Here is a 72,089-nt window from a genome sequence, read left to right as displayed (position 1 = left end):
GACGGACAACTTGACCCACCAATATTTAGTAAACATAAATAACTGGTAAATATCAATACCTATAATGCACGTTAAAACAAAGGTTAATGCTACTTCACTACAATGTTACTGTTACCAGGCCTGTTACAGCGTGTTGCATAACATCATTCGTACCAAGGCTGGGCATATCATGAAGTCCAAAAAGAAAGGAGGACCAAGACACTCTTCATATAATTAATTAAAATGCCTTTATTTGTATGGCATGTTCAACAGAAACAAAGTTTTCAAATCCGACGAGTTTCGGCTGCATGGCGTTCGTCAGGGAGTACAAAGAAATAATACAATGTCCTCTTTTGAACAGCTTTTCCCAATTAGCCCTAATTTGAAGAGGGAGTGGTTACAAAATGTATTGGACACACCTAGTAAGCAATACTATACACATTAAATAGTGAAATACTGTAGATATGTTATCAAAAAATTCAACTCCAAGCTAGAAGTATCAGAACACCTAGAAAGGTTCTAGACGTTCTGATACGCCTAGCTTGGAGTTGAATTTTCACCATTTACTATTGTGTACCTTAGTAGCGCTTCCCTTCCTCCTCTTTCTATCATGAACTCCAATTCAATTGTTGTACAACATGGGCACATAAATAGCCTACTAATAACAGTTAATTATGATAAAACTCAACAGGATTCAACCGGTCTCTATTCTCTGAGGAACTTGTTTTGGTCTCTCCACAGTAGATATGCTGCCATTATATCAGTTAAACCACCTCAAGTGGTAGTTTAGAATTAATCTACATTTATGGATTAACTCTTAAACTGGGTTAAATCAAGGTTTATCTATTCATCTTGTTGCACCAAATGTTAAACCTAGTTTAATTAAATCCTTCCTCTAAATCTAATTTTATTTTTCACTTCCTTTCTAGATTAATTTTAAGCCTGTTGCTCAATGAATAAAAAAAATATATAAACTTAAGATTGGAGATAAATTCTAAACTGCCACTTGAGGTGGTTTAACTGATAAAAATGGCAACACATCTGTGGAGAGTTCCTCAGTGAATAATTAGAGACAAGTTGAATCCTGTTGAGTTTTATGATAATTAACTCATTATTAGTAGACAATTTATGTGCCCATTTTGTACAACAGTTGAATTGGAGTTCATGACGATGTTATGCAACATGCTGTAACGGGCCTGATAAAGGTAACATTGTAGTGAAGTAGCGTTAACGTTTGTTCAAACGTGCATTATAGGCATTGATATTTACCAGTTATTTATGAATACTAATATTAGTCAATTCCAACGTGTCCATAGTATTCGCTATCTCTGAACGCCAGATAGTGATAGTATGATTGCCTTCACCATCCACTGACATACTTAAAACTGTATTGTAGTCCTGTAACATTATAATAGTTATTTGTATCTTGGGAGACTCACTTGATTATTATAAAATGTTTTCAAAGAAGTCTGCATCGTCATTATAGATTTATGACCCATCATTGGATATTTTCTTCATCTGCTTAGACAGTTTCTCATTGCCAGTGAATTTCTGTTAGTAGTGTCTCCAAACTTACTTTAGTCGAGTCGTCAGCTACTTGGTCGCCTTGTTTCACTGTGTTTATCGCTGTGTTTGTTTGTCTTTACTTACTCGATCTAGTATTTGCCATAACATGCAGTTGCCAACATAACGTTTCAGTTATTTCTTAACTTTAGAGTCGAGTACTTTCCTAATTAAGAGGCATACTTTAGTAAAGAGAGGGAATGCCAAACGGATCACCTTCACCTGACTACCTCATAGTCGTCATCTTGACTACCTCCAAATAAAGTGTATGTTTACACCATTACTGTATATTGCTCCCTGTACCAATAATGATTATCCAGACAATAAATAGAATAGTGACTCACAGCTTCCTTGATATGGCAGGAGAAGACGTGGATCTGAAAATCCTCAGAGCTACGGTAGCTCTCAGTGAAGGAGAAGCAGTCGCTCTCGATGGAGCCCTCGCGACCCCGGGAGCAGAACAGCACCTTGTAGATGGGGAAAGAAGCGATCTCCGTGCCCGATGCCTGGTCCACGATCCTGAGGAAGGGGAGACGACTTCCAAGTCATTAAGCCTGGCAAATCCTATTGAAATGTGCCTTGCAACAACAATCGTAACTATAGTTCTTAGAAAAAGAATGTGCTTAATATAGTGACATTACAGGGTTGACATTTTGACAATGATCTGAGTGCTACTGCTTTTCTTTATCTGGGATAGTCCCCACAAAAACATTTTTTGATCAATCCAAATCTCTGAGCTCTCCATAAGTGTGTACGGTAGGAGTTAGAAGTTGTTTAGTTAGGCCTAAGCCCCCTAAGACTCATACAAGTTGACGTTAGTGTACTTTTTACACCTTTTTCTCCCCAATTGGTAGTTACAGTCCTGTCCCATGGCCGCAACTCCTGTAAGGACTCGGGAGAAGCGGAGGTCGAGAGCCGGGACAAGGGCATCCCGGCCGGCCAAACCCTCCCCTAACCTAACCTGGACGACGCTGGGCCAATTGTGGGCCGCCTTATGGGTCTCGGCCCTGCTGCGACACAGCCTGGGATCGAACCCGGGTCTGTAGTGACGCCTCTAGCATTGCGATGCAATGCCTTAGACCGCTGCGCCACTCAGGAGGCCCGACGTTAGTGTTTTTAATTCAACTATCTTAGGGTGCATCGATACGCTCCACTAATTTCCTCTGTTGAAATCAGTCATGTTATTTCACACAAACGACGTGCCAGCTTCTCATCTGGCAAAAGCAATAAGAAAGGGATTTCATAACCACATTATTTAATTTCCTCTTTCTGTAAACCTGAAAGCTTAGGTTTAGAGAAATATCCATTACTGTACACATTCAAGTTTCTTTTCATAGTTCATGTGGTCATCTATCTTTTTTCCCATGGTTAACTACAGGCTTGTGTGGTGGTTGGGTCTATGTTTAAATATTCCTCAAAATGCTTTAACCAGAGAGCAGGTGCTCACGTATAAACGAAACTGCCAGGAAGCGCCTATTCAGTATTTTGCTTCAATTAAGACAATCTGGTTATAGGTGCAATATTTCAGATGAGTAAAGGTTTAGCCTACTTGTTGCATATACTTGGACAGGAGTTATACACACAATAGCAAGTACATGTTGCAAGTAGGCTTGGGCAGTATACTGTATATACCGTATCCCGGGGTATTTGGAAAAAGCCACGGATGGGTTTTCAATACCGTCAAATCTATTTATTTGGGGCCTACCGAGTGGCGCAGTGCTTGAGGCGTCACTACAGCTCCGGGTTTGTTCCTAGGTTGTCTCACTGATGGCCGTGACCGGAAGACCCATGAGGCGGCACACAATTGTCCCAGCGTCGTCCGGGTTAGGGGAGGGTTTGGCCGGCTGGGATTTCCTTGTCCCAACTCGCTCTAGCGACGCCTGTGGCGGCCCGGGGCCTGCAAGTTGACTTCGATCTCCAGTTGTACAGTGTTTCCTCCAACACATTGGTGCGGCTGGCTTCCGGGTTAAACGAGCAGTGTGTCAAGAAGCAGTGCGGCTTGGCAGGGTCGTGTTTCAGAGGACGCATGGCTCTCGACCTTCGCCTCTCCCGAGTCCGTACAGGAGTTGCAGCGATGGGACAAGGCTAACTACCAATTGGATATCGCAAAATTGTGGAGGGGAAAAAAATATTAATAAATAAATAAATATATATATATATTTTAATATTTGTAGCTACTTAAGTTAATACCTGCAGTCAACTTGTGCAATACGTTAGATTTTTGGGGTACCCGAGTGGGGCAGCGGTCTAAGGCATTGCATCTCAGTGCAAGAGGCAACACTGCAGTCCCTGGTTCAAATCCAGGCTGCATGATTGGGAGTCCCATAGGGCGGCGCACAATTGGCCCAGCGTCGTCCGGGTTTGGCCGGGGAAGGCCGTCATTGTAAGAAAGAATTTGTTCTTAACTGACTTACCTAGTTTATTAAAAAGGTTACATTTTTTTATTATTTTCCATTATGAAGCTTACCGTAGTTCCTCAGAACAGTGGAGCCAATCACAAGTTTGTTTGTAAATAGCACAACGGGAGAAAGCAGGAGCTGGCGAGTCCATAGCGTTCAATATCTGTCGGTGAGTCTCTGTTGTGCAGCGCACATGAGGTGATAAAGTTACATTTGTTTGCAATTCACTACTAAATGTTTGCCCTCAGATATCTTATAAATGGCTTTCTGCTAGCAGTCAAAAAGCTCTGGAAGAGTTCTGTACAGTTGCCTTTTTTTTTCAACTGTGCTTCCTACTAGCGTTTTTTCCCCCTCTTCTGTTCTTCTCCCCTCCGTTCCAGGAACACAAGCTCTTCCTTCAGAAAAGCATGCATCACAACTTTGTTTATTTGCACAATTTCTCACATTCACTTCTGCTTGTAAATGTCCACACTCATCGAAAATGACATTTGGCAGCAACTAGCCATGTTTGGATTTGCCGGTCTTTGCAATTAGTTGTGTTTGTTTTCGCTCATTAACGTTTCACTATTAGTTTGCGCAAATCTTATTAGCATTCTTGTAATAAGGGGTCTAATAGTCTTTCCTCGCATTTTTAGCACCCCTTGTGTGCTATGTCGGTAATACCATAAATCCCGGGATGAAAGGACGGTATAACGATATGAAAACCTGGATACCACCCAAGCCTAGTTGCAAGTACATGTTCTTGAAGGCTTTAGTTTAGGTCTATGTTATTTCAGGAGAAATGCCACAGAGCTCAAAAAATAGAACACATTCATATATACACTGCAGTGGTGTAGAATATTGGTGCATATATGACTGATCTGACACGTTGAGCACAAAGGGCGGAACATGACAGAGTTGCTACGCTCAACCCACAGTGACCACACACACACACACTTCCCATAGTATAGTCTCTATATGACTGACCTGACGCAGCCCTCGGGTACATTGGGCACATGGAGGGTGATGGGAATTGGGATGGCACTCTCTGCCCGCAGCGTGGTCATGGCTCTCAGGGCCTCGGGCTCGCTGCGAGGGGCCTTCACCCACGTACAGCCCAGGTAGGACAGCTTACTGAACTGAACACTGTCCTCCTCCTGGACTGGAGGACTGCCCTGCCCTGCGGGAGGACACACTGACTCCACTGAGGGGGCAGACAGACAATGGTTCAAAGGTTACTTACTGTTTAGAATGATAGGGTAGACAAGGGTAGCTCTGTGGAATAAATGGGTTGCCTAATCCTGGGTAAAAATGGTACCTGAATTTACAAAATGATTATTTGATGCTATTATAATTTAGCCTTTGATGATAAGAGTAATTTGATGGAAAGTTTAATGCTAAAGTAGTACAGAGGAAAATGGAAATCAAGAGAGGGTGGTCTAAGAAGATCAGTGGGATGGGCTGAGTGTGGCTGAGTCCTGGGATTAAAGCTCATGATCTGTCACAGTTATGACCAAAAAAAAACACTACATATCATGTATACCGTATTTCACTTTTATTTTATCAGGGATAATACTGAGACCAAGGTGTCTTTTACAGATGAGCCATGAATTACATACAGTGCATTTGGAAAGTATTCAGACCCCTTCCCTTTGTCCACATGTTGTTACATTACAGCCTTATTGAAAAATGTTTTAAATTATTTTTCCCCTCATCAATCTACACACAATACCCCATAATGACAAAGCAAAAATAGGTTTTTAGAAATGTTTGCCAATTTAACAATATTTAAATACAGAAATACCTTATTTACATAAGTATTCAGACACTTTGCTATGAGACTCGAAATTGAGCTCAGGTGCATCCTGTTTCCACACCTTGATTGGAGTCCACCTGTGGTAAATTCAATTGATTGGACATGATTTGGAAAGGCACACACCTGTCTACGCAAGGTCCCACAGTTGACAGTGCATGGCAGAGTAAAAACCAAGCCATGAGGTTAAAGGAATTGTCCGTAGAGCCCCGAGACAGAACTGTGTTGAGGCACAGATCTGGGGAAGGGTACCAAAAACATTTCTGCAGCATTGAAGGTCCCCAAGAACACAGTGGCCTCCATCATTCTTAAATGGAAGAAGTTTTGAACCACCAAGACTCTTCCTAGAGCTGGCCAAACTGAGCAATCGGGGAGAAGGTCCTTGGTCAGGGAAGTGACAAAGAACCCGATGGTCACTCTGACAGAGCTCCAGAGTTCCTCTTTGGAGATGGGAGAACCTTCCAGAAGGACAACCATCTCTGCAGCACTCCACCAATCAGGCCTTTATGGTAGAGTGGTCAGACGGAAGCCACTCCTCAGTAAAAGGCACGACAGCCTGCATGGAGCTTGCCAAAAGGCACCTAAAGGACTCTCAGGCCATGAGAAACAAGAATCTGTGGTCTGATGAAACCAAGATTGAACTCTTTGGCCTGAATGCCAAGCGTCACGTCTGGAGGCAACCTGGCATCATCCCTACGGTGAAGCATGGTGGTGGCAGCAACAACATGCTGTGGGGATGTTTTTCCCCCATCGGCAAGGACTGAAAGACTAGTCAGGATTGAGAGAAAGATTAACGGAGCAAAGTACAGAGAGATCCTACTCCAGAGCGCTCAAGGCATCAGACTGGGGTGAAGGTTCACCTTCCAACAGGGCAACAACACTAAGCACACAGTCAAGACAACACAGGAGTGGCTTTGGACAAGTCTCTGAATGCCTTTGAGAGGCCCAGCAAAAGCCTGGACTTGAACCCGATCGAACATCTCTGGAGAGACCTGAAAAGAGCTGTGCAGCAACACTCCCCATCCAACCTGACAGAGCTTGAGAGAATCTGCAGGGAAGAATGGGAAAAACTCCCCAAATACAGGTGTGCCAAGCTTGTAGCGTCATATCCAAGAAGACTGATTTCAATTTTTAATACATTTGCAAAAATGTAAAAATAAAACTGTTTTTTGCTTTGTCAATATGGGGTTGTGTGTGCAGATTGATGAGGGCGATTAAAAAAAAAAAACGATTTTAGAATAAGGCTGTGACGTAACAAAATGTGGAAGAAGTCGCGGGGTCTGAATAATTTCCAAATGCACTGTACATGTCAGTACATACACACAACAAGTAGGTCACATGGGGGAGAGGCGTTGTACTGTGAGGAGTTGGTTTATTTTTTTAATAAACCAGGTTTGCTGTTCACTTGCATATATAAGATGGAAGGGACTTCCATGCACTCATGGCTCTGTATAATACTGTACATTTCCTTGAATTTGTTCTGGACCTGGGGACTGTGAAAAGACCCCTGGTGGCATGTCTGGTGGGGTAAGTGTGTGTGTGTGTGTGTGTGTGTGTGTGTGTGTGTGTGTGTGTGTGTGTGTGTGTGTGTGTGTGTGTGTGTTAGTGCTATGTGTAAGATGACAACGCAAACAATTGAATTTCCAACACGTTTCTTATAAAAAAGTGACGCAGTCAGTCTCCTCAACTCTAAACCAAGAGAGACTGGCATGGGTAGTATTAATATTAGCCCTCTGATTACAATGAAGAACAGGACCAGCTGCAGCTTAATTCACATTTAGTAGGATGACCAAAGATGGAGCTTCAAAAATAGCTTGATTTAGCTTTCTTAAATCGAGATATCTGTTTCTCAATTGTCTAAAATATTTCAAGTCCACTACAGTCAGTTTTCCTTGCTTTGGCCCAGGACTTATTTCTCATCTGAATAAGCTCAGACTACTCAGAAGAAAACCAAGGGTTAGATCCATCTTGGACTCTGAATTGTTTAAAAGGGGTGTGTTATCTGCCAGAGGAATAAATACAGAGGATAATTTTGCTAGGGTAAGGAACACAGGAGACAGAAGCTAAATCACGTCATGTAAAAACCCTTGAGGAGAACCACTGAGATCAAATGCAAATACTTCACTAGACAAACATTTATGGGGGTTATTATTAAGAATTAAAATCAATCAATGATGAGGTAACAGGGTTTTTCACATTTCGCCATGTGGGTTTTGATTTCAATTGAGTCAGATTAAAATCAATGCATATACTCTTAAAATGTAGGTGTCCCCATATTTGGGGACCCTATTAGATTGAATTGAATAAAACAGTGATATGAGAATGGTATTTTACACAACGTGTAGGGACACTAGGGAAGTAACCATTCTCACCACACATCATGAGGCATTCAATAACAACCATGTCTCAAGGAGGGTGAAAAAGGAAGAATGGCCCAATTCCTGTTTCTGGGGTGTAATCGACCTATCTGATGCTTGAGATAGGCTACTACCAGGTCCTCCACAAGATCAGGAAGTGGTATAAGACTTTCACCACTTTGTGGTCATTGCTACAGTAAACGTTGTTTTCATTCCCCACAAGCAGATGGTCAAAGCAAAAGGTCAAACCCCTCTCTCCGAGTTGGCCTTCCAAGAGCAGCTGGTGTTGGAAATGGCTGAATTGGGGGCCCAAAGCAACCTCACAACAGTCACAAGACCCCCCGACTGAAGGTGAGCGCCACTATCCAACACACATGCCAAAAGACAGAAGGAAGAACTGCAAGCATTGCACAAAACACGGGGGGGGGGGGTGGGGGGGGGGGTGGGGGGGTGAATGGCAGATCTTCTGTCTGAAATGCCAGTTTGCTTTTTGTTTCCTGGCAGAGAGGGACTGCTTCAAAGACTAATCACGAGGTGCACAAGCTGAGGTGAAAGTGAAATCATCTACATCTGGGATGTAAAACCAACACCATTTGTAAATAGGTCAGCTTGTTTCTATTTTTGCACCTTTTTTAGTGAAGGACATGTGTAACCAAGTTTGTGTTTGATAAGACATTTTTGTATGCATGCACACAAGCATACACACACGCACGCACGCACTTTTTGGGGTCACTTAGAAATGTCCTTGTTTTTGAAAGAAAAGCACATTTTTTGTCCATTAAAAGAACATCAAATTGATCAGAAATATAGTGCAAAACACCAGTCTCAAAGTCAACAGTGAAGAGGCGACTCCGGGATGCTGGACTTCTAGGCAGAGTTGCAAAGAAAAAGCCAAATCACAGACTTGCCAATAAAAAGAAAAAAAGATTAAGATGGGTAAAAGAACACAGACACTGGACAGAGGAACTCTGCCTAGAAGGCCAGCATCTGGAATTGCCTCTTCACTGATGACGTTGAGACGGGTGTTTTGCGGGTACTATTTAATGACGCTGCCAGTTGAGGACTTGTGAGGTGTCTGTTTCTCAAAATAGACACTAATGTACTTGTCCTCTTTCTCAGTTGTGCACCGGGGCCTCCCACTCCTCTTTCTATTCTGGTTAGAGCCAGTTTGCGCTGGTCTGTGAAGGGAGTAGTACACAGCGTTGTACGAGATCTTCAGTTTCTTGGCAATTTCGCACATGGAATAGTCTTAATTTCTCAGAACAAGAATAGACTGACGAGTTTCAGAAGAAAGTCCTACGTTTCTGGCCATTCTGGCCAGCCTGTAATCAAACCCACAAATGCTGATGCTCCAGATACTCAACTAGTCTAAAGGCCAGTTTTATTGCTTCTTTAATCAGTACAACAGTTTTCAGCTGTGCTAACATAATTGCAAAAGGATTTTCCAATGATCAATTAGCCTTTTAAAATGATAAACTTGGACTAGCTAACACAACGTGCCATTGGAACACAGGAGTGATGGTTGTTGATAATGGGCCTCTGTACACCTATGTAGATATTCCATTAAAAAAAAAATGCCGTTTCCAGCTACAAGTCATTTACAACATTAACAATGTCTACGCTGTACTTCTGATCAATTTGATGTTATTTTAACAAGGACATTTCTAAGTGACCCCCAAACTTTTGAACGGTAGTGTATGAATATGTTGCTTTTATATGTTTTTTTGTAAACAGGGGACCAATACATTGAATATGCCTTGGCTAAACGTCCAGGCACTTTGGAAAGGTTGAAAAAAAAACACTTGGATATCCCCTGCATGTCCCCCGACACCACCACGATGTTTGAGAGAAGTTGGTGTTGTAGAAATGTAGTTTATATAGTGAACAATAACTTTTAGGCACATCCAGTGTGCAAAAACCACATTCTGACACTTTGGAGAAGTTGAAACGACACTTGAATGTACCCTGGATTTTTTATTTTACTAGGCAAGTCAGTTAAGAACAAATTCTTATTTACAACGACGGCCTAGGAACAGTGGGTTAACTGCCTTGTTCAGGGGCAGAACGACAGATTTTTACCTTGTCAGCTCGGGATTCAATCTAGCAACCTTTTGGTTACAGACCCAATGCTCTAACCATGGGCTACCTACCCCATAACACCACCACAATGTTTTAGTAAGGTTGATATGGTAGAAATTGTGTTTTTAAACTTAATAGCATTTAGGGATTGAAAATATGTAATAGCACTGGAATGATCTAATTTGCAGACATATGCCACTTTGGAGAGGTTTAGGGACACTTGGAAACATCCCGTGACCACACCTGACACCACTTACTAAAACATCTGCCCATTTCTAGTTGTTAGGTCTATCAATTCCATTTTTTCCCCCTGATATTTTTCACATGTTGTGGAAGCCATCTGATGTGTTTCCAACTCCAGTCATCAATAATTCAAAGATGACTTTCAAAAATAAAAAAATAAAAATAAAGGTTATTTTGTGTGTGCTTGATCTTGTGAACTAACTCCTATCCATCTTCTGATTATTTCCTCATAATCTCCCAGAAGTCTTCTTTCCAAATATACCAAGTTCTGGCATGTCAGAATCATGTAATTACACATGAATACCAGTTACTGTTGGGTAGGTCTATTTACACGTAAATCTACATTTAAGGAGCTTAAATTGATCTGAGGCCAGGGATAACCAATCCCAGATTCAAATCCCCTAAAATGACAAACTCTGAGGACAGAAAAGGCTTTAAAACACTCAGCTGTAACACCAATAGCACCCACCATGGCAGCAGGGGGGCAGTAAATCCCAGCAACAAATAAATATGTTATCTGGTTTATGGACACATCTACAACCAGGAGCTCAAATTTCTTGGGAACAGAAATATATAGAGATTGAGCGCCATGAAATCTGATTTTACATATATGGCCACTCCTCCCCCAATCTGTCACATCTAATATAATGTTTAATATGAATTTCAAAAAAAATATATTTCTGTTATGTCATACTGTGTTTAAAAGTACCATGTATGTAAAATGTTAATTTAATTAACAAAATAACAGTGAAAACTAAAATAAAGTACTTTTGTACAGAGGACAAACCGCAATGCAAGTCCTCTGTAGCTGAGGAAGCCACTTGCGGAAAGAGGAAGTCATGTCTAACCTGTGCTTTCTCACTCAACAACAGGATGTGAAACAATGAGGACAGAACAGCAGCACCTGGAAGTGCACTGCTGACTTGCACACCACCAGGTTGGACTGAAGAAGAGAATTTGTTCTCAAATAGATAAATACATGACATGCATCATCATGACAATGCAACTGTATTTTGTAGCCTGATGCTGTAGATGAGCTGTGTTTTGGTTAGCCAGCCCTGTGACATACAGTACCAGTGCACGTTGACCTCTACTTGTCTGTATGGCCAGTACAGAACACTATGATACTACTTAGTAACAACTGATGATAGGATGACATTGTATCTTTTCTACTGATTTCACCTACTGCACATAAATCATGTGAAACTATTCTTCAAATCATGTAGCTATGATAAAATGTTATTCTACATCGAGGTCGCCAGAGCAACCAGCAAAAGCCTATATACACACACACACACACACACAGCACCAGTCAAAATTTTGACCAACTACTCATTCAAGGTTTTTTCCTTTTACTATTTTCTACGTTGTAGAATAGTAGTGAAGACAAAACTATGAAATAACACATATGGAATCGTGTAGTATCCAAATAAGTGTGAAACAAATCAAAATATACTTTATATTTGAGATTCTTCAAAGTAACCACCCTTTGCCTTGATGACAGCTTTGCACACTCTTGGCATTCTCTCAATCAGCTTCATGAGGTAGTCACCTGGAATGCATTTCGATTAACTGGTGTGCCAATTAAAATAAGAAAAAAATACAAGATAAGAAAAACAAATAATTAAAGAGCAGCAGTAAATAAAAGCGGGGCTATATACAGGGGGTACCAGTACAGACTCAATGTGTGGGGGTACCGGTGTCGAGGTAATATGTACATGTAGGTAGAGTTAAGGTGACTATGCATAGATAATAACAGAGTAGTAGCAGCGTAGAAGAGGGGGGGAGCAATGCAAATAGTCTGGGTAGCCATTTGATTAGCTGTTCAGGAGTCTTATGGCTTGGGGGTAGAAGCTGTTTTGGAGCTTCTTGGACCTAGCGTTAGCACTCCAGTACTGCTTGTCGTGCGGTAGCAGAGAAAACAGTCTATGACTAGGGTGGCTGGAGTCCTTCACAATTTTTAGGGCCTTCCTCTGACACCCTGCCTGGTATAGAGGTCCTGGATGGCAGGAAGCTTGGCCCAGTGATGTACTGGGCCGTAAGCACTACCCTCTGTAGTGCTTGCGGTCGAGGCCGAGCAGTTGCCATACCAGGCAGTGATGCAACCCGTCAGGATGCTCTCGATGGTGCAGCTGTAAAACCTTTTGAGGATCTGAGGACCCATGCCAAATCTTTTTAGTTTCCTGAGGGGGAATAGGTTTTGTCATGCCCTCTTCCCAACTGTCTTGGTGTGCTTGGACCATGTTAGTTTGTTGGTGATGTGGACGCCAAGGAACTTGAAGCTCTCAACCTGCTCCACTACAGCCCCGTCGATGAGAATGGGGGTATGCTCGGTACTCCTTTCCTGTAGTCCACAATCATCTCCTTTGTCTTGATCACGCTGAGGGAGAGGTTGTTGTCCTTGCACCACACAGCCAGGTCTCTGACCTCCTCCTTATAGGCTGTCTCTTTTTCGTCGGTGATTAGGCCTACCAATGTTGTGCCATCGGCAAATTTAATGATGGTGATGGTGTACAGGAGGGGACTGGATGTAGTATCTAGTACGTTTCGATCTTAGTCCTGTATTGACGCTTTGCCTGTTTGATGGTTCGTCTGAGGGCATAGCAGGATTTCTTATAAGCTTCCGGGTTAGAGTCCTGCTCCTTGAAAGCGGCAGCTCTACCCTTTAGCTCAGCGCGAATGTTGACTGTAATCCATGGCTTCTGGTTGGGGTATGTATATACAGTCACAGTGGAGACGACGTCATCAATGCACTTAATGAAGCCAGTGACTGATGTGATGTACTCCTCAACGCCATCGGAAGAATCCCGGAACATATTCCAGGCTGTGCTAGCAAAACAGTCCTGTAGTTTAGCATCTGCTTCATCTGACCACTTTTTTAAAGACTGAGTCTGTGGTGCTTCCTGCTTTAATTTTAGCTTGTAAGCAGGAATCAGGAGGATAGAATTATGGTCAGATTTGCCAAATGGAGGGCGAGGGAGAGCTTTGTACGCGTCTCTGTGTGTGGAGTAAAGGTGGTCTAGAGTTATTTTCCTAACATGCTGACAGAAATCAGGTAAAACTGATTTAAGTTACCCTGCATTAAAGCCCCCGGCCGCTAGGAGTGCCGCCTCTGGATGACCATTTTCCTGTTTGCATTTAGTGTGCAGTTTTAGTGCCAGCACCGGTCTGTGGTGGTTTGTAGACAGCTACGAAAAATACAGATGAAAACTCTAGGTAAATAGAGTATCTCATGATAAGCTGTAGACCACACGACCTGGGGTGAGCAAAACCTCGAGACTTGCTTAGATATCGTGCACCAGTTGTTGTTTACAAATATGCATAGGCCCCCGCCCGTGTTTTACCAGAGGCTGCCGTTCTATCCTGCCGATAGAGTGTATAACCCGCCAGCTGTATGTTATTAATGTTGTTGTTCAGCCACGACTCGGTGAAACATAAGATATTACAGTTTTTAAATGTCCCGTTGGTAGGATATACGTGGTTTCAGTTTGTCCCATTTATTTTCCAGCGATTGAACGTCAGCTAGCAGTACGGAGGGCAAAGGCAGATTAGCCACTCATCGCCTGATCCTCACAAGGAACCCTGATCTCTTCCTGTGAAATCTCAGTTTCCTTCTCCAGTGAATGACGGGGATGAGGGCCTATTTGGGTGTTTGGAGTATATCCTTCCCGTACGACTCATTAAAGAAACACTTTGTCCAATTTGAGGTGAGTAATCACAGTTCTGATGTTCAGAAACTCTTTTTGGTCATAAGAGACGGTAGCAGCAACATTATGTACAAAACAAGTTACGAACAACGCGAAAAAACTAACAAAATAGCACAGTTGGTTAAGAGCTAATAAAATGGCAGCCATCCCCTCCGGCTCCATCTTCACAAAAAACATCAATGAGAGCTATGATGAAACTAGCTCTCATGACGACCGCCAGAGGAAAGGAAGACCCAGAGTAACATATATGAGATATAAAATGTTTTTTTAACAATCTATATAGATGTTTTGATATGGCGTGTCTGATTCTGTACATTGAGATGCTCATGCGTTAACTTTCCATAGATCACAGACTGATTCATTGCCCTAAGGGGTGAGAGGTGTAGTGCCGACAGTACCTGCAGGTATGGGGTCCAGCGCAAAGCCCTGGGGTCGTGTCTGTGGACCGGGGGCTGTGGAGGTCAATGACTCCTGAAAAGTCTCTGTTCTCTCCTCTGCTGCTGCTCCTCCACTAATCTCCTCTTTCACCACGTCGTCATCCAGCACCTCCTCCATGGCTCTCTCCAGTTGTTCGTTCCCATTGCAGGACATCTGAGGAAAGGAAGGGATTGAGAGGTGAAACCGTGTGTAGTGTAATCTGCTGTCTCAGCCACTGCCTGTCACCAAGGGAGTACCCCAAGGCTCAATCCTAGGCCCCACGCTCTTCTCAATTTACATCAACAACATAGCTCAGGCAGTAGGAAGCTCTCTCATCCATTTATATGCAGATGATACAGTCTTATACTCAGCTGGCCCCTCTCTGGATGTTGTGCTAAATGCTCTACAACAATGCTTTCTTAGTGACCAACAAGCTTTCTCTACCCTTAACCTTGTTCTGAACACCTCCAAAACAAAGGTCATGTGGTTTGGTAAGAAGAATGCCCCACTTCCCACAGGTGTGATTACTACCCCTGAGGGTTTAGAGCTTGAGGTAGTCACCTCATAGAAGTACTTGGGAGTATGGCTAGACAGTGCACTGTCCTTCTCTCAGTACATATCAAAGCTGCAGGCTAAAGTTAAATCTAGACTTGGTTTCCTCTATCGTAATCGCTCCGCTTTCACCCCAGCTGACAAACTAACCCTGATTCAGATGACCATCCTACCCATGCTAGATTAGAGACATAATTTATAGATCGGCAGGTAAGGGTGCTCGCGAGCGGCTAGATGTTCTTTACCATTCGGCCATCAGATTTTCCACCAATGCTCCTTATAGGACATCACTGCACTCTATACTCCTCTGTAAACTGGTCATCTCTGTATACCCGTCGCAAGACCCACTGGTTGATGCATATTAATAAAACCCTCTTAGGCCTCACTCCCTCCTATCTGAGATATCTACTGCTGCCCTCATCCTCAACATACAACACACATTCTGCCAGTCACATTCTGTTAAAGGTCCCCAAAGCAAACACATCCCTGGGTCGCTCCTCTTTTCAATACGCTGCAGCTAGCGACTGGAACGAGCTGCAACAAACACTCAAACTGGACAGTTTTATCTCAATCTCTTCATTCAAAGACTCCGTCATGGACACTCTTACTGACAGTTGTGGCTGCTTGGTGTGATGTATTGTTGTCTCTACCTTCTTGACCTTTGTGCTGTTGTCTGTGCCCAATAATGTTTGTACCATGTTTTGTCCTGCTACCATGTTGTGTTGCTATGTTGCTACCATGCTGTGTTGTCGTGTTGCTGCCATGCTATGTTGTTGTCTTAGGTCTCTCTTTATGTAGTGTTGTGTTGTCTCTCTTGTTGTGATGTGTGTTTGGTCCTATATTTATATATTATAATCCCAGGCCCCCGTCCCCGCAGGAGGCCTTTTGGTAGGCCGTCGTTGTAGATAGGAATTTGTTCTTAACTGACTTGCCTAGTTAAATAAAGGTTAAATAACAATTAAATAAAAATAGTGTGTGAACTAGCCTGGCTTTCAGAAGAGACAGTTGCTTTCTAGTAGAGCAATTAATTATATAGGAATAATCAATAGAAGTAATCAGTTTGTTATAATTACATGTGTGTGCGTGCATGTTTTTTCTGTGTGACTGATCAAATGAATAGATAAGGGTGTGAGTGTTGTGGCGGAGGCCCACCTTGAGTCTGGGCTTGCCCTCTGAGCCCGAGGGGGATCCTCCGGCGGACGGCTGCACCAGCACAAACTCCTCGCTGGTGACGGTGGCCACGGATTCAGTGGAGCCGCTCACTTTGCCCAGAGAGGAGGTGTCGTCCATGGTTAGCCAGGAGCCCCAGGGGCCAGTGCTCTGCCCCTCTGTCCGCTGCTTCGCCTCACAGTGCCCTTCTGCTCAGCCTCCTGCTGCTGCAGCCCTGGATGAAACACACAACACATGCATTTCAGTACAGTTAGATTGTAATTATGGTATAGAAAGCATATAGCCTAGGCCTAGCCTACATAGGTCTAACATTACACATTTAAGAAGAAAGTAACCTTCCAGTTTGTCACATCATGACAGTATCTAGTGAAGAAGCATTATCAAATGAATTGCCAATTATTACCTTACAGGACTAACCAAGATGCAAGAAATACAGATCAAACGAGACTCACTGAATCATATTAAAAGTGAACGGGCCAATTTCACAAGTCATCCCACAAATCAACAGTCACCTAGGGAAAGGCCTAATTTAAAACTGGAGAGGAGGGCATCCTGCCTAAGCTGACAGAGTGCCCAGGCCTGACATTTCAGTCCCTCAAAGCCCTATATCTGAAATGGATATCGTCGATTCAGCAGTCAAATTACACTAAGTAAGCCTATCAGTTTAACAAAAACAGGCCTTGGCTCTTCACTTTGTTTTGAAGATGTAGAGGATGATGACTCCTGTTTGAGGACTGCATTGTTTTTTTCTGCTCTTACAAGAGCTGTAGGATAAACATAGCTTGTGATAGCCTTGTTGTTTGTTTATCCTGACACTCACATCTTGATCAAATCAAACCTGTTTCGGTTGACCAAGGTTTTGGCTGAGCGTCAGTTTTATCGCCCACAAGAGTTATGATCTGAATAAGCTGCCGAGAGACAGTGCACTGATGGAGTAAAAACTATTTCAAGTCTGTAACTTGCTTTACAATAATTCCAAAGACCAGGCAGGAATAGGCTTTTAGAGAAATGCTGAACCGAAACCTTACACAGCCTAATGTATAAAACATGTTTTATCTCACACGAAGCTTATCAAGACTACGAGCCATGGTCTCACGCTGTAGTCGTGACCTTAGGCTGGTTGTTCAACTCAAAGACCTGTTACGGTGCCTGTTGCGTGAATAGCAGTGCTGTTCTAATACAAAGACCTTCTTCTGAAGACATATTTACCTTGAAATTCAGCAGACACAGCGACAGCCAGGAGTTGTTATTAGCCTGGTAGAGTGAAGCTACTTGGTTGCTGGTTTGCTAACAAGTTTGCTAGCCAGTAGCCACCTAGGCCAACCCAAGTGTAACACGTAGAATAGGCTAGCCTATGTGAAGACAGTGGCTCCTTAACCCTTACTGGTGAAAGAGTGAGCACACACACACACACCACTGAGTCATGTGCTCCCATCACACTCATTCAATTACATCCATTACAAACTGCAGAGGGGTAGAAGGATGAACGTTCCCAGTTATACGCAATTAAAGTACCGAGATTTTAAAAAGATTTGAGTAGGTCTAACCTATATCAAAATGCTGTAGGTATTCAGTGCTCAACTGTTACAGCAGTGTGACAGGTTAGGACAACTAGATTTACTCTTATAGAACAGTTGCAAGCAATTGAACCTGTAGGCCTGCCTCTTATCTGTGACTGTGTTGCCCTTGTTATGCTGAGCATAAGTATAGAAAGTGAAAGGGTTTTGGCACTGCTAGTCCTACATTTTTCCCTGGAAGCTTTAGCAAACAATTCACTTTTACATGATGTGTCAAGGCTACTCACTTACACAATTTTAAAAAAGACAGGATTGTATGTGCAGGGCTCTACAGTGTGACCATTTTACTCACATACTACGCACCTTAATATTTTTTCTGCGCGTTATGGAATGTTAATTTAGGAGTACCAGTGCACCTAGAAAAATGATGTGTTCTAGCTTTATAACCTCAACTATCTTTCATTGTGGTCCCAAATGTATTTTTGTGCGCTTAAAATGTTTCTACTTAGGTACACACACACACGTGCTCCTTGTAAAGAAAGTCCGCATAGTGCCCTGATGATACTAGGCTCGTCTTTAGACAGTTGGTTTCCTCTGTAGACCTAGTTTTAAACGTGTCTGTCTGTGGTTACCTGAACTAACAGCTTCACATGTTCACCCACACATTCATTACTGCACACACAGTAGTGGTAAAATCCAGACCTAGCATATGCTACAGTAGGCCAACTACCCATCTTACATCGTTCACTACAGTTTAGGCCTATACTTAGGGAGTGGTGAAAACAATTGACAGCAATAGACCTTACCACATAAGACAACACTTGAGCCATTTAACTAGTCTAACTGGTTGTGTGGGCAGAGGTTTCCCTTTAGTTTCTGCCTTACAGGTGAAACTGCCTCCTTGTACTGCCCCAATAAGACAAGAAGCTCTAAACCCAAAACGTTCATCGGTTAATCATACATTACACCCATTAGGCTAAGTGTTGAACATTAGGTAAGCTAGATCATTGGATGACAGCCCACGCTTCAAATGCACATGACTAACAAAGCTAGGCAGCCATAGTTGCAAGTACAGGGACAAATTATACAAAGATTAGTCATCCAGTCTAAACATTTCACTCGGTTTTGGTTATCAGAGCAAAATAATACCATACCCAAGAGTTCCCTAACTGGCGGCCAGCGGGCGGAATTTGGCCCCTGGGTGGTTTTATTCGGCTTCCGTCTAAAACGATTGAGCTGATCCATCTAGGTTACTCAAGGCAAGTCTAAATCATTTTAGGTGGGGCAACAACTTTTCATTGGACTTGCATCTCCATCCAGTTGTGTGATAGATAGAGAGATAGAGAGATAGAGAGATACACACACATTTATTACCTTTATTTAAGGCAAGTCAGTTAAGAACAAATTCTTATTTACAATGACAGCCTACCAAAAGGCCTCCTTGCGGGGACGGGGGCCTGGGATTAAAAATAAGTTTAAAAAAAATATAGGACAAAACACTCATCACAACAAGAGAGACAACACAACACTACATAAAGAGAGACCTAAAACAACAATATAGCAAGGCAACACAACATGACAACACAGCATGGTAGCAACATAGCAACACAACATGGTAGCAGCACAAAACATGGTAGAAACATTATTGGGTACAGACAACAGCACAAAGGGCAAGAAGGTGGAGACAACAATACAACAAAGCAGCTACAACTGTCAGTAAGTGTCCATGATTGAGTCTTTAAATGAAGAGATTGAGATAAAACTGTCCAGTTTGAGTGTTTGTTGCAGCTCGTTCCAGTCACTAGCTGCAGCGAACTGAAAAGTGGAGCGACCCAGGGATGTGTGTGCTTTGGGGATCTTTATCAGAATGTGACTGGTAGAATGGGTGTTGTATGTGGAGGATGAGGGCAGCAGAAGATATCTCAGATAGGAGGGAGTGAGGCCTAAGAGGGTTTTATTAATAAGCATCAACCAGTGGGTCTTGTGACGGGTAAACAGAAAAGACCAGTTTACAGAGGAGTATAGAGTGCAGTGATGTGTCCTATAAGGAACATTGGTGGCAAATATGATGTCAGAATGGTACAGAACATCTAGCCGCTCGATAGCACCTTTAACTGCCGATCTATAAATGATGTATCCGTAATCTAGAATGGGTAGGATGGGCATGTGAATCAGGGTTAGTTTGGCAGCTGGGGTGAAAGGAGCGATTACGATAGAGGAAACCAAGTCTAGATTAAACTTTAGCCTGCAGCTTTGATATGCGCTGAGAGAAGGACAGTGCACCGTCTAGCCATACTCTCAAGTACTTGTACGAGGTCACTACCTCAAGCTCTAAACCCTCAGGGGTAGTAATAACACCTGTGGGAAGAGGGGCATTCGTCTTACCAAACCACATGACCTTTGTTTTGGAGGTGTTCAGAGCAAGGTTAGGGTAGAGAAAGCTTATTGAACACTAATACCATACCCAAACCGGACGCCATCGTGCGCAAATTGATTTTGTCCCCCCCACACGACATGCAGGTTGAAATATCGGAAACTCTAAACCAATTATATTAATTTGGGGACAGGTCAAAAAGCATTAAACATTTATGGCAATTTAGCTAGCTAATTTGTCCTATTTAGCTAGCTTGCTGTTGCTAGCTATTTAGCTAGCTTGCTGTTGCTAGCTAATTTGTCCTGGGATATAAATGTTGAGATATTATTTTAGCTGAAATGCACAAGGTCCTCTACTCTGACAATTAATCCACACATAAAAAGATCAACCGAATGGTTTCTAGTCATCTCTCCTCTTTCCAGGCTTTTTCTTCTTTGGACTTTATATGGTGATTGGCATCTAACTTTCATAGTATTGCCACGACGACCGACCGAACTCAATTCATGAGTATCTGCTTATATAAACCAATGAGGAGATGGGAGAGGCAGGACTTGCACTAAAATAGAACTGACTTCTATTTTAGCGCTTAGCAACGCAGACGCTCGTTGGCGCACATGTGCGCGAGCAGTGTGGGTGCAATGATTGAATAACATGAATGTGTATAAATGGATGAGAGCTTCCTGCTGCCTGAGCTATGTTGATGTAAATTGAGAAGCATGTGGGGCCTAGGATCGAGCCTTGGGGTACTCCCTTGGTGATAGGCAGTAGCTGAGACAGCAGATGTTCTGACTTTATACAATGCACTCTTTGAGAGAGGTAGTTAGCAAACCAGGCCAAAGACCCCAATACTCCTTAGTCGGCCCACAAGAATGGAATGGTCTACAATATCAAAAGCTTTAGCCAAGTCAATAAAAATAGCCGCACAATATTGCTTAGAATCAAGGGCAATGGTGACATCATTGAGGACCTAAGGTTGCAGTGACACATCCATAACCTGAGCGGAAACCAGATTGCATACCCAAGAGAATACTATAGCCATCAAGAAAGCCAGTCATTTGATTATTGACAATTTCTTCCAACAATTTTGATAAACAGGGCAAAATAGAAACAGGCTTATTACAGTTAGGATCAGCTTGATCTATGGATGGGTAAAGTCTGTCTAAAGCCCTACAGCCTGTGGCTATGACATCATCCTGAGTTCCTGTGGAGAGCGAGGCTTGCTGCTTGGTTACAGCAACTGGTGACAGCAACTTTCCTGCCTCTGGGAAATAAGTTGCAGTGAAGTGGGATACACACAGGCCTGTCACTTCTGCATGGCCTGCCTGACACCAGTTGACTAAGAGTGCATCTTCAAGCTAGAAAACAGGGTGAGAAACAGAATCCTCAGAAGGAAAGGAAGAGGTTAGACAGACTGAGTAAGCATTTGAGCCCTGCATGAGGCTTTTCTCCAAGCAGCGTTTTTGCTTCCAAAGAATATCAAACTACTTCTGTTAGGCCCATGTAATTGCAAAAAATAAATAAAAAAAATAATAAAAAAATTAAATTAAAATTCGCTGAAGTTGGAGACTTATTTCCCTCAACAACTTTAAACATCAGCTACCTGAGCTGCTAACTGATCGCTGCAGCTGTACATAGTCCATCTGTAAATTGCCCGCCAAATCTACCTACCTCATCCTCATACTGTTTTTATTTTATTTACTTTTCTGCTCTTTTGCACACCAGTATCTCTACTTGCACATCATCATATGCTCCTTTATCACTCCAGTGTTAATCTGCTAAATTGTAATTATTCGCTCCTATGGCCTATTTATTGCCTACCTCCTCACGCCTTTTGCACACACTGTATATAGACTTTCTTTTTTTCACCTGTGTCATTGACTTGTTTGTGTTATTGGCTTGTTTATTGTTTACTCCATGTGTAACTGTGTTGTTGTTTTTGTCACACTGCTTTGCTTTATCTTGGCCAGGTCGCAGTTGTAAATGAGAATTTGTTCTCAACTAGCCTACCTTGTTAAATAAAGGTGAAATAAAAAAAAAATCTAAAAAAAACGTATAAATAGCCGAATATTAGGGTACCATTTTTAGTTTTAGGTTAGGCTACATAATGTTGAGACCTCCCTAATAATAACTTTTAAGCTAGTTTGCACAACATTGTTCAGTCTTTGCTCATAACTTTATACTATATTCCTTGACCAAAGTGATGTTATTTAAGCCTAAACTTGAGTTGTTTGTCTGTGTGTGTGAGAGAGGCACTTTGCAAATGTGTTTAACACTTAAAAGGATGCTTCAAGATGTTGGCAATAAAGCCCTTTATCTACTTCCCCAGAGTCAGACGAACTCATTTATACCATTTGTATGTCTCTGCATGCAGTTAGAATTAAGTAGCTAACTAGAGTTAACGCAATTGCTAACTTGCATGCTAGTAGATACCATAGACGTCAACTTTATTTATACTGGATGCAGATACATAAAAACAGTATCGATGAGTTCATCTGACTCTGGGGTTAGTAGATAAAGGGCTTCATTACTAAAATCCCGAAGTACCCCTTTAAAATGAAAACGCATCTGATGCTGCAGAAGTGTGAAACTGCAGTACAGTAGCTAAATGTCTCGTGTTCAGTAGAATAAACAACTCCACTACTGTATTTGTTCTTCTGGTATAAGGTCACTAAGACTTGTGAAATAAGGTTGTTTGCACTACCTGATACAGTCAGGGTGCTGAGGTAGCCCTATAGCGCTTGCCATCCTCATGTATACAGTTAATAACAGTAAGTACAGTTCTTACACAGTAACATTCTGTCTTAGCTCATAACATTGGAGAAGAGTTCTAGTTAAGGACGGGGCAAATGACTACCTGTTTCGCACCATGTGTTCGACATTGGAAGGTATGTACATAATCTGCAGACTGTTCTGACTAGGAGGTCCTTGTTTGCGTCGGCGAGCAGTGCACAAGAAATAACTAAATCCAATTGTTAGACGCTAACAATTGGATTGCCCCCTCCAAATAAAAAACAAACATGGATGTCAATGTCTGCGAGCATACACTCCACACTGCCCATATTGCGAGGCCGATTAGTTAGGACAAACTGGTGTGAAACACAAAAAGGTGTGCGTGCAAAGCGAGAACAGCATGGAATCCATGTTTGGTTTGGATAGAATGAATTAGTTCATGGGCACTGCTCTGTGATGCAAACAAGGACCTCCTAATCAGAACCGTCTACCGATTACGGAACTCTGTGTTGTTGTATGTGTCGAATTGCTACGCTTTATCTTGGCCAGGTCGCAGTTGCAAATGAGAACTTGTTCTCAACTAGCCTACCTGGTTAAATAAAGGTGAAATAAAAATGTTTAATAAAATAGGCTCAAGATGTGGGAAAAGTGTCGCCAAGCAACCACAGGCACAGGGCGGCAAATTACTTGCAAAGTGGGTATATGTTACCAGACCCAAGTTCTACTCAGGTCTACAAAACTAGGCTACCGTAGGTGCTGTATATCTTTGGATTGAATGATCTCAGAAATGTCATCTTAAAATGACATGCCTACACTTCAGACTGTTTTTGCAGGTTATAGTGCATTCTCAGCTGTGTATGACCACTCTCCTCCCATGAGCTAGCTACCAACAGACAGACGGACAATGTAGAACGTTACCATCAATGTCTAGAAGTTTCAGTGAAACTAAGCTAAGTATAGGTGTGGACAAAATCCAAACTTTTTAGCATACCAGTAGTCCACATCAGGTGTCCAGTTTGTTCATTTCACACTAGGCCTGATAGCCCAGGATCAATTTCACACCAACTTATAATAAGCCTGATAGCTGAGGCATACATCAACTTTCACATGAATGGATGATAAGGTCCAACTCTTGAGTTGAAGCAGTTGAAAAGCAAATTGCTGCAAATAGCTTGCTATTAAGTTAGTCAATGGTTATGTGTTGGTCAGGTTTTACACTTTCCCCACCTCTACAATCCCCTCACAAACAGTGTTACATAAATTGCAGGACAAGCTAGCTATAACATGAGGAAATGTACTGTAGTTCATATCTAACGTTAGCTAGCTAGTTACCTTGAGTACAATGATGTTGGCAAACTAATGTACCCTTCCAGCTCAAGAAAACCCTTCTCAGTAGAGGTTTTCGGCTGTTTCGCCCACGGTTGGCTGCATGTGAACTACAATTCCGACTCTGCGTTTTAACATTTAGGAACGTCAATCATTGCTTGAGAAACGGTTTTTGAAACATATGCCCCTTACCTTTCATATCGGCGAGAAAGAATCTTGCAAATACAAAAATACACACTTAGCTAGCTACTGTAGCAGATTTACACAGATGCATATTCTGTACACTTCCTCCCCAGATATGCTTAATGTTACACAAAGGTGTTCTGAGCAAGATATAATTTATGTTTGAATACCCATACTAACATACTGTATACTACATACCTAATGAGCATATACTACATACTATTAGTTTATTTTAGTATACTGTAAATTAACAGAATCCTTTCAGTTGAGCGTACTTGCGCTTCGCCTGTCTACCGGAAGTTAATGCTGTTGCTATGCAACCTCTGCTAGCTTGTTAGCATAGCAAATTACTAGCTAGACATTTTACGACTTCGGGTGTGTTATTAAATTCAATCTGGAGTGTCAGAGTGCGCTCTGGGCGTTCCTAAATTCAGAGCATTTTCAGATTGTTCGTTTGTAAATTCAGACCGTTTAGGTCTCGGCGCGTTCAGAGCGCACACTGCCAGGCAGTCACAAGCCAACTGGCTAACTTGCTAGCTACTTCCAGACACAAATGAGAGAACGCCTCACTCTGACCATTTTACTCGCCATAGCAGAGCTGGTTAGGCTGTTTTCATGTTATCCAGAGTGTTGGTGACTGTAACTGTGCTACTGGCAACAATTTAATTACGTTTTTTTGCCACCGTTTTACAGACACCAGACATATTCAACTGGTGTTGAGTGTTCATAAATACATCAGTTATTCTGTGTTCTGGCACACCTACTCTCAGACAAGAGTGCTCTGAAATCGTAGTAGATAACCAGAGTGGATTTAAGAACACACCTGTGTGTTCGTAAATTCAACTTCTTAGTTCAACTAAGAATGACGGGAATAGTCAAGTCAATAAACGTTGGGTAGTTGGAGAGCATATAGCTAATATACTGGCAAGTTCGATGTATTAGTGGCAAAGTAACGTTAGGTATCTGGCTAACATACCGGTACATAACGCAGTAATGATATACTATGCGGTTCGTTAGCTACGCTATCCTTACGAACCGCATAGTATATCATTACTGCATTATGTACCGGTATGTTAGCCAGCTACCTAACGTTACTTGTCCACTAATACATTGTCAGCCAACATAATGTGTAAGGTAAATTACTTGAAAAGCCATTACATTGCACAACATTTTCTTAACATTTGTCATAATTAGTTAAAGCAATGAATTACTATTCACTGTCGTTGGACTTCGGCTGTATATTTTCCTGAATTTCTTCAAATCTGAAAACAATGTGAAGCCACGCCTATTTTCTGAAGAATTGCATTATGGGCCCTAAAAGCACAGAAATAGTGTCCACTGCTTGTATACTTTGTATTTTGGCTAATGTAGTACGACATCCGGGAACTTTCGGCATACTAACTATATCCATACTATGACCAATAAGCATACTATATACTCAGTTTAGGTCTCACATAGTACGGTTTGTATGAGTATTCGAACACATAGATAACACAGGTGGTCAGCTCGGTCTTCTGTAAACAAGGGCTGTTACCTTAAGATATTGCAGTGTGGGAACACTAACCCTATAAAAGGTGTAGTAATTTAATTAACCTCATGATTTCTCGCAGATATTAAAAGATACCATCTACGTTGCTTATGTTTCCAAACCCGTACCTTAAGCGATGCATGTCAACGTTTAGAGCAAGCGTGGGGGACACAAACGTCCCCCGGGAGTAAGACACCTTCATCAATAGGCTCTAAAGCTAACGTTAGCGTCTATACTAAGTTAGATAACTAGCTAGTTAGCCTCTCAAAACTAATAAACTGGCCAGTTAGCTAGCAAGTACTTCGTAGAAAAGCATGCCACAATTGTGAGGTTGCAAGCTAGCGACGTTACATTTTGATGTATTAGCGAAAATGACAGTTTAACACTTAAGATATAATGCAACGTGAATGTAAAACCAGGGCAGTCACAACAGAACTAACGTTAGCGTCATTTGTAAAAGCACACATACTGGGCAACAGGACGCGCCTGCTGGCTATCTGTGCTAGCCACGGAGGAGGTATAAAGAACTAGCTAGCCATGCTAATGGTTTGGCTAGTTAGCCTGCGAATGACTCAAAACAGCACCACCAAATTTAAGTGGTGAATACTCGCGCAAGAAATAAAGTAAAAACAAAGTCACAACTAAAATGTCAGTAAGAATATCAAATTGCCATTTTCATCACACGCAATTGTCGAAGATAAATGTCTTAAGAAGGTAGATAACTTACTTGTTTAGAGTGACCGCCTCCGGAGGAGTAGCTGTCAAGTTGCAGCAGCAAGACAAGCACTGTGACGCTAACCACGATAAGGATTAGCGATTTGCTTTAAAAATAAAAGTCCACATTTGAAAGTGATTCAAACGGATACAAATAGTGGAATCATGCCATATTTGGACTACATAATGCTAAACAACGTCCGGATGTTATATAAATTAAACAAAATACAATAATTAGTTCACTTGACACAAAAGTAAGAATCAGTTGAAATCGCACAGTAGATGTATTACAATTCAGAATTGTATTTGGGCATACTTACAGTATATGCACTGAACAGCCTAACCTATGGTTATTGCACCCATGAAATGGTGTATCAGCCTACTCAGTGACACTTGCATAGCACAACTGTGAGTTTACACACATATTAGCGTCTTAGCTTTATTGCAGGACTTTGACTGTGGGAAATCACCTTTCCAGTCAGTCTATTGGGTGTATTATTAGTATTATACCTTTATTTCAACAAGGAACACAGACTGAGACTAAGGTCTCTTTTACAGCTGGGCCCTGCGTATACATGTTTACACATACAGTTTAGGTACAATGATTAAAAAACTAAACAAGACCAAATCAAAATCAAATCAAATGTATTTATATAGCCCTTCGTACATCAGCTGATATCTCAAAGTGCTGTACAGAAACCCAGCCTAAAACCCCAAACAGCAAGCAATGCATGTGAAAGAAGCACGGTGGCTAGGAAAAACTCCCTAGGAAAAACTCCCTAGAAAGGCCAAAAACCTAGGAAGAAACCTAGAGAGGAACCAGGCTATGAGGGGTGGCCAGTCCTCTTCTGGCTGTGCAGGGTGGATATTATAACAGAACATGGTCAAGATGTTCAAATGTTCATAAATGACCAGCATGGTCTAATAATCATAGTAGTTGTCGAGGGTGCAACAAGCACGTCCGGTGAACAGGTCAGGGTTCCATAGCCTCAGGCAGAACAGTTGAAACTGGAGCAGCAGCACGGCCAGGTGGACTGGGGACAGCAAGGAGTCATCATGCCAGGTAGTCCTGAGGCATGGTCCTAGGGCTCAGGTCCTCCGAGAGAAAGACAGAAAGAGAGAATTAGAGAGAGCATATTTAAATTCACACAGGACACCGGATAAGACAAGAGAAATACTCCAGATGTAACAGACTGACCCTAGCCCCCTGACACATAAACTACTGCAGCTTAAATACTGGAGGCTGAGACAGGAGGAATCAGAAGACACTGTGGCCCCATCCGATGATACCTCCGGACAGGGCCAAACAGGCAGGATATAACCCCACCCACTTTGCCAAAGCACAGCCCCCACACCACTAGAGGGATGTCTCCAACCACCAACTTACCGTCCTAAGACAAGGCCGAGTATAGCCCACAACGATCTCCGCCATGGCACAACCCAAGGGGGGGACGCCAACCCAAACAAAATGATCACAGATAACACAAAAAAAATACAACAGCAGATTATTACATTTACACATAGGGTATTCCCCTAACAGCACAAGAACTTGCATTACCCAAAACAGTTACAAGCAATACAAAAATAAAAATCCTCCAATAAATATTTAAAATCAGCAAGGGGGACAAGAGTCTTAAGTTTAGTCTGCAGGCTATTCCATGGGCAAGGAGTGTAACAGGAAAAGGCAGCCATACCCAACTCTGTGGAAATCGCATAGGCCTCAAGTGTGTAATCCATGCTTGAGACCTGGTTTTAGGAATTCTAATATTGATGAGGGATGATAAATAAGAAGGTAGTTTATTCAGAAGTGCTTTATAGACAAACACGAGAGCATGTTGTTCTCGTCTCATGGACAACGAAGTCCAACCCACATTTTGATATAAAACACAGTGGTGAGTTCTGTAGCTAGCACCCGTAATAAACCTAAGTGCTCAATGATGAGTAGCATCCAGCGATTTAAGTGTTGATGCTGTAGCATGCATGTAAATAATGTCCCCATAATCTATAACAGACATAAAAGTAGCTTGCACAATTTGTCTTCTATTTGTAAAGGACAAACATGTCCTGTTTCTATAGAGGAAGCCTAGCTTGATTTTTAGCCGTTTACAAAGTTCGTCAATATGCATTTTAAAAGACAGTTTATTATCCAACCATATCCCTAAGTATTTATATGCAGAGACCTGATTAATTCGAGAACCATCTAAGCTCTAAAGTGCAACTGTATTTTCAACCAACTTTTTGAACCTATTAAAAATCATAAAATGTGTTTTCTTTGCATTTAAAACAAGTTTCAGCTGTATAAAAGACCCTTGTAATATCTTAAAATCTGTCTCCAATAGTGATAATGCTTGGTCAGTCGTTTTAGCGATAGAGTACATGACAGTGTCATCAGCATATAAATGAATTTGACACTTTCTTATCTCATCACCGATATTGTTTATGTAGAGAGTGAACAGTAATGGACCAAGTATAGAACCTTCTGGGACCCCTTTAACCAACTCCAATGGCTCCGACTGGATGCCGTCGACTCTAACAGCCTGACTTCTATCCTTTAGATAGTCATGAAACCAACGACAGGCATCCAATCCCAGTCCTATTGACGACAGCGTACACAAAAGTATCGCATGGTCTACAGTGTCAAAAGCTTTAGACAAATCTATGAACAAGGCGGCACAGTACTTTCTATTATCTAGGGCATTAGTAATATCATTTACAACACGTACAGTGGCCGTAATAGTACTGTGTTTAGGTCTGAAGCCAGATTGATTACTAGAAAGAGTATTGTTAACAGTTAAAAAAGATTGTAGTTGCCTATTCACCAATGACTCTAGAATTTTAGCCAAACAGGAGAGCTTAGAGATGGGCCGATAATTATCCAATTCACTACCATCACCTCCCTTGAGGAGTGGTAAAACAAAAGCTGTTTTCCAAGATTTAGGAATCTTTCCTACGACAAATGTTTGATTAAAGATATGCGTCACTGCACTAGCAATAATAGGTGCCGCACACTTGAGTAAATATGGATCCAGACTGTCAGCGCCTAATGATTTCTTAGAATCTATTGCAGATAGTGCAGATAAGACCTCATCTTCTGTGACTTTTTGAAAATGAAAAACCGGCTTACTGTTTTCCACATTAGTATTAGGCATTCATGTTGCACTGTTTAAACGGTGAGGTTTGAGCCTTGATTTCTGATTTGGCTGAAAGCCATGGTATATCAGACTGTAACCACGGGTATGACAAAACGTTTAGTTTCACTGCTCTAATTATGTTTCTAACCAATTTATAATACCAATAAGGCTCCTCTCGGGTTTGTGATATATGGCCAATATACCACGGCTAAGGGCTGTGTCCAGGCACTCTGCAACAAGAACAGCCCTTAGCCATGGTATATTGGCCATATACCACACCTCCTCAGGCCTTATTGCTTAGGTATAGCCTAGCCTATGGATGTTAGATAGCCTACTTAATGACACTCACAGAACACAATTCCAGTCAGTCTATTGGTTCTGTTAGTGTCACTAAGTAGGTTGATGCTCCATTTCATGGGTGCAACATCTATAGGTTAGTTAGGCTGTGCAGTGCATTTAAGTATTCCCCAATGCAATTCTGGAGTGTAATACATCCACAGTGCAATTTCAACAGATTTCTACGTTTCTGGTGTTACATTTCATTTTATTTCACCTTTATTTAACCAGGTAGGCAAGTTGAGAACAAGTTCTCATTTCCAACTGCGACCTGGCCAAGATAAAGCAAAGCAGTTCGACACATACAACACAGAGTTACACGTGGAGTAAAACAAACATACAGTCAATAATACAGTAGAAAAATAAGTCTATATACAATGTGAGCAAATGAGGTGAGATAAGGGAGGTAAAGGCAAAAAAAAGGCCATGGTGGCGAAGTAAATACAATATAGCAAGTAAAACACTGGAATGGTAGATTTGTAGTGGATGAATGTGCAAAGTAGAAATACTGGGGTGCAAAGGAGCTAAATAAATAAATTAACATGGTGGCGAAGTAATTACAATATAGCAAGTAAAACACTGGAATGGTAGATTTGCAGTGGATGAATGTGCAAAGTAGAAATACTGGGGTGCAAAGGAGCAAAATAAATAAATACAGTAGGGGAAGAGGTAGTTGTTTGGGATAATTATAGATGGGCTATGTACAGGTGCAGTAATCTGTGAGCTGCTCTGACAGGTGGTGCTTAAAGCTAGTGAGGGAGATAATTGTTTCCAGTTTCAGAGATTTTTGTAGTTCGTTCCAGTCATTGGCAGCAGAGAACTGGAAGGAGAGGCGGCCAAAGGAGGAATTGGCTTTGGGGGTGACCAGTTAGATATACGTGCTGGAGCACGTGCTACGGGTGGGTGCTGCTATGGTGACCAGTGAGCTGAGATAAGGGGGGACTTTACCCAGCAGGGTCTTGTAGATGACCTGGAGCCAGTGGGTTTGGCGATGAGTATGAAGTAAAGGCCAGCCAACGAGAGTGTACAGGTTGCAGTGGTGGGTAGTATATGGGGCTTTGGTGACAAAACGGATGGCACTGTGATAGACTGCATACAATTTCTTGAGTAGGGTACTGGAGGCTATTTCGTAAATGACATCGCCGAAGTCGAGGATCGGTAGGATGGTCAGTTTTACGAGGGTATGTTTGGCAGCATGAGTGAAGGATGCTTTGTTGCGAAATAGGAAGCCAATTCTAGGTTTAACTTTGGATTGGAGATGTTTGATGTGAGTCTGGAAGGAGAGTTTACAGTCTAGCCAGACACCTAGGTATTTGCAGTTGTCCAAATTAACAAATGATAGTTTTTTGTTGAATTTATATAACAGTATTCTGACCTTGTTTAGCATTATCTAGTCCAAATATGGCATTTCCACTTACAGTATTTGTATCCGTTTTAAATCACTTTCAATTGGTGACTTTTATTTTGAGGGCGAACCGTACATGCCACTATTGTGGCTAGCTTCACATAGGTGTGAGGTACAGCTCCTCCGCGAGCCCACCGGTTCCATGCACGTTCACGGCGCAGTTACTGCTCCAGGCGCAAGGCACGAGAGCGAGCCCGTAGTCTTGGTTTTATTGCACCCGTTTCATTCGGATGGTCAAAGGTGGTGGTGTGATGAACTCAGTGGCGATTTTAGCATGTAAATCTTGGTGGGGCAAACAACAAAAATGTTGGGGATGCATGCCAGCAAAACCACAATATATTAATTGCACTATAACGGTGACAAACTGTGCCCACAAACTGTTAGGGCCTACATAAAGCTATCCCAACAGCAGTCCCAACACCTTACCACTGCTACACCTGGCTGTCAGCGGAGCCTTGTTTGGCAGCAAAACAGTCAATTCAACCTCATTTACTGCCTTTAAAAAAAACAGCTGATATGGCTGACTTGCTTAAACAAATGTGGTTTCTACTGACAATTGTGCTGTACAAACTATGGCATAATGGGACGACAAGCGGATCAAAGGCAATCCGTTATTTTGATTAAGACAATGTGCGAGCTAGGACGGACGTAGTCAATATAACTATTTGTTTAGCACTTTTGAAATGTACAGCGACAGTATTCAGAACATGGGCCATTCTTACAGTGTTCTCCCTGTACACCAAGTCAGAACCTTAGGATAAATAAAGGGGGCATATAAGCAGATATTGAAAGCTCTTACAATATTCGATGATTACATTTCTCTAAAACAGGTTATAGGCTACATGTGCACCAAGTCAGAAAAGTAGGCGAAATTAAGATGGGAAAATAGACAAAATTATTAGGGTGAGGCACATGGGCTACTAACAGCTTACTACACAACATACACTTAGTATTACTTTCTTAGCCACAGTATACATATCTCCCTGGCATATTACATCATTTATGCAGTAGCGTACAATACATTTTTGGACTCACCTTGTTGTGCTGTGCTCACTTGAACAGGAAGGTGTCGCAGCAGTCCTTCGTGCGCCATTCTCTGGATTTATGGTGATTTCAAGACAAATGGGAACTCTGAAAAAAACAAGGTTGAATCATGATGACGTCAGTGATCTTCAGGTCGTAGCTCTAGAAAGAGGTTCAAGTTCCCGACTTACAATTTTGAGTTAGATGACCGTTCAGAACGTAATGTCCCAGTCGGAGCTCGTTTTTTCCCAAGAGTTCCCAGTTGTCTTGAACTCATTGAAGTCAGATTTCCCAGTTCTGAGTTAACGGTTGTTTTGAGCGCGGCAGAAATCATGCTGTATTGATAGCATGGCCAATGTTGAATGTTTATCATTTTAAGCTTGGAAAAGAGACCCTTAAACCCAGAATTGAGACCACACACACCCACTCCACTGAATAGCAGGCTAGTGATTGCTTTTCAATGCTTGCAGTTAGCCACTGATTCCTTCCAAACCACTCATTGTTGAATTTGCGATTTCCAACTTGTTGTGTAATGTTTATATCCAATGGCCGATGAGAACCGATACGTTTTATCTATAATTTATCTTCATTATTTCTCTGTATATGACAAGGATTAAAAAGATTGTCGACTTCATTCATGATGATGACTGCTAGCTAAGATTTTGAAAGTATGATGTTGACATGATCAGTCCAATCAAAGCTACTGAAGATATAATGTGATTTGATGTAATTTTATCTGTGGCCAATGAACTTGAGCCTTCTTGGATGGGCACTTCTAATGTAACTCTATGGCAGCACCCAAGGGGCATGAATTTTCGAGCTGTACCCTTAGTTCTCTTTCAGGTATTCGTTTCGGTGTTTCACTTATGGGATACGCCCCCAGCGTATTCGTCAGAAGCCTTTATTACACTATGCCAGCCATGCCTGGGAAGGGTGTCCCTCCTACCCTATAAAAGGCCCAACGCAGCGTCTCTGAGTCATTCAAAATCTTCTTCTCACTTTTCATCAGAAAGCTTACCTCGACACGACTGCATTTTCCAGAAATAGCTCAACTGTCCACAGACGTGAGCATACAACTCGCGCACCGGCCACTATTCTCGGGACTGTGCAGTGGTGACAATTTTCTTTTCCTTCACCATAGCTAAAGGAGGATTATTCAAGGGAGAAACGGGTACAGCTGTGACACAGCTAACTCATTCACAACCAAGTTAGCTCTTTCCAAACAGTCACTAGATGCTGGAAAAGCTAGCCACCATGCTAGCTAGCTTTTTGTTGTTGGTGCTTTGGCAAGAAAGGTTTTTACTAGCTACACCAAGCTATCTTTTCTAACCTGTCCTTCAGAAACGGTATTCGGCTATCACACCGAGAGCCACCGTTGGAGATAACCCACTAATCGCTAGCTATCGTACTAACCTACCACGCTAGGTTTTTTCTGACAACTAAAAACATAACATCCAAGCTATGGCGACAAAAGCATCTGCCACCCCAAACGAGGAGTAGCTCCCGGCACGAATCTGCTCCTGTGGAAACAAGATATCTGCCAAGGTCACCCACTCTGTGTGCTCCGCTTGCCTTGGGCTGCAACATACACAGGAAGCATTAGACTCTCCCGGCTCCTGTCCACACTGTGCTTTCTTCACTGTGAAGAGCCTCCGTCGCAGGCTAGCACGCCAAGCTAGCCTGAGTCAACAGGACCCTGACATGGGGGCCAGCGTCCGCGATGGCTCACCAGAGGCGATGGATATCGCTAGCTGAGGCGACGGCTAGCGCTAGCTGGGGCGATCAGCTCGACACTATTGCCCCGCTGTTGGAAGACTCCAGCAATGACCTCGCGACCCCCCTGCTGGGCTTCCTGAGTGGAGACAACAACGACTCCACAGGGTTTTCCGACAGCCTCCTTTCAGAATCATCGGAGGGAGACGAAGACTCCTTCATCCCCTCAAGCCAGGCCACCAAGCCTCCTGCTGGGGAATCCCAAACCGGTCACGCAGGTGGGGTACTATCCCCACCAGCTCTCTTTGTGTGAATCTGCAGGACATGTTTAAACGCGCTGCAAATAAACTGGTGATTGCTACTGGGCCAGGGAGAGACCACCACGCCCCACTACGAAGGTAAGAGGCTACCCAAAGCTAAACGGGCAGCCAGACAATTACTACATCTTAGCCGTACCTGAAGTACACCTTTCTCCTCAATGAACCCTGTCCAGGGTGAGTCGGTGTAGAACTGTGTTAACATGACAGGGATTATGCTTGCCCACATGCCCCCCATCGAACCCCTGGTGGCTTTCCATCTACACCCCAGCCAGAAGTCCTCCATGACCTCCACTGGTCCCACCTTACCAACCAAGTACGAGCGCTTCCAGTTGTCTGTGACAGAGAAGGTCTACAGGTCGGTCACCACAGCGGTGAGGGCTCTCAGCACCGCCTTGATGCTCTCGGCATACCAAGCTGAGCTACAGGAGGAGCTAGCGGTCACACCGGAGCTGGGTTTATGGGATGAGATATTTATTGCCACAGAACTCAACCTGTGTCTGCTCAAGGCCACTGTCCAGGCGCCAGGAAGAGCAATGGGGCTCATGATATCCCAGGAGAGGGCTCGATGTCTCAACCTATCCACGGTGTCTGATAGTGAGAAGCTGAAGATCCTGGATGCTCCAGTAGATCCTAAAGACCTTTTCGGTCCCACCGTCGAGATGTAACGGTGCGAGGAGAAAAAGAGGGAGTGTCTGTCTGCCCAGGAAGACACAAGCCTGTGCCTCGCCACACCTTTACCCAGGCTGCAGCAGGTTGACCTCCCCCAAACTTTAAGATCCCCAGACCCCCATCCCCCCAGGCTGCGAACCCAGGGCAGCAGAGAACCTTGGACCCTAAGGGCCCCTGGTCTAAGAAGCATCCCTTCCCACCCATGGCACTAAGGGGCCAGCCTGCCCCTAACCCCACCCAGTGTCAGTTCACATTAAAAATGTTCACACTGGCCTCCAGAGTGGCGCAGTAGTCTAAGGCACTGCATCGCAGTGCGAGCTGTGCCACTAGAGATTCTGGGTTAGAGTCCAGACTCTGTCGCAGCCGGCCGCGACCGGGAGGCTCATGGGGCGGCGCACAATTGGCCCAGCGTCGTCCGGGTTAGGGAGGGTTTGGCCGGCAGGGATATCCTTGTCTCATCGCGCACTAGCGACTCCTGTGGCGGGCCGGGCGCAGTGCACGCTGACACGGTCGCCAGGTGTACGGTGTTTCCTCCAACACATTGGTGCGGCTGGCTTCTGGGTTGGATGGGCACTGTGTCAAGAAGCAGTGCGGCTTGGTTGGGTTGTGTTTCGGAGGACGCATGGCTCTTGACCTTTGCCTCTCCCGAGTCCGTACGGGAGTTGCAGCGATGAGACAAGACTGTAACTACTACCAATTGGATACAACGAAATTGGGGAGAAAAAAGGGGTGATTTCTTTTTTTTTTTTTTTTTTATAAATAAAAAATGTTCACACTAGCGCAACCAGGCTACAGGCCAAGGGCGCAGTCAGACATGTTGTTTCTCACAAAATCAAAACAAACAGGGTGCCTCTCTATAATGCCACCAGAGGGAACTACCGCTCTTTTTGTCGTGACAGGCCACATAAGCGTGCTCCCGCTACGAGCCAGCCGGACATGCACAGTGCGTTGCCGACTTTCGTACACCCTCCCCCTGACGGAGGGTGCTGCTACACCATCTATGGGGGAAAGCCCAGTCAGCCCTCGGAGCGGAGAGAGAATTGGCGGGCATGCGCAGTGTCAAACTGGGTACAGGGCACAATAGACAGGGGGTACAGACTACAATTCGCTGTCACACCGCCCAGATTCAAGGGATGCGACCCACGAGGGCAGAGAACAGTCAACGGGGTGTGGGGACCCCATCTCCGTTCTGGGATTAAAGTCGTTCCTCCCATTTCTGGAGGGTCGTCATGTTCTAGTCAGGACAGACAAGGGGGACTGAGATCCCCTCACTTACACACACTGTCACACAGACTGATTGTGTGGAACAGAGCGCATCTCCAGTCACTGAGAGCTACTCATGTACCGGGAGTACTGAATATGGGGGCAGATTTACTTTCCAGGGGGAATCCACTATACGGAGAGTGGAAGCTTCACCTGGAGGTAGCCAATCAGGTTTGGATGCACTTCGGCATTCCAGCAGTGGATCTTTATGCATCAATGGAGAATATTCAGTGTCCACTGTTCTTTTCCCTGAGGGATCGGGATGCACAGATGGGAGTTGGCGCACGAGTGGCCATGCGTCCTCCTGTATGCATTCCCCCCACTGGCCCTGATTTCCCCCACCCTAGCCAGGGTGCGGGAGAAGGGGCTATTGCTCATACTAATAGCGCCACATTGGCAGGATAGCAGAGATCACTCAAGTACTATGCGGTCATCCGTGGCTCTTTCCCCTGTGTCGGGACCTACTATGCCAGGCGCTAAGGGAGATTTTCCATCATAACCCGGAACGGTTGGCACTCTGTGCCTGGCACATGAATGGTTCAGCTTGAACACTGCCAGGCTTCCCCAAAATGTCATTTTGACTATTCAGTGCTAGAGCCTCATCCAGCAGGTCACTTTATAATTGTAAATGGAAAGTGTTTGAGGAATGGTGCGCTAAATCACAGACCTTTGCCATTCCAGTGCTCTGTCCCAGGAATCCTGTCGTTTCTACAGGAATTACTAGAAAAAGGAAAGGCTTTTTCTACTATTAAGGTATATCTAGCAGCTACTTAGGCTTGTCATGTGGGTTTTGGGAGCACGACACGCAACACCCCCTTGTCGCCCGTTTTATGAAGGGTGCACTTCGCTTGTGTCCGGTGTTCAAACAGCTTGCCCCGTCATGGGATTTATCAACCATTTTGGATGCTCTATGCCAATAGCCTTTTGAGCCCCTGGGTCAGGTGGAGCTGAAGATGCTTTCATTTAAGACCACGCTATTACTAGCATTGTCCTCCGCCAAGCGTGTAAGTGACATTCTCATACTCTCGGTGCACTCGTCATGTGCACAATTTGCACCCGGTAACAATAGCGTATCATTGCGGCTTAACCCCTCCTTTACCCCTAAGATTATTAACCCTTATTTGATGTGTCTTCCCCTTGAGCTGGTAGCATTTTATCCCCCACCGCTTTCCTCTCTGGAACATCAACGGTTGCATATGTTGGGTCCAGTATGCGCTCTGCGCATCTACAGTGCCTTGTGAAAGTATTCGGCCCCCTTGAACTTTTCGACCTTTTGCCACATTTCAGGCTTCAAACATAAAGATATAAAACTGTATTTTTTGGTGAAGAATCAACAACAAGTGGGACACAATTATGAAGTGGAACGAAATTTATTGGATATTTCAAACTTTTTTAACAAATAGAAAACTGAAAAATTGGCCGTGCAAAATTATTCAGCCCCCTTAAGTTAATACTTTGTAGCGCCACCTTTTGCTACGATTACAGCTGTAAGTCGCTTGGGGTATGTCTCTATCAGTTTTGCACATCGAGAGACTGAAATTTTTGCCCATTCCTCCTTGCAAAACAGCTCGAGCTCAGTGAGGTTCGATGGAGAGCGTTTGTGAACAGCAGTTTTCAGTTCTTTCCACAGATTCTCAATTGGATTCAGGTCTGGACTTTGACTTGGCCATTCTAACACCTGGATATGTTTATTTGTGAACCATTCCATTGTAGATTTTGCTTTATGTTTTGGATCATTGTCTTGTTGGAAGACAAATCTCCGTCCCAGTCTCAGGTCTTTTGCAGACTCCATCAGGTTTTCTTCCAGAATGGTCCTGTATTTGGCTCCATCCATCTTCCCATCAATTTTAACCATCTTCCCTGCCCCTGCTGAAGAAAAGCAGGCCCAAACCATGATGCTGCCACCACCATGTTTGACAGTGGGGATGGTGTGTTCAGGGTGATGAACTGTGTTGCTTTTACGCCAAACATAACGTTTTGCATTGTTGCCAAAAAGTTCGATTTTGGTTTCATCTGACCAGAGCACCTTCTTCCACATGTTTGGTGTGTCTCCCAGGTGGCTAGTGGCAAACTTTAAACAACACTTTTTATGGATATCTTTAAGAAATGGCTTTCTTCTTGCCACTCTTCCATAAAGGCCAGATTTGTATACGACTGATTGTTGTCCTATGGACAGAGTCTCCCACCTCAGCTGTAGATCTCTGCAGTTCATCCAGAGTGATCATGGGCCTCTTGGCTGCATCTCTGATCAGTCTTCTCCTTGTATGAGCTGAAAGTTTAGAGGGACGGCCGGGTCTTCGTAGATTTGCAGTGGTCTGATACTCCTTCCATTTCAATATTATCGCTTGCACAGTGCTCCTTGGGATGTTTAAAGCTTGGGAAATCTTTTTGTATCCAAATCCGGCTTTAAACTTCTCCACAACAGTATCTCGGACCTGCCTGGTGTGTTCCTTGTTCTTCATGATGCTCTCTGCGCTTTAAACGGACCTCTGAGACTATCACAGAGCAGGTGCATTTATACGGAGACTTGATTACACATAGGTGGATTCTATTTATCATCATTAGTCATTTAGGTCAACATTGGATCATTCAGAGATCCTCACTGAACTTCTGGAGAGAGTTTGCTGCACTGAAAGTAAAGGGGCTGAATAATTTTGCACGGCCAATTTTTCAGTTTTTTATTTGTTAAAAAAGTTTGAAATATCCAATAAATTTCGTTCCACTTCATGATTGTGTCCCACTTGTTGTTGATTCTTCACAAAAAATTACAGTTTTATATCTTTATGTTTGAAGCCTGAAATGTGGCAAAAGGTCGAAAAGTTCAAGGGGGCCGAATACTTTCGCAAGGCACTGTACATGGACAGGACTAAGGGATTTAGGAAATGTGATCAGTTGTTTGCTTCCTGGGCGAAACCTCACACAGGTAACGTGCTCACTAAACAGCGTCTCTCCCCACTGGATAGTGGGGGTTATTGCTTTGGCCTACACAGGTAAGGGTCTTCCATCTGCTGCAGGCCTACGGGCCCATTCCACTAGATCAGTGGATCCCTGTCACGGCTTTCTTCATCGGAGGACGATATAGCGAAATCGTCGTCTGAAAATGTGGACCAATATGCGGCACTGTGCTACACCCCCCCTCCCCAACCCACCTATCTCTGGAGGTGGCTCCGGTTCTGGCCGTTCCAGGCTGTCGGGGCAGTCTGGAGGCTCGGGGCGGTCTGGCAGCTCGGGGCAGTCTGGGCAGTCTGGCAGCTCGGGGCAGTCTGGGCAGTCTGGCAGCTCGGGGCAGTCTGGGCAGTCTGGCAGCTCGGGGCAGTCTGGGCAGTCTGGCAGCTCGGGGCAGTCTGGGCAGTCTGGCAGTCTGGGCAGTCTGGGCAGTCTGGCAGCTCGGGACAGTCTGGGCAGTCTGGCAGCTCGGGACAGTCTGGGCAGTCTGGCAGCTCGGGACAGTCTGGGCAGTCTGGCAGCTCGGGACAGTCTGGGCAGTCTGGCAGCTCGGGACAGTCTGGGCAGTCTGGCAGCTCGGGACAGTCTGGGCAGTCTGGCAGCTCGGGACAGTCTGGGCAGTCTGGCAGCTCGGGACAGTCTGGGCAGTCTGGCAGTTCAGGGCAGTCTGGCCACTCCGGCAGTTCAGGGCAGTCTGGCCACTCCGGCAGTTCAGGGCAGTCTGGCCACTCCGGAAGTTCAGGGCAGTCTGGCCACTCCGGAAGTTCAGGGCAGTCTGGCCACTCCGGCAGTTCAGGGCAGTCTGGCCACTCTGACGACTGTTGACTGGCGGGCAGCTCTGACGACTGTTGACTGGCGGGCAGCCCTGACGACTGTTGACTGGCGGGCAGCTCTGGTGACTGTTGACTGGCGGGCAGCTCTGGTGACTGTTGACTGGCGGGCAGCTCTGGTGACTGTTGACTGGCGGGCAGCTCTGGTGACTGTTGACTGGCGGGCAGCTCTGGTGACTGTTGACTGGCGGGCAGCTCTGGTGACTGTTGACTGGCGAGGCTGGGTTTACGCACTTGAAGCCTGGTGCGTGGTGCTGGTACTGGGCGTACCAGATTGTGAACACGCACCTCCAGGCTAGTGCGGGGAGTGGAAACAGGACGAGTCGGACTGGGTTGACGCACTTCCGGGTCCGCACGAGAGACAGGAGCTGGAAACCCAGGGTTATGGAGGCGCACAGTCGGTCTTGATCTTACCTCCTGCACAACCCGTCTTGGCTGGATGGAACTAGTAGCCCTGTACGAGCGGGGTGCTTGTACAGGGCAGACTGGGCTGTGCAGGGGCCTGATGGTAGCCGTGCGTAGAGCGGGAGTTGGGTAGCCTGGTCCTCGGAGGCGTACCGGCGACCAGATGCGCTGCGCAGGCATCCTCCTACCAGGCTGGATGCCCGCTCTAGCACGGCACCTGCGAGGGGCTGGAATAACGCGCACCGGACTGTGCGTGCAAATGGGTGAGATAGTGCGCTCCTCAGCGAAACATGGCGCTCTCCACCTCATACGCTCCTCCATATAACCACGGGTAGCTGGCTTCCGGCTCTTCCTAGGCCTAGCCAAACTACCCGTGTGCCCCCCCAAAAAAAATTATTGGGGGTGCCTCTCGTGCTTCAACGCCAGTCTTGATCCTCGGAAACGTTCCCGGTCCTTACCAGCCATACTCCATGGGCCTTCTCCGGCCATAACCTGCTCCCATGTCCATCTCTCCACATAGTCCAACTCATAATCCCACTGCTCCTTCCTCTGCTGCTTGGTCCTGGTTTGGTGGGAGATTCTGTCCCGGCTTTCTTTGTCGGAGGACGATATAGCGAAATCGTCGTCTGAAAAGGTGGACCAATATGCAGCAGAGTTGGCGTTCATTTTCTTAATTTATTAAAGAACGTTGAACACGAAAAACAAGAAAACAATAGGCACGACCAATGACAGTTTTTGCAGGCTCACAAAACACGCAATGCAAAAACAATCTCCCACAAATCCCAGACACAAACACACCCTAATATTTGGGACTCTCAATCAAAGGCAAAGAGAAAACACCTGCCTTCAATTGAGAGTCCCAACCCCAATTAATCAACCATAGAAACACAGACTCCCTAGACTAGACATAGAATTACCTAAACATAGATCATAAACCAAAAACCCGGAAATACTAAATCAAACGCCCTTTTCCCAAAACACCACCCTGAACCACATAAAACAAATACCCTCTGCCACGTCCTGACCAAACTACAATCCCAAACTTTTTATAGTCCTGTACCCCTTCAAACATTCAACCTCCAGCTGCATACCCCCTCTAGCACCAGGGTCAGCGCACTTTCAAATGTTGTTTTTTGGCATCATTGCAAGCCTGCCACACACACTATATACGATACATTTATTAAACATAAGAATGAGTGTGAGTTTTTGTCACAACCTGGCTCGTGGGAAGTGACAAAGAGCTCTTATAGGACCAGGGCACAAATAATAATATAATAATAATCAATAATTTTGCTCTTTATTTAGCCATCTTACATATAAAACCTTATTTGTTCATCAAAAATAACTCTGCAATGTTGGGTTGTATTGGAGAGAGTCTCAGTCTTAAATCATTTTCCACACACAGTCTGTGCCTGTATTTAGTTGTCATGCTAGTGAGGGCTGAGAATCCACTCTCACATAGGTACGTGGTTGCAAAGGGCATCAGTGTCCTAACAACTGAGTGCAGCCCTGCACAGAAATCTGGAAGTGGCTTCTGATTAAATTCAATTTTCACGGAACCCCTTGTTGCAATTTCGATGAGGCTCTCTTGTTCAGATATCTATCGGTAAGTGGACTGGAGGCAGGGCATTAAAGGAATAACGAATCCAGTTGTTTGTGTCGTCCGTTTCGGGAAAGTATCTGCGTAATTGCGCACCCAGCTCACTCAGGTGCTTCGCTATATCACATTTGACATTGTCCGTAAGCTTGAGTTCATTTGCACACAAAAAAACATACAACGATGGAAAGTCCTGTGTGTTGTCCTTGTTAATGCAGACAGAGAAGAGCTCCAACATCTGAATCATAACCTCAATTTTGTCCAGCACATTGACTATATTTGTAGAGAGTCCCTGTAATCCTAGATTCAGATCATTCGGGCGAGAAAAAACATCACCCAGATAGGCGAGTCGTGTGAGAAACTCGTCATCATGCAAGCGGTCAGAGAAGTGAAAATTATGGTCAGTAAAGAAAAGTTTAAGCTTGTCTCTCAATTAAAAAAAACGTGTCAATACTTTGCCCCTTGATAACCAGCGCACTTCTTTCTGTATGTTGTAAAAGCGTTACATGGTCGCTGCCCATATCATTGCATAATGCAGAAAATACACAAGAGTTTTGGGGCCTTGCTTTAACAAAGTTAATCATTTTCACTGTAGTGTCCAAAATGTCTTTCAAGCTGTCAGGCATTCCCTTGGCAGCAAGAGCCTCTCCGTGGATGCTGCAGTGGACCCAAGTGGCGTCGGGAGCAACTGCTTGCACGCGCGTTACCACTCCACTATGTCTCCCTGTCATGGCTTTTGCGCCATTAGTACAGATACCAACACATCTTGACCACCAAAGTCCATTTGATGTCACAAAGCTGTCCAGTACGTTAAAAATATTATCTCATGTTGCCCTGGTTTCCAGTGGTTTGCAGAAGAGGATGTCTTCCTTAATTGACCCCCCATAAACGTAACGGACATATACCAGGAGCTGTGCCAGGCCCGCCACGTCTGTTGACTCATCCAGCTGTAACGCATATAATTCACTGGCTTGTATGCGAAGCAGTAATTGTTTCAAAACATCTCCTGCCATGTCACTGATGCGTCGTGTTGTTTGATGAAGTCATTGTCTGTACAGTTTTTTTGGCCTTTTCCCCCAGCGTTGTCCCAGCCATATCCACGGCAGCAGGAATAATGAAATCCTCCACAATAGTATGGGGTTTGCCTGTCCTAGCCACTCGGTAGCTCACCATATAAGGCGCTTCTAGACCCTTCTTATTAATGGTGTCTGTTGCTTTTATACATGTCTTACTACTTGAAAGTCGTCTTTCTTCTTGCTCAAAAAACTCCTGTGGCTTATTTTTCAAATTGTCATGTCTCGTTTCTAAATGTCGGTGCAAGAGTGAAGTTTTCCCACGAGAGAGTAGCGGTTAATGTGATTGGATGTTAATTATTTGACTAGGCTACCTGTATTTGACATTGTGTTGTTATATAGCTGAACACTAGATGGTTTAATATTATTTTTGGCGGTGAAACGAGGCTACTCAGGTGAGAACAAACCTCACCCAAATGTATAGCCCCATTGGAAAATATAAATGCACTGTTTGAAAATGTGAAGACATTTATTTTATTATATGTATATTTTGTTTTGTGAATCACATTTTTATTTGGCGTACCCCGATGGCATTGCGCATACCCCATTGCGCGTATTCCAGTTTGGGAATACCTGCACTAGATGAATGGTTACGTCCTGGACTTGATGAAAGGGCATAGCTATCCAAAATATTTGTTCAGCAGCGAGTTTTATAGGCTCAATGTCACTGCACCGACCCTGGCGCATATTGTTTTACGTGTAGGATCTTCTGAGTGGAAAAGCCCATTTCTGTGATATATATAGCACAGGGCAGTCGGTCGTCAGGATAAGCTTGTCTGGCAATACGGGAGTCAGTATATCCCAAAAGTGAAATTCCCGAAACAAATTCTTGAAAGAGATCTTTAGGTTACAACTGTTACCCAGGTTCTCTGATAGTATGAGTGAGGTATTTCACCAGACCACCCTCCTTGCATGAGCCAATCCCGGCTCAACTAGAGAACATTACCAACCCCTACGCTCCGTATTTTCCGCTGGCTGCCCCAACACCACAGAAAGCACTGAGCTAGGCTGAAACACCTGCATTTTGGAGCTGCCTTACTCAAGAAAGTAAAAAAGAGACCATGTTTGTATGCGGCTTTATTAACTCAATGATTTTTGAAATTGTATTTTTCCATTGTTTACAAACTGATATTTTACACGTATTAATGCCAAAATCACATGCAAAACAGGCAATGATTTTCCAAAAAAAAAAAATGTTTTGCTAAAAATGTTTTACCTAAAAGTGTGGGGCTCTGCCCCACCTGCCCTGAATGACGGGCCACCACTGGATATACTTAATTCCTTGACATTTTTGTTTGGCTAAATATAAAGATAAAAGGGAGGAATATGCTTCAGACCACTGCAATACATTGCACTATTGGTAAATTGGATGTTGCCTATATGGGCTTGTTTGAGCTATTTGCCTTTGAGCAGGCCATGTGTATGTGTTCTAAGTTAAGTTTTATTGGCATGTGCACTAACTAGTACAATGAAATGTCTTTCTTGCTTTCTCCTTCCCAACAATGCAGTAGCCGTAGTACAAAAAAACACACCACAAACAGAAATAAGAAGTAGATGAGAAAGTAAGTTAACTTTATACAGGGTGCCAGTTCCAGGGTCAGTGCCAATACCATAATTACAATGTGCAGGGATGCGTGTGTGTGTGTGTGTGTGTGTGTGTGTGTGTGTGTGTGTGTGTGTGTGTGTGTGTGTGTGTGTGTGTGTGTGTGTGTGTGTGTGTGTGTGTGTGCGTGTGCGTGCGTGTGCGTGCGTGCGTGCGTGCGGTGTGCGTGCGTGCGTGTGTGTACGTACAAAACACAGACAACAAGGGCATTTCAAGCAGTTCTAAATCTTTAATTGTCAAATATAGCATCCTGTTGTTTAAGCATTTTCGAAAAATCCATTATTTAATGAATAACCTAAACCAACAGAAATTAAGAATGAAAATGTATCCTTATGGGGCGTGTAATTCTGTAGATATTCTCAATTGAAATGTATTGTCTAATTCATGGTCTTCGTTTGGATTTAAAAGGCCAGATTTATAGACGCTTTTGAACAGACACACAACTTTCACCCCTTTTTAAGGAGCAAATAAACACCAGAAACAACACCCTAACACAACTGTTTTTTTACAGCCAATCATTTTTTAACAGCTTCCCGACTCAATCTACCGCCGAGTCAGATGAGGCTGGTGGGAGGAGCTATAAGTGGATGAGCTCATTGTAATGGCTGGAATGGGATTTATGGAACGGAATCAAACATATGGAAACCATTCATTCCATTCCATACATTAGAATGAGCCCATCCTCCCATAGCTACTCCCACCAACCTCCTCTGCTTTTAGTATGTTTTCAATATTTATTCCTTTATTCAATGTTTGACAGAAATACAGGTACAATACTTGCACTGGTGCAAAGACTTGGGACAGTGTAGGGACCTAAGACCAAGGCAGCTTACATTGGGATTGTTGTATCTAATGAGTATTGCTGTTGTCACATGCATGATGGGGGCATAGGGCATTTCTGCTCAAAGCAGAGCTAGTAAATGTGGTCGGTTTCAGAAAAATATAGCAAAATTAGTATCACCACTATCATAGATGTCCTTTGGTTGAAACAGCAAAGCAAAAAACGATCTAATTTTCACATCTTTTTTCACTCTAAAACATGAAAAGACACCGAGGGCAAAATAATAATATACATGGCCAGCAATATTGTCTAATATTAGTTTAAAATGAGTGCCATATAATAATATAAATAGGCTAATAATTGTATTTTGTTACCAATTACATAAATATTTTATTTCACAAGTTGAAAGAAACACTCAAATGTGTAAAGACATGGACGTTTACAGTTCATAGAATCAACAATCAGGGGATCTGAAGTGTGGACACCAAATGGCACAAACTACATCTAAATTATACCAGACTTGCACGTCCCAATTAAAAATACATTGTGGCCGAATCCCAAAAGTCATCAGCGAGTCAATCAAGGATAATTATAAATGCTTTCAATGCATTTGGTAATATATACATTTCCAAGTTGTTGCATCACTGTCAATAAAGAGAAATACAATATGTTCATTTGAACCGTACTGGAGCTTCAGTGCTCTGAGCAAAGAGTGGTAGCCTACTCAATGACACGGGTACAGAGAGAGACAAACGGACAAATCATCACTAACTGAAATTCTGCATCACCCACTTACAAAATGCCACTGTCCTTACATTAAAATGATCTTTTAACTGTAATATTTGAGTCGTTATATTATGGAATCAAATTCCATGGTCTCAAAAGTATCCATAATACATACATCTTTCAATAACAGAAGACAACAAACAATAATCTTTCGATAGTTCCCAGTTACATATGACAAACATTTCTGAAAAAGAAAAACATACAATTGACAGCTGCATTGTTAGGCTTTTCTCTCCAACTGTTTCAGGTTTGATTGTGAAAGAGCTTGCGTAGAGAAAGCTCTGAAGTAGTTACTGTCTCTTTGTATTTTCTGCGTTACTCTTAGGAGACTTGATTGTTCATCTTCTTCTGGTTACCATCACTCAAATGCAGTTAGCTTTCATTTCTAGTTCAGAATAAAACATACAGAAATACAAAGATACAAGTTGTATTTGTCTCTATTGGCAGATACAAGGAAATGACAAGAGTAGGTGCAGGTGAAACCACAACACAGATAGCCCTCAAACAGTGAAGATTGGAATCCCCCACACTACCTTGCCAGACAGTGGATAGGTCTTGGTCTTGTCCCCTTAGTCAATTAAACACAAAGGGATGCTCTCTGCCTCTGTATTACAGGAGCCTAAGGGGGTTTAAACAACAACAAACATAGCTACCTCCATTTGAAATAAAAAACAGTACTGTTTGAGTCTACTCGAATCCAGCTGGAAGCTAGCTGACACAGTGTAGGGAGAGAGAGAGAGCCAGGAAGTGTTTGACCAGGTCAAGTGGTCAACGCTCCATGTTGTCTCTCAATGCTACTTTTCCATCATCTTCTCTTTAGTGGTCAGCAGAGAGAGACAGTGACTACCAGTGGCCATCCTCATAAAAATATGGTAATTTACCAGTTCCTTTTATCCAAAGCGAAAATGAACAAATATTCTGTGTACAGAATCAAACCCACAACACCAGAGTTGGAAGCAGCGCGCTCCAACCAACTGAGCCACCAGGACCACATACGAAGTGGGTCACACCTCTGTACTTATAGCGCGAGTGTTGGTATAGAAGTCTGGTGCTGGGTTGCTGCGATGCTGGCCGGTGCTCAGCAGGGAGCCGTGCAGGGAGGGCAGGTCGAGAGCCAGCGCTGGGTTCTCGTAGTGCGTGGGCATGTAGGTGATGCGCTCGCCACCGTTGCGCATCTCATCGGTGGTGCGGATGTAGAAAGGTGATTCGTAGGGCGAGCAGGTGGGGCAGTAGTTGCGGGGAGGCCCTGAGGCGTGGGAGGCAGGGGGCTCCGGGAAGAGGGGGGTGACAGCTGCCCCATCCACCCCGGGTGCACTGCACGCATTGCAAGCAAAATGGGGCTGCGTGATGGAGCCGGTGTCCCCTTCTGACCCATTCTTCTTACAGCAGTAATACTGACGGAGAGGGGCGGAGGGAGAGAGGTTGTGATTTGTGACAATTAATTAGTGAATAGAGACTGTAGTGAGTCTAAGTAGATCTCTCATACAGAGACACACACGCACACACCTACCTGGAGTCTACAGTAACAGAGCACTGCTATGATAACCAAGAGAATCACCGTGGCGAGAATTCCTCCGGTTATGACAACAGTTCCAGCTGTCATCCGACCAGCTCTCCATCAAACTCTGGAGGCACAGGAAGTGACGTCATCATCACATAGCCACTGGGCTAACAGAAACCCGGGTTGTTTTCAATAGGACACAATGTAGGGGGAACTGGGAATGTGTGTTCTAATTGGACATATTCAGGTAGTACCTCCCTGTTTCATTCCTTTTCAAAATGTTTTCTGACAACAGAACATGACCCAGAACCACTATAACATAGGACATTAATATATTGTTTTAGTGAATAAAATGGAACTCACGTTCAGCAAAGTGTGCTTTAACACCTGCAAGAGAGAAGACCATGGGGAGTACAATGAACTGCGCAGTTCTGGATGGATTAACCACTTACATTGATCCAAATGACTATATTTACAATTAGGGCTTCAATCATTTTCATGTTCAAAGCAATTTCCTCATAGATGATTAGTATACTGTTATATGCTATGAAATTGGGTCGTCTTCTGACAACTTTCTCACTGCGATTAACTCTGTCTGTTTGGCCTGACAGCTCAAGACATCTAATTTGATACAAGAATATATGTGGGAGAGAATAAGAAAGGAGGAGGAATGCTGCCTATGACCCCAAGAACACCATCCCCACCGTCAAGCATGGAGGTGGAAACATTATGCAGTGAAAGAGTGACCCCTGTATGTAGGCTACTCACATCAGAAGAGTGTTCGGAGGGCAGGAGAGGAAAACCCAGGTCATAGGTGGGAGGAGACGCTGATGGACAGATACACAGCCTCGTCGTTCTCTGACCAAACAAGATAGACAGAATCCAATATCATGTCATATCATGTAATATGCTGGATGTAAAACATACAAAACCAGTCAAACGGTGGACAGACGTACTCATTCCGGGGTTTTTTGAATTTTCTACTAATTTATACACTGTAGAATAATAGTTAAGACATCAAATCTATTAAATAACAGATATGGAATCATGTAGTAACCAAAAAAGCATTAAACAAATCAAAATATATTTTATATTTGAGATTCTTCAAAGTAGCCACCCTTTGCCTTGATGATAGCTTTGCATACTCTTGGCATTCTCTCAACCAGCTTCATGACGAATGCTTTTCCAACAGTCTTAAAGGAGTTCCCACATATGCTGAGCACTGGTTGGCTGCTTTTCATTCACTTTGAGGTCCAACTCATCCCAAACCATCTCAATTGGGTTGAGGTCAAGGTAATTGTGGAGGACAGGTCACAAGATGCAGCACTCCATCACTTTCCTTCTTGGTCAAATAGTCCTTACACAGCCTGGAGGTGTGTTTTGGGTCATTGTCCTGTTGAAAAAAAATTATAAGCGCAAACCAGATTGGATGGTGTATCGCTGTAGAATGTTTAACACTTTATTGGTTACTACATGATTCCATGTGTGTTATTTCATAGTTTTGATGTCTTCACTATTATTCTACAATGTAGAAAATAGTACAAATAAAGAAAAACTCTTGAATGAGTAGGTGTGTCCAAACCTTTGACTGGAACTATATATATATTTTTTATCTCTACGTTACTGTTTATCTCTACATTACTTCCTCTTGAACTACACATCCTTGCCACAAGATGGAGCTACAGAATAAAAAACTGGAGAGGGGAAAAAAACATCAGCATGCTGGTCATCCCCCCCCCCCCAAAAAAAGAATCTGTTGTTCACATCATTACACAATTTTTGAAAGTGCAAGTCCACACATATACCCTGAAGGTGGTTTAGACCCGGGAGAGGCTGTACATTACTATCTTCTTCTAGATGTGTCCTGAATTATCTGGTCAAATTCAGCCAATTGACCAAACCACATCCCTAACGATGAGCTCTCCCTCTGAGTAATGCTTTGTCATTTCATTTAACTAACACTAAATTCAGGTCCAAACAATTGAGATTATTTCTATCATAATGTCATGGTGAACCACAGACATCACACCAAGCATTACTCACACTACAATCCTGAAACAAGGCTGGACTGGATGTAAAGAAAGGGTGTGTAAACACACACACACACACACACACACACACACACACACACACACACACACACACACACACACACACACACACACACACACACACACACACACACACACACACACACACACACACACACACACACACACACACACACACAAGCCAAGCTAGAATTGCAGACATTAGGTCAATGTCTCAACAGCCATGCAGTGTCTATGACCATGGTCTAACAGGCAGTACTATAATACAGAGTGGGGCTTTAAAAGTGATTTAGTGGTCCGTCTCTCTGGTCTCACGGGTGCATTTCACAGCAGCACTGACTTTTAATCAGAGGGATGAAAGGAGCTGAGATATACCTAGGGATCAACCTATCCATGTGATATCAGATTGAACGCACATACGCACACACACACACAAGCACGAGCACACACAATAGCCTGACATAGACTGTCACAGGGGCAAACATAGATCAAACACACAGGCTAATAAAGCAGCACAGCAAAGTGCAGACTAGCACAGTCTGACTGACATACTGCAAGCTGACACACACACAAGTACTTAAAGGCAAGATGAAATGCACAGCCAGGCATGCGGACACACAGCCCTTCGAAGACGAAAATACAGACACACCCATGCAATTTCAAATAATAATAATTATGATATAGAATATTTAAAATTGGCCAAATAATGTATTTAATATATATATATTACAGAATGTATTTAAAATGTGTATATATAAGTGCTAAATGCAGTTATTGTATTTGAAAATACATTCTGAAATACATTACAGAATTTTAACAAAATGGTGACTGTATTAATAATTAAATTTTAGTACGCTCTGGTATCACGTACATCTATATCAATCTCATTATCACTGCAGCACTTGCAGTCTACAAGCTTAAAATGTACTTATAGAACAGAAGATAACAAATTAACTGGCATGACAATCAGCCTCATGGGAGGCCACAAAGCCACGCCCCCAACAAGCCACGCCTCCAAATATTTTAATAGGCTGCCGCCGCTACAATGTACAAAAATATAAAAGCAACTTCAAAGACTTTATTGAGTTACAGTCAGGGTTTGGTAGGTTACTTTCGAAATGTAATATGTTACAGTTACTAGTTACCTGTCCAAAATTGTAATCAGTAACGTAACTTTTGGATTACCCAAACTCAGTAACGTGCTCTGATTACATTGTTACTTTTACATTACTTTCCCCTGAAGAGGCATTAGAAGAAGACAAAAATGGATGTTACCAATTGAACGACATCTATTGCAGGATAAATCAATGTTAAAGTTTACATAGCTGGCCATATATGGATGTTACATTTTACTTTATGGGTTGGTTATGTAGGCTTCTTCTAACCCATCGCTTTCTACTACATATAATAATACCATTCAATTATATCTTTACATTAATATATATATTTTATAAGTCCAAAAATGGATGTAGCAACTACAGATTGCCCCTTATCAAAAGTGTGCGAGTTTGACCATGTTTCCATTAGGCCTATGGATAAAATAAATAATTATCAGCATGAATTAGATTGAGTAATAAAAGCCCTACTTTTATTCCATAGGCTGGGCTCTGCACTATGCAGCTGTTGCAAGAGAGCATTTTTCACTGGCTGACTGTCCACTGGTTTCAAAAACAATGATTGATAGGCAGTTTAAACTTCTTGAATTCAACCATTATTGCATTCAATTATACATTTAGATTCGTGAACAGCCATCCACAACAACCACAATCAATAAGGCGCAAATACGTAGCTAAATGAGAGAGCAGCAGTGTGATTCACATCAATATGCTATGTAGATATCAATAATAAGTGATATCCGTATCGCCGTAGACTACACCACTGCTGTCATCCTTATTCAAGTTGGATCATCTTTGGATGCCGACAGCAGTCGCACCATTGGAAGACATAGCTTGGACTGTAGCCCACAAAAGCCCATTCCTGATCTTTTCCCGCGATCCATCAAACACATTTGGTGTGTCATCATAGTGGTCTCTGATTTGTGGTCAGACTCGCTCAGGTGGGACAAATTTAAACTTGTGCCCTTTTTCAATGCTGATTTGAATGTCATTGAGAAAACAGAGATGTTTCAAAGATCTGAATTTAAAATTAATCCTCTAAGTAATCATCTAGTTTTTCAAAGGTATCTGTAATCTGATTACAATATATTTGCTTGTAACGTAACTGATTACAGTTTCCGTTTTTTTGTAATCCCTTACACATATTGGATTACATGTAATCCGCTACTCCCCAACCCTGGTTACAGTTCATATAAGGAAATCAGTCAATTGAAATAAATTCCTTAGGCCCTAATCTATGGATTTCACATGACTAGGCTGGGGTGCAGCCATGGGTGGGTCTGGGAGGGCATAGCCACACCCACTTGGCAGCCAGGCCCACCCACTGGGGAGCCAGGCCCAGCCAATCAGAATTAGTTTATCCACACAAAAGGGCTTTATTATAAACAGAAATACTTCTCAGCACCCAACCCCCCTCAAATAATCCCACAGGTTAAGAAGCCGGATGTGGAGGTCCTGGGCTGGTCACACATGGTCTGCGGTTGTGAGGCCGGTTGGACATACTGCCAAATTCTCTAAAACGACGTTGGAGGCGGTTTATGGTAGAAACATTTACATTTGATTCTCTGGCAACAGCTCTGGTGGACATTCCTGCAGTCAGCATGACAATTGCAATTGCATACACAAACACACTGTCTGATGAACTCTTAACGGACCACAGGCTAACATGGGACATTGACAGACAAAATAGTCTTCCACAGAAGCTGACATGCACTGCATGAGCACAGGCTGATGAATGTACTCACACATTGACATAGGCAGAATATCAAAGACTCCAACACACGGTGTGACATAAACAACATGTCACACAGTCTGACAGACACGGCGTGACACACACTCACACACGCATTCTCTCACAGCCTGTCACATGTATAACACACACTCACACTCACATTTTCTCGCACAACCTGTCACACACTCACTCACTGAATCTCTCAAATGCACAATCCATCTCACACAAAGTCTGACACACTGTTCATATCCACAAACTGTCACTCTTCCAGTGTGTGTGTGTATGTGTGCACTTGCGCGTCTGTGCTTCCGCATGTGCATGATGCGGACGTTTGTTTGTGTATGTGCAGTGCACAAATACGTGTGTGTGTGTGTGTGTGTGTGTGTGTGTGTGTGTGTGTGTGTGTGTGTGTGTGTGTGTGTGTGTGTGTGTGTGTGTATGTGTGTGTGTGCGTGTGTGTGTGTGTATGTGTGTGTGTGCGTGGGTGCAGTGAGCACCAATAGAGGAAGTGGGTTATTTCATATTGGCTGACTGGCCCCCAGTCAGCCAGACAGAATTGAGTTTGAGCAGCAGGGCAGATTCGATTAAGGGAGTCAGTCTAATGAGATATAATTAGGCGGCAGCAGGTGGAAGCTGTGCCGCCACAGCAGGGGTCCTTGGCTCCGAGGGGCGCAACCACTTCCTGTCAGAGGCAGGAACAGGAAGTGCCCAGTCATGTCTGTTTTTGTCCACCTGCATCTTTTCCTCATAGTCTTTCAAGCTATGAGTCGCTCAGACGGTGATGAGCGCTCGCGGTGGGCGCCAGACGGTGATGAGTCGCTCAGACGGTGTGAGCGCCGCGGTGGCGCCGTCTTTTTTTGTGTACAACTCTGTGTCTGTGTCTAACAGTTGGCTAACTGAAGCAAAAAAAAAGTGGTGTGGGAAATCTTTTTAATATGCCTCCTCTACATAATATAACTCTATTAAGGCAAGATATTCACCCATTTAGTTAGTTCCTACGCATGCCGTCATATTACTTTCTTTCCTTTCAAATAAAAAAAAACCCGGAGTACCAGTACCGAGTCGCTGTGCAGGGGTACGAGGTAATTGAGGTAGATATGTACATATCTAGGGGTAAAGTGACTCGGCAACAGGATAGATAATAAGCAGCAGCAGTGGTGTATGTGGAGTAAAAAGAGGCAATGCAAAGGGAGGTCAATGCAGCTTTATTTGGTTAACTATTTAGCAGTCTTATGGCTCGGGGGTAGAAGCTGTTCATGGTTCTGTTGGTTCCAGACTTGGTGCATTGGTACAAATCAGTGGTGATGAACGACCTCAGACAAGGATATTAGACTATTTGAGACACAGTTTCATGACGCCAGGTTATTGCTGCCCAACCTCAATAAAGGTGGATGAAGGAGACGGGTATGGGTCGTCATTCTGAAACCACTTAGTCATTTAACCATTGTATCAGTATGCAACAATCGTTTCCATCTGATTATGTCATCGTTGTCATCTGCAGAGCTAATCCTGGCTAGTTCACCACACACACACACACACACACACACACACACACACACACACACACACACACACACACACACACACACACACCACACACACACACACACACACACACACACACACACACACACACACACACACAGGCAATCTCTCTCACACAAACACACAGAAAACAGAGCGAGGGCTGGATGAACCACTCACTCTCACCACTGCTGGGCCCAGATTAGAGAAACAATGCCGTGGCCTGTCGCAGCCTTCAATCCCCTTACACTGCCTGAAGAGCCCAAACACTGATAAGACTGCAGTACACAAACGGGCTTCTGCACCAAGTCACACCGTCTCTGTCAATGGGCCGAGGACATTTGGGGACACTTTTCTGGAAGGGCCCGTTGTAAGGACTTTACGTGAGCCGTTCCCAGTTTCCGCAGATCGGCAGAATGACGTAACATTAAAGAATGCTCATTTCATTTTATGTCAACAATCGAAGCTGGAAAGGGCTCAGTACACTGCAGTGTGTGTAGGTTTTTGTTCCAGCCCAGCACTAACACATCTTCAATGTATTCGAGCTGGAACTGCTTTCCAATGTGTTCAAGCTGGGATTGAGTAAGTGCCTATGCACACTGCAGCCGTTGAGGAATAACATTGCCAAGGGGTTCATTAGTCCGCATGTGAGACAATTACAGACATGAACATTGAGATGGTTACACGTTTGGAACGCTGTATGTCTGGAGGTCTCTATATCATTGATAATAAGTGAATAAAACCTAGATTGAATATAATAACGCTAATGTTAGTGTGTGTGTGGCACTGTGGTTCGGTCCCTGCCAACACAGCCCTCCATCTTTCTCCTTCTATCGCCACTATGAGTGTGCAGATCGATGAGCTGACACACGCACACGTTTCTGTTGCCATCACACTGGGGAGATGTTTCCTCGATCCTGACCAAACCTATCTTCCTTAAACAGCCCTTCATACACACACACACACACACACACACACACACCACACACACACAGACACAGAGACACACAAAAACACACATCATTGATATGCTCATGGACACACGCGCACACACCCTCCTGTAACTTAGAGTCCCATCATCCTCTTCACCTCCATCCCCATCCTCCCGCCCACTCCCACGCCATCTTTCATCCCGTCAGCCTGTTGTTTCTTCATCCAGCACTGTTCCCTTGCTCCCACCTCCACGTCCTCCATCTCTCACATGACATCAAGTGTTTTATACTGTTAAAAGCCCAGCGAGCCTATAAAGAAGTTCTATGTGTGATTCTAATGTTGAGCACAAACAGCTGTGGTCTCTATTGTTCTTTATAGAGACTATCTGCAGTAGAGACTGACTTGAGTCCCAAATGGCAGCCCATTCCCTTTTTAGTGAAGTACTTTTGACCAGGGCCCAAAGGTAGTGCACTATATAAGGAATAGGGTGCCATTTGGGGTGCAAAAATCGAAGCTAACTGTACAATTGAATTGGTTAAGACACTGAAGGTTAAGACAACCAACAAGCCAATAAAGTTTCTGACACGTCCCATCTTTCCTATTCAACTATTCATGCTAAGGTATTAGGCCTACATATTGATGGTGGATGGAGTGTGTTCCATTTTGGCTCGATTCCAAATCCGAATTTACGTCTTTCACACTTACCTTATTCAGTCGCGTAAGCTCTCTGCAGATGTGGCTACATTGTGCGCTCTGAATACATTTCATGTAACCACTGAAAACCCTCACACTTGCTGGCCAACACATTTTCTGGTGGAGTTTTCATTCAATAGGGTTTCCAGTACATTTATGTTAAGCCATCCCTTTAAATGCGGTGTACCTTTTAGTTAGAATTTTGTCTATATAGAATACACAGAGAGAATGGTTTCTTAATATCAGGGATCAATGAAAGAAAGTCATCTAAATATATGCATATTCATCTCCATTTCAGCACCAATTGGTAGATTTAAAAATACTCTCTTATAGATTATTTCGATTGAGGAAAGTATTTATGAATCATAAAAAAAACTGGTTTTGGAGAGCCTTCATGCACGAAAGAAAGAAAACGGTGGCTTGATTCATTCTGAAAATTCTGCATGATGGCACAGCATTTCATAAACTTTACGGTGGGAAAGGTGATATGTTGATATGCTTTCAGTTTGCTGCCATATGACTGGTTTTACATTTGTCTCCAGTCATTATCAGGTAAAATGATCTAAAACAAGTGTCATTTGTATTTCCAATTCCCTTATCCAAACGGGTTACTCATTACCTAAATCTTACCAGTAGCTCTTATCAAGACGTAAATTACAGTGCATGGGGGAAAAAATCAAGTCGATCATTTTCCACTTGGAACCGGTAGGCTCGCTATACGTTATTCAAGGTCAGAATAAAAATGCCTCAGTTCAAAGTGCAGAAAATGGGAATTACTTTGCATTTACGCATGCTTAACTCAGGTCAGAATCGGTCTCTACGTGCAAACCTGATACAGAAAAGCACATCACTTCCTGATCACATGAATCACATGACAAAACATCCGATCCACAAAGGCCTAGCGGTGTTACACTGTCACTGAACACTATCACATCACAGCGTCATGGGCATCGACACATGACACATATAATCCACAGGAGGTTAGTGGCACCTTCATAGGGGAGGACGAGCTCGGGGTAATGGCTGGAGTGGATAGTTGACATTCCATTCGCTCCGTCTCAGCCATTATTATGAACCGTCCTCACCTCAGCAGCCTCCACTGATACAATCACATTACCACATACCGAGCCCCATGTGTCGGATACGCTGGGCTACCGGCTCAGATGCACTCAGATAAGGGTTCACAGCTCAGACTGGGGCGAAGGTTCACCTAACAGGACAACGACCCTAAGCACACAGCCAAGACAACACAGGAGTGGCTACAGAACAAGTCTCTGAATGTCCTTGAATGGCCCAGCCAGAGCCTGGACTTGAACGCTATCGAACATCTCTGGAGAGACCTGAAAATAGCTGTGCAGCGATGCTCCCCATCCAATCTGACAGAGTTTGAGAGGATCTGCAGAGAAGAATGGGAGAAACTACCCAAAGACAGGTGTGCCAAGCTTGTTGCGTCATACCCAAGAAGACTCGAAGCTGTAATCACTGTAAAAGGTGCTTCAACAAAGTACTGAGTCAAGGGTCTAAATACTTATGTAAATGTAATATTTCTGTTTTTTATTTTGTATAAACTTGCCAAAAAAATTGAAAAACCTGTTTTTACTTCATCATTCAGGGGTATTGTGTGTAGATTGATGAGAGGAAAAAACTATTTAATCCATTTTAGAATAAGGCTGTAACCTAACAAAATGTGAAAAAAGGTAATGGGGTCTGAATACTTTCCGAATGCGCTGTACACTACCACTCTCTCTCTCTCACACACACATACATTACCTCTCTCTCTCTCTCTCTCACACACACTCATACATTACCACTCTCTCTCACACACATACACTACCACTCTCTCTCTCACACACTCATATATTACCACTCTCTCTCACACATTACCTCTCACTCACATTCATACATTACCACTCTCTCTCACACTCACACATTACCTCTCACTCACATTCATACATTACCTCTCTCACTCACACATTACCTCTCTCGCTCACATTCATACATTACCACTTTATCTCACACTCACACATTACCTCTCACTCACATTCATACATTACCTCTCTCTCTCACTCACATGCATACATTAACACTCTCTCACACACTCACACATTACCCCTCACTCACATTCATACATTACCTCTCTCATTCACATTCAAACATTACCACTCTCTCTCACACTCACACATTACCTCTCTCACACACTCATACATTACCACTCTCTCGCACAGTCATACCTTACCACTCTCTCACACTCACACATTACCTCTCACTCACATTCATACATTACCTCTCTCACTCACATTCATACATTACCACTGTCTCTCACACTCACACATTACCTCTCACTCACATTCCTACATTACCTCTCTCTCTCGCTCACACTCACACATGACCACTTTATCTCACACATTACCTCTCACTCACATTCATACATTACCTCTCTCACTCACATGCATACATTAACACTCTCTCACACACTCACACATTACCCCTCACTCACATTCATACATTACCTCTCTCACTCACATGCATACATTAACACTCTCTCACACACTCACACATTACCCCTCACTCACATTCATACATTACCTCTCTCATTCACATTCATACATTACCACTCTCTCTCACACTCACACATTACCTCTCTCACACACTCATACATTACCACTCTCTCGCACAGTCATACATTACCACTCTCTCACACTCACACATTACCTCTCACTCACATTCATACATTACCTCTCTCACTCACATTCATACATTACCACTGTCTCTCACACTCACACATTACCTCTCACTCACATTCATACATTACCTCTCTCTCTCGCTCACACTCACACATTACCACTTTATCTCACACATTACCTCTCACTCACATTCATACATTACCTCTCTCACTCACATGCATACATTAACACTCTCTCACACACTCACACATTACCCCTCACTCACATTCATACATTACCTCTCTCATTCACATTCATACATTACCACTCTCTCTCACACTCACACATTACCTCTCTCACACACTCATACATTACCACTCTCTCGCACAGTCATACATTACCACTCTCTCACACTCATACATTACCTCTCACTCACATTCATACATTACCTCTCTCACTCACATTCATACATTACCACTGTCTTTCACACTCACACATTACCTCTCACTCACATTCATACATTACCTCTCTCTCTTGCTCACACTCACACATTACCTCGCTCTCTCACACATACATTACCTCTCTCACTCTCACAAGCGCACGAACACACACACACACATGCATGCACACACAGGCACACACAGGCACACACCCAAACACAATCTCTATCTCTCTCACACACAGACACACAACCTCTCTCTCTGTGTCTGCCTCTCGCTCTCCCCCCGGGAATATTGCCATATCTTTGACTGTCAGTCAAACCTAACCCCTCTCTGGGCCACCACCATAACTACATCCTTATGGTTCTTTGGCCTCAGAAGATAGCCTACCAGTCTTCCAACCATAGCACATTAAAGCTAGCCTCAACAACAAATAACGCAACTCTTTCATAACCATAGATCGACTTAATGCTCTGCATACTATTCTTCAATCAATGTTTAAACATTAGCTAAGAAACCTTGGCATCCATCTCTGGGATATAAATGTCTTCATTACAAAATCCATTCTAAGCGACAGAGACTAGTCTTCTTAAAGGCCTCGATTGTTACTTCAAACAGCTGACTAGAACGTGTTACGAACGAGCAGCTTAATTTTTCCGAGCCAAACTAAAATCCACTTACCATGTGGCATCCCCCTAAATCTCTCAGTGGGCGCTGGGAGCACATTATATTGTGGAAGCCTCCAAGCCTTGCCGCTGTATTGGATGCCTGAGCTTGATATCTCACACAAAAAAACACAACCCAAATGGGATTCATGGTCACAGAGTTAATGTAATTTCTGTAATTCTGTTATCAGGAGCTACAGTTGGCTGTCCTCTTTGCACGTCTTCCCTTGAACTTATTTGTGTTAAAGTATGTTTGGAAGGATAGAGAACAGAGAGGGGAGAGCCTGAGACTCAATTAAGAAGGGTTCATTCTATTGCGTATTTTATGTCGTCTCACAACGGGCCTACCTGGCAGAACAACATTGTTTCCTTATGACTAACGTTCTAAACGTCATTGTACATTTTTACATTTTACCCCAGAATTCCACCTCAAATCAACCACAGGGTTTTAAGGTTTGCCCGGAGGGAAGCCAGCTCCACATTCTCAAACACATTCACCACATCCTCTCTTCAACACTCTGCCTCTTCATTTAACATTCTTTAAAACTATTAAGTCAATGTCAATGGAAAGACCATGAGGTAACACCACCCACATGAAAACATACTATAGTATACTATGGTATAAATACTATAGTATTCACTGTTGTGTTTTTGTAGACTTCACTGTAGTATTCACTGAAGTCTGCAAAAACACTACAGTGAATATTGAAGTATTTACTGTAGTATACTGTTGTATTTATAGTTAACTATATTATAAAAACTGTAGTATATTCGATTTAATGTAGACCGTTTGCAGATTGTAGTATACTGTAGTATTTCTGTATTTTTTTGGCAGACATTCCTGGAGTATTTATTATAGTGTTTTTGTTTTATGATCTTTCACATATTAAATGGAGGCTTTCTCTTTCAGGAAACCTACTGGAGAAATACTAAAAGAGCACATTTTCCATAACCTGACATAGGTAATTAAAAAAGTGTAGTGTTTTTGCGGACATTACTGTAGTATTTACTACAGTGTTTTTTGGGGGGGATAATGCTGTAGTATTTACTGTAGTATTCTACATCATACCACAACATTCTACAGTAAGTACTACACATGATCGAAGGATACTACAGTGTATAGTATAGTATTCTGCAGTATACTATAGAATTGTATAGTAAGTACTTTAGTATTCTACAGTAAACTGTAGTATTTTTTCGTGTGGGCAGGCTATACTACTGTTGTTACAGGTTTTTCTGGTAGTCTACTGGTAAACCAGGGATTCAATTCTAACACCAGGAGACTGGGAGCAAACACTACCAATTGATTAGGTTTCAGCTTGTGGACATCAGTAAACATCTGTTTAACAGTATCTACTTTGTATTAAGATAGGCGCTGCAAAAACCCATCTGATACATTGACTGAGCTTAGCTTACAGGACAAAAGGTAATTGGCAGCTAACCACAAATAAAGGTAGCGGGGCATTGGCTAACATTTCAGTTCAATTACTTGATTTTCTCCTGGTCATTTAGGTGCAGAGTGTAATGAATGATTTCCCTCCATCCTTGATAAAAGCATTGGGTGAATGATGACTACTGTATAGATTCATCTCATTGGGATATAGTATAGATGGTCCTCCACAATCCTACGGTTCCTCTGTGTAGAGAAAGAGCATCTGTTTCCATCTCCATCCCGCTCCCAGGCCATTTCAAGCTCCAAGGGCCTCATTTATAACCGTTGTGTAAATGTTACAGTAAATATCTGCATGCGCCGTTTCCTCTAATAAATCAGACCTGACGTAAAAGTGTGCGCGCGTTAACGAGGATTATAACTCCGTTTGAATGACGCCCATCATTCACCTTTTATAGTGACAATAACACCCTTCTTTGCTGTATACTTTGGAAGTATTGGAATTAGACTGACATAGTAATTCTAAAGGAAATATCAATGGGGAACTTGATCAAATGTCTTCGGAGGTGTTGGCAGAATATTTTTATTTTTTTGCAGGGACATTTGATGTAGCTGACCGTTTCAATTGCAAATTGTTGTCGACCAGTAAACAGATTGAATTCGCGAATGTTTTGCATTTACTTTCTCCCGTACCTAAATATGCTACACTGACCGCGATTTCTGAAACGTCTACAATGAAAAAAATCTAACTAAAGTAGGTCTACTCAGTGGTAGCCTACACACCTCAGTGCAAAATATAAACTGTGTTCACCTGTTCAAATATACGGTATGTTATAAACGCGCTACCTTTCGGATGAATAGAGCAAAAATGTGAAATTATAATAGCCTATCTTAACAGGCCCAATTAAAAGCGATGCGCATGGCAATATGAACCCATCATGGCCAGAAAAGTTGCTATGGTAATGTTATACCGTATGTATTATGTTTATAAATGAAATATTGTCTAGGCTACTCGAGAAATGTTGCATTACAATATTCTCAAACGTAGCCTACAAATGTCAATGGAAAAGGCGAACTGTCTGTTGCACTGTTAAACTGCGCTTCGGATCGCATGGATAGAGCTAAATATTTTAAATCCCGGTAGTTTAGGTGTAGACCTCACGGTGAAATGCTTACTTACAAGCCCTTAAACGACAATGCAGTTCAAGAAATAGAGTTAAAAAAAATATTTATTAAATAACTAAAGTATATATTTTTTAAGTAACAATAACAATAACGAGGTTATATACATTGTCAATGTGCGGGGGTACAGGTTAGTCATGGTCATTTGTACATGTAGGTAGGGGTAAAGTGAATATGCATATATAATAAACAGCGGGGGGTGGGCTTTTTTTTTTACACCATGTGGAGTCCATACCCCCGACGAATTGAGGCTGTTCTGAGGGCAACATTTTTTTCATGTTTTGTACACTGAGTGTATATTCCCCATTTCCCCAAGTCTACTAGGCTACTTTTGCCTTCTTGCAATGCAATTCTTCAACTACTAGAAACTGTGCTTACGCATTGTCTAGATTTTGCGGGAGGATAGGCACATTCTCACGTCAAGTTCAGTTTATATAAATGCCAACTTTTGCGTGAAAACTGTCGAGCACATGTTTAGGGGCATATTTTGTGTGTAGGCAACATTTATAAACGATGCCCCAGCTGAGGCGGATTCCTCACGGTTGTATGCTAGCCCCCTACCGAGTTCTGCTCCTTGCTTTTCCACCATCTATTTCCAGTGTTTAAGGGGTGCAAAATTCACTTGTCAGTTAAATCTCTCTGTATTGATTTTAGTTCCCTTGCACCTAATTTGTGAACAATCTTATAAATGTTCTTATAATGTGATGTCTTGGTGCCTCTAGGGTAATTCAGAAGGCTGATTGAGGACTTTATTACTGATGAATGTGGGTTTTTTTATGACCGTTTTTCTTTCTGTTTGCATTTTCAGTAATTTATGTCATTCAGGGCTCATCTGTAAAAGAGAAGTTGGTCTCAGTATGACTTTAAAGGTTAAATAAAATGTTTGATCTCGCAAACAATGTAAAGTACACTACCGGTCAAAAGTTTTAGAGCACCTACTCATTCAAGGGTTTTTCTTTATTTTTACTATTTTCTACATTGTAGAATAATAGTGAAGACATCAAAACTATGAAATAACACATATAGAATCATGTAGTAACCAAAGAAGTGTTAAACAAATCAAAATATATTTTATATTTGAGATTCTTCAAATAGCCACCCTTTGCCTTGATGACAGCTTTGCACACTCTTGGTATTCTCTCAACCAGCTTCATGAGGTGGTCACCTGGAATGCATTTCAATTAACAGATGTGTGTTTTTAAAAGTTAATTTGTGGAATTTCTTTCCTTCTTAATGCGTTTGAGCCAATCAGTTGTGTTGTGACAAGGTAGGGGGGTATACAGAAGATAGCCATATTTGGTAAAAGACCAAGAACAGATTATGGCAAAAACAGCTCAAATGAGCAAAGAGAAATGACAGTCCATCATTACTTTAAGACATGAAGGTCAGTCAATATGGAACATTTCAACAACTTTGAAAGTTTCGTAAAGTGCAATTGCAAAAACCATCAATCGCTGTGATGAAACTAGCTCTCATGAGGACCTACAGGATTGGAAGAGTTACCTCTGCTGCAGAGGATAAGTTCATTAGAGTTACCAGCCTCAGAAATTGTAGCCCAAATAAATGCTTCACAGAGTTCAAATAACAGACACATCAACATCAACTATTCAGAGGAGACTGTGTGACTCAGGCCTTCATGGTCGAATTGCTGCAAAGAAACCACTACTAAAGGACAGCAATAGGAAGAAGAGACTTGCTTGGGCCAAGAAACATGAGCAATGGCCATTAGACCGGTGGAAATTTGTCTTTTGGTCTAGTGAGTCCAAATTGGAGATTTTTGGTTCTAACCTCTGTCTTTATGAGACGCGGTGTGGGTAAACAGATGATATCTGTATGTGTGGTTCCCACCGTGAAGCATGGAGGAGGAGGTGTGACGGTGTGGGTATGCTTTGCTGGTGACACTGTCTGTGATTTATTTAGAATTCAAGGCACACTTAACCAGCATGGCTACCACAGCATTCTGCAGGGATAGGCCATCCCATCTGGTATGCGCTTAGTGGAACTATCATTTGTTTTTCAACAGGACAATGACCCAACACACCTCCAGGGTGTGTAAGGGCTATTTGACCAAGAAGGAGAGTGATGGAGTGCTGCATCAGATGACCTGGCCTCCACAATACCCCGACCTCAACCAAATTGAGATGGTTTGGGATGAGTCAGACCGCAGAGTGAAGGAAAAGCAGCCAACAGTGTTCAGCATATGTGGGAACTCCTTCAAGACTGTTGGAAAAGCATTCCAGGTGAAGTTGGTTTAGAGAATGCCAAGAGTGTGCAAAGCAGTCATCAAGGCAAAGGTTGGCTTTTTGGTTACTTCATAGTTTTGATGTCTTCACTATTATTCTACAATGTAGAAAATAGTAAAAATAAAGAAAAACCCTTGAATGTGTAGGTGTTCTAAAACTTTTGACTGGTACTGTATGTATACTGTAGATGTATAGGAGTGCATTTTAAGAAAAAAAAAGGTGCAATTTAACAATAAATTGAATACCTGACTACCAACCAAAATCCCTTAACATAAACTGTTTTATGTGCTATAATTCTGTCATTATCTAATGGATTGGAATATCTGCATACATTGTCCAACTGTTGCATTTATTAAAATTGTTTTTAAAACCTTTTAACAATTTTGATAGCCAATGCTACTGTAATAGTATTGGTATTCTGTTGGTATTCTCAGACCATGTTACAGTAATGCTGATGGGAGATGTCCCAATTATAACGTGACGGCAACCATCCCAGAATAGGTTTAAATGTTTTTTTGCCCTGCTGGCTTTGACTTTCTTCTGCTCAGTGTGCATGTCTCATCTGCCTGTCTCTCTCGCTCTCTCACTCCAAGGACAGCCGACTAGCCGAGCAGACGGCTTCAGATGTCAGGCCTAGCACAGGCAGTACAGCAGCGAAGCAGTGCTCAGCCCTTATTCAGCACACGCCTTAGAGCATCCTAATTCACATTTGTTTACTCAAAGAGCCCCGAAGAAGAGGACTGGTTCGAGGGCTTAACTCAATGTTCCATGAGATGGGAATGCTTATAGGACACATCCTGGCTAGTAGAGATTTTCTCCACAAAAAGTGTGCAGTTAGCTAAAAATCAGCCCCACATCTTCAAAATATTGAATGACTAATGTGTGAGAAAACTCCTTCAATGCCAAGGTTGCACGTGTACCATCTAGGGACCAGAAAAAGCCCCTTTCTTTGCAGCATAGAGGAGAGTGGGATAAGTTGAGCCAAGTTGAAACCATACACAAAATGTATAATTTGACCAACTATTTAGGAAGAGGTCATCATTTCATGAAGTCTGTGAAAGAAGAAACCACATGGGAAAAGTCTCCTTCCTGGGTGGTATGACGGCTGCGTGGTCCCATGGTGTTTATACTTGCGTACTATTGTTTGTACAGATGAACATGGTACCTTCAGGCGTTTGGAAATTGCTCCCAAGGATGAACCAGACTTGTGGAGGTCTACAATTTTTTTTCTGAGGTCTAACGCACTGCGTTTGAAGGTAGGCCTTGAAATACATCCACAAGTACACCCCCAATTGACTCAAATGATGTCAATTAGCCTATCAGAAGCTTCTAAAGCCATGACATAATTTTCTGGAATTTTCCAAGCTGTTTAAAGGCACAGTCAACTTAGTGTATGTAAACTTCTGACCCACTGGAATTGTGATACAGTGAATTATAAGTGAAATAATCTGTCTGTAAACAATTCTTGGAAAAATTACTTGTGTCATGCACACAGTAGATGTCATAACCGACTTGCCAAAACTATAGTTTGTTAACAAGAAATGTGTGGAGTGGTTGAAAAACGAGTTATAATGACTCCAACCTAAGTGTATGTAAACTTCCGACTTCAACTGTACATTAGTTGAGGTCTCTATAAGCTTCAATATGAGGTCCTAAACCTAGCATGAAAGTGCATCCTTGTAGCTGTGTGGGCTAATATAGTCAAACTGTTTGCCATGGGGTAAGTTGAGCCAATGGCAAAGTGAGCAAATTGTAGGGTAACAACAGGGCCTGGCCTATGTTAAAAATGTTTTTTTTTAAATCACAAAGTATTTGTTAGGCGTTATGCCTGTGTTAAAAGATGCTTAAAATGATGAAAAGACACAAAAGCGATTGTGATTGTGTTGAATTGTGTTTGGGAAATAAAGATAGACATGGTTTTAAAAAGATAGTGGTAATATTTAATTCACTACAGAAATGTGTAGGTGGCTTAACTTACCCTGCCCCGCAGCTCAACTTACCTCATACAAGGGGTAAGTTGTGCCAAGAGATAACTTTTTTTGGACAAGCTATATTTTCAAAACTGTAATGTTGACATGAATTCGGATTATTTCCAGGGATATACAACACCCTGAAATATATGTAGATATCTTTGTTAGACAGACTATATTTTACTTGATGGAGTGATGCAGAATGGAAAACATTTCTCAACTTACCCCACTCTCCCCTATTGGTGTCAGAAGTGGGATGGCATTACAATGGGGAGGTATGTGAGCTAGAGGGAGTGTTCTGAAAAAGGGGATAGTGTAGCCACCAAAATGGCTAAGTTAGAACATTTACAACCCTACCGACAGCCTGGGCATTTGATACAAATTAATCATTTGGTGGATTACATTGATATAGCGCTTCACTAGTTCACAAACCACATATGATTACATGTGGATAACTCTACTCCACTACCACAGATGTGGAGTCAGCACCTACAGTACCCGGGTGCACAAATAGGCAGCTATTCTGCACCCAAACACTCACAAGACATTAGCTATGTGGAAAGCAGGGGGTTGCAAGTTTGAAACCAGCTAAGGACAAACAAACGTTGCATTAGATCATAGGAGTTTCTGAAAAGGCTTCCTTGCTCCGAAGTAAAAACAGCAACAGAGCTGGAGAGTGTAGCCGATGAGTCACGTCACCCTAGATAAACCCCTGCAAAGTGCTATTTTAGCAGAAAAGAGCAACTCCCAAGTACAGTAGTGCTGTTCCAAGAGCCATGCAGGTCCCAATGAGGTGCTGTGCCAGGGATCTGCCTCCAGGTTGCCTCCAACTCTGGCCTCACAGGCTTCATTCGCCTTGGCAGTGTTTCAATACTCTGCTGCTCCACTCACACTGCGCATCGCCCCAAGCACTCGGCTGAGCAGCACGGTACGTTCACCAACCCGAAAAAGCTGCTGTGCAAACAGAAAAAAAAGAAAGCCCCACAAAAGTGCTTTCCCATGGGTAAAATCTACCTCCTCACCCCGAATGCAGAACTGCAACAGCTAGCTATGATTGATTGATTGTTAAATATTCTATATGATTTTACATCTTATGGAGATGGGCCAAATCTTTGGTGCACTTTGCATGTCATAGCATTGTTTGAATAGACAGAGCAGAAGTGATTTGCAGTAGTCCTCTCTTTCCGTTCACCTCCACCTTCAAGCAGACCTCCAGCTATAACCGTGTTATAATTGTCACTTTGTCCAATTACATTAGAACTGATGGAGAAACATGGTTCCATCATGGTCTTTGGGTGTCGAATTCTCCCCCTCAGCTCTCCAGGTCTCTCTCTCTCTCTCCCCTCTGTTAGATAATCACATGAATCTTTTGATGGAGGCGCCTCTAACTTTGCACTTGGAAACACCTGGATCCCGCAACTATAAAAACTTGGCTTTTCAATCATTTAAATATCATTTCTGCAACAATATTTTTCCATCACAGGGTAGTTGTAGCCAAGTATTCCAGCTGAAATGCTCCCCTCCTCCATTTCCCTGAAAAAGCACTCATCTCTTCATGTTCTCAGAGAGAATACGTCTATGGCACCGTCAGGAGGTGGCTTGGAAACATGACCAAAATGCAAGGTGAGAGGGTGATTTATTTTCACTGCCAAGTATGGGAGATAGCCGATACCAAACCAGAAGGGGATAACATCAAGTTTAAAAATGTTTTTTGCATTAAACACTTCTTGATTAAACTGACAACTGAAAGCAGCAACTAATAAATGATTTTCCACTCTTTGGTTTCTGAGTATGATAAAAGGTGGTGCATATCAGTGTGCATATTAGTTCAGCTAGCTAGCCACTTCAGTGGTCAATGAAGCCCTCTCCTGAGTTGTCAGTTTCCTCCTCTAGTGAATGAGACATTTTAACTCGACTGCCTTTTCACTTGAAGCGCTGTATGTATTTTTAATCATCACTGAGATCTCAAAACTTAAAATGCAAGAGATATTTCTTGATATGAGCGATATTAAACTTTTACTACAAAGATAGCTTATGTCATACATTTTTGGAGAGTAGTGGCAGTGATTCATTCTCATATGAGGAGTAGAATGTTACCTTCATTTCGGTATGCAAACATTATCGTTATTAAGATCTAATTACTGGTCGCCTCACTACCTTTCTAATTTTAGAGTTTCTACATGGATATTTACCGCAGCATTAAGTTCTTGCTTAAACTTTAAACACTGGTTGGTACATAGCGGAAAAAGCTCAGCGATGCAGTGTGCCGTATAAGGCGGGTAAAATGGAAATAAACCCTCACTCAAGACATGGGCTCTCAGCTCCATCAACAGAAGCCTCTGGGCTTGCACTGTAAGTACAGTATCACATGGCATATCCTCTCTCTGTTGTGGATATGGTTTTTTGATCTCATATCCTGTCAGCCAAGTATGGACAACAATGCAGAGTCCCATGGGAAATCAGTCTATTGCAGCATTGCCTCTGCTGGAGGTGAAATAATTAGGGAGAGATGGTGAGATAGTCAGAGACCTTATCAATCTTGTTCTTATCAATCTTGTTCTTATCGAGTTGTCTTTTTCCCCTCTCATGGGTCAGTGGGCTCAACATCCAGACCTGGAGCATTACCAATTCAATTGGTTCTGTGTGTGTGTGTGTGTGTGTGTGTGTGTGTGTGTGTGTGTGTGTGTGTGTGTGGTGTGGTATGGTGTGTGTGTTTGCATAATCGATTTCCTCTTCAATATAACAGTCATGGAAGCAGCAATTTGTCCCCAAAATACACAAATGTTTCTCATTTTAGGGGGACAGAATACGGGTCAGTGCTGTTACGCTATCCCCGCATACAATAGTCCACAGAAATACTTAAGTGGAGTGGGAGGTGTAAAGGGAAATGGTAGCCTACACATAGGATCAGTGCTTGACTTGGGCAGGAGCTCACCTGAGCAGAGTACCAGCACCTCCCATTTTCTACTGCTTGAGCTCCTGTAACGCCAATAGAATATTAGCTCAAAAGTATTGTGGCGCTGCTGCACCTCAATATAAACAGTACTGGCACCCAACATGAATACTAGCACCTATTTCAGTCCAAGTCAAGCACTGCATAGGCTGTTTACACTGACACCCCAATTCTGATCTTTTCCCCACTAATTGGTCTCGACCAATCCCATCAGATCTTTTCACATCAGATCTTTTTCAGAGTAGACCTGAATGGTAAAAAAAAAAAAAACTATTACTGAAAAAAAATGATCAGATTTGTGCTGCCTGTGTGATGGGTTCAGTTTCTTGTCATATATATTGTACAATCAGTTGATTTTATGCACCCCGGGCTCCATTAACCACTATTGATACCCATGACAGGCACATTTCACGTTCATATAACTGCAGGACTAGACTCAAGAGAGCCATATTATAACCTTCTGTTTGATCCAGCCCTGTGGCACACATTAAAGTGACATTTTCTCCCCATCGCGGCATGAATCATTTTCATAATCTCTATATATTCTACAGACCTGTCAAGTCAATAAACAAAAGCAATCCCAGACACGTCCATAAACAACGCTGTCCTACCTGAATCGAACGTCTGGATTTATTTGACCAAGTAGGAATGTTGTTCAGGTTTTCCTGAACGGATAGAATAATTGAACGAGATTGTGTCGTTCCGCGTCGTCCGATAATTGAGTCCCACATCACAAAACAGGCTATACTTACTTGTCGGGCACTGTAAGTGTCACATTGTTCGTTTCCTCAACTTGCAGTATTCCTCTTGAGTTTTACCACTATAAAAGCCACCCCAAATGTTATTGCATTTCCGAGAAGATAAGAAGGAAAGGGCACTGGAATAGGCTACGGATTGCGGCGGACGTTCATCCAAGGAGTAGCCTGCGCGCCGGGTGTCTCTGGAAGAACGCAACAGTCTTGGTGCTGGATAGTCATTTCAATAGAGGTCAGAGTACAATAATAGCCACTATCATCCGGTGAGGTATCGTCACGGTTATGTAGCCCACTCACGAAAAGGAGAAGGCAGAAATGCACGCGCTCAGTCTTGTAGTGAAAAGCAAAATAATGACTGCGCATCAAATTGTTGTTTGGAAAGAAGGATGGAACTTACAATATTGCGCCCCTTTTGTCATGCATGAGAACCTTGTCTTCTCTGCGCAAAACCCCCCTCAGTAATCCAGTAGGTGGGAATCCAGATCAAATTAATGAGGTGTGGATGAGTGAATGGTTAGGTTGGGGGAGAGAGAGATTGAATGTGCAATGCCACTTAAAGTAGACACCTAGGTGCAAGTAAAAGAAGAATCGTCACGAAGGGGCAAATTTGAGTCGCTGCCCTAGTAGCCATAGGGTTTTGTTTAAATCATGTACCTGGTCACAGTTGTATCAAAATGTAGCTACCACGTAAATGCTAGTATTGGTGCCATGCCCATTGGAGGCAAAATTTGCAGTTATGCATTGCGAGATAATTGCAATTAATTTCAGGAATGCAGTACTTTTCAGCACTAAATTAAAGAAATGCCAGTAATGTTAATTACAAAAAGAGGCTTCCCATGTTTGATTTGCCATCAATAACCTGCACGAATTAGGCTAATCCAGGCTACTCAATCAAAAATAAAAGCACAGCAAACATTGACAGAGCTATCAACCCTCCTCTTTATTTGAAACCGGAGATGGTGGTGTGATTAAGAGACTGTGGGGACAGCTGTCCAAGGTCCTGAAGAGCACACGAATGAATGATGCTGTGGACAGCATTTCACTTTCAGTGTAAGCAACATGCAGCCACAGAGTAGACATAGGCCTATACGATACACGACCATTGCATGATACAGGAGTGATATAACAGGCAGATAGGCCAATTATGCATATGCACCAGTGCCCAACTACCTTTAGATTGAGTTGATGGGAAACCTAATGGTCAACCATGTCCAATCAAGAATTAAACCCCCCTACACACTCTCTGATGACAACCGATTTACAGTCCAATGTCCCTTCCATTCCCCATGATAATAATTTCATAGTTCACTAAACATGGCCCTGAAGATGTCATATGTGCACAGAGGTCCTGATTAGGTTTGGAATGGATCCATCCTGGAGTTTGTCACTTACAGGCTACATTCCCCTGAGCTAAACCATAATAGGCCACAAAATCTACAGTGCATGTGGCCGATATCGAAAGAGGTAGATCTAGGGTGACACTTTATTTGGAGAGTCCTCTTATAGATGGTTTATAGATGTTCATCAGATTTGCAGTTAATAGTTAGAAAAGCTATAGACCATTTATAGGGGCCTTTCAAAACAGTGTGAACAGATATATCATGATTATTATTATTTGGCCCTGCTGGTCATTTATGAACATTTGAACATCTTGGCCATGTTCTGTTATAATCTCCACCCGGCACAGCCAGAAGAGGACTGGCCACCCCTCATAGTCTGGTTCCTCTCTAGGTTTCTTCCTAGGTCCCGGACTTTCTAGGGAGTTTTT

General features: G+C 42.9%; 2 protein-coding genes and 1 non-coding gene across 6 annotated transcripts in view; all 3 read right to left on the bottom strand.

Annotated features, from left to right (window-relative positions):
- Positions 1 to 26,731, bottom strand: part of LOC106613570 (rab GTPase-activating protein 1-like) — a 171,115-nt gene extending 144,384 nt beyond the window's left edge. For 2 of the 4 annotated variants that reach the window (XM_014215968.3, XM_014215971.3), the window contains exons 1-5: positions 26,644 to 26,731; positions 16,241 to 16,472; positions 14,518 to 14,710; positions 4,908 to 5,124; positions 1,887 to 2,061 (exon numbers count right to left, since the gene is read on the bottom strand). In XM_014215968.3, coding sequence (XP_014071443.2) covers positions 1,887 to 2,061; positions 4,908 to 5,124; positions 14,518 to 14,710; positions 16,241 to 16,378 — 723 coding nt within the window. In that variant the 5' untranslated portion in view covers positions 16,379 to 16,472; positions 26,644 to 26,731. Of the gene's footprint in view, positions 1 to 1,886; positions 2,062 to 4,907; positions 5,125 to 14,517; positions 14,711 to 16,240; positions 16,473 to 17,467; positions 17,800 to 25,599; positions 25,621 to 26,643 lie in introns of those variants that run through there. The other 2 variants (XM_014215969.3, XM_014215970.3) reach the window with 2 other exon arrangements.
- An 18,428-nt stretch (positions 26,732 to 45,159) lies between these two features.
- Positions 45,160 to 70,807, bottom strand: LOC106613569 (protein FAM163A). The gene is made up of 5 exons (XM_014215966.3): positions 70,319 to 70,807; positions 48,781 to 48,870; positions 48,376 to 48,399; positions 48,022 to 48,136; positions 45,160 to 47,905 (listed from the first exon to the last, which is right to left on the bottom strand). The coding sequence occupies exons 4-5, from the start codon at positions 48,112 to 48,114 to the stop codon at positions 47,516 to 47,518; spliced, it is 483 nt and encodes a 160-aa protein (XP_014071441.1). The 5' UTR covers positions 48,115 to 48,136; positions 48,376 to 48,399; positions 48,781 to 48,870; positions 70,319 to 70,807; the 3' UTR covers positions 45,160 to 47,515.
- Positions 60,721 to 60,773, bottom strand: LOC123724972 (U7 small nuclear RNA). The gene has a single exon (XR_006757449.1). It is a non-coding gene; the product is annotated as a U7 small nuclear RNA (small nuclear RNA).
- Positions 70,808 to 72,089: the final 1,282 nt, after the last annotated feature.

This window comes from Salmo salar, chromosome 10 (genome assembly GCF_965601325.2).
Source record: "Salmo salar chromosome 10, fSalSal1, whole genome shotgun sequence".
In the NCBI taxonomy this organism is placed as follows: domain Eukaryota; kingdom Metazoa; phylum Chordata; class Actinopteri; order Salmoniformes; family Salmonidae; genus Salmo; species Salmo salar.
The sequence above is the reverse complement of the archived record's forward strand: the minus strand, read 5'-3'. Positions and strand labels throughout refer to the sequence as shown.

What these genes read in the sequence shown, in the direction of transcription:
- LOC106613569 (XM_014215966.3), bottom strand. Translation starts at nt 48,114, where the DNA reads ATGACAGCTGGAACTGTTGTCATAACCGGAGGAATTCTCGCCACGGTG. An exon ending in TCTGTTACTGTAGACTCCAG is followed by an intron (nt 47,906 to 48,021) that starts GTAGGTGTGTGC and finishes CCTCTCCGTCAG; the next exon opens with TATTACTGCTGTAAGAAGAA.